The 72,089-nt window shown below is 36.8% G+C and overlaps 1 long non-coding RNA gene across 1 annotated transcript; it reads right to left on the bottom strand.

Moving 5' to 3' along the window:
* Positions 1 to 37,796: 37,796 nt before the first annotated feature.
* 4930548G14Rik (RIKEN cDNA 4930548G14 gene) lies at positions 37,797 to 54,350 on the bottom strand. The gene is made up of 4 exons (NR_045811.1): positions 54,284 to 54,350; positions 51,879 to 52,306; positions 50,888 to 50,986; positions 37,797 to 38,387 (listed from the first exon to the last, which is right to left on the bottom strand). It is a non-coding gene; the product is annotated as an RIKEN cDNA 4930548G14 gene (long non-coding RNA).
* Positions 54,351 to 72,089: the final 17,739 nt, after the last annotated feature.

Below are 72,089 nucleotides of genomic sequence, written 5' to 3'. Positions count from 1 at the left end.
AGAAAAGAGAGACTTGAATCCTTTGGTACAGTTTTCTCTCTTCACTACACAGGGTTCTTAGTTCAGAATCACAGGTGAGTTGAACTGACTCAGTAGTGGTCTCCTGGGAGGTTCCAGGGCTGCCAGGCTGTGGTAATAACTGCTGTCTCTCTTAGTCCCACAGTCAGGGAACTCCATCTAAGTAGCTCACTAATTATTTTAAATGTTTTTTCAAGTCAAACTTCTAATAGGTAGTAGTATTGGATAAAATTGTCCATGGAGCATTCCAAAGACCAAACTATAACTCTGGCCTTCAATTTTCTTATAATATAAGGAAAAAGTAGCATTGAAAATCCAAGTTTACAGGCTTTAAATTATAGAATCCACTGTTTGCATACACAATTATTAACTTTGGACAGATAATTATCATAGTAAGATCAAACATAAGAGAGAAAGCATGAACAAATAATTAATAAAAACAAATTCAATAATATAGGTACTTAAAAGAGAGGATAAAGATTTAGGATTAGCCTAAGGTCTGAATAAACATGTATTTATTTCTTTAATTTTGATTTGTTTTAGAATGGGGATATGAAAATGCAAATTTGGGATTTGGGTGGAGGGAGTATAATATTTTTGAAGGCATTCTGAATTTAGCGGGCTGTTAGGACATTAGACTGAAGCCAATTAAACATAAATATATAGAATTATCTCCAGGAGGAAAGAGAATTCCAAGTGTCATTTACTAGGAGGATTTTTCCTCCTACTTAGCATGAAGATCTGATGGATGGGATGTCCAGAACCTGGCTGATTTATGCATGGTGGTCTGTGTAGATGTTGCCATCAGAGAAAGTGGTAGGGATATGGTTATGACACCACAACCATAAAATAACAAAATCCCATCTTTCACTGTGGTGAATTATCAATGTTGTATACTCTTGTTATAGGATTTTTTTTCATACTATGTTGAACTAATGGTGCTGAGGATAGTTCCTCATTAGTCTCTCCAGCATTCTTGATGTACTGTTGACTGGCTTAAATTTGTATCTTTGTAATGAGAATATGCATAGCTGCTGTGAACTATTGTTGCATTCAGTTGAAGAGGACAGACATTCACATCAATCCTTTCCATGGTCTTAGATATGACATTCTTTTAACTACTGCTTCCACAATATTCCCTGAGCCATGGGTGAGGGCTTGTTAATAACACTGTCTTATTTTCTATTGAGCTCCACACAGTCATTAATTCTCAGATTTTTGACAAGTTTTAAATTTCTTTATTAACCTCAATTTAATTCTAAGGGAGCTTCATTGACCACAGTTGAGACAAGCAAAGATATAAACATAAAAATCAGATGACAAGCTGATATTATCAACACAAAAATGTAGGGTGTTGTTGTTGTTGCTTTGAATATTTTACTTATTTACATTTTAAATGTTATCCCCTTTCCCAGTTTCGCCTCCATAAACCCTCTATCCCATTCCCCTTCCACCTGCTTCTATGAGGGTGCCCCCCCACTCCCACCTCACTGCTCTGGCATTCTCCTACACCTGGCACATTGACCCTTCACAGGACAAAAGGCCTCTCTTCCCACTGATGCCAGATAAGTCCATCCTCTGCTACATATGAAGCTGGAGCTATGGGTCCCTTCATGTGTACTCTTTGGTTGGTTGTTTTATTTTTGTGATGTAAAAGTTTATCTTTGTTTTCACACGGTTAAAGCTTTCTATCAGAAGGAAAGCTGCTTAAGACCCAGAATATTTACAGGAAAGTGAAATGACAGGAGGTTCTAAGAGCAGCTAAAATGTTCTCTCCTATAGCTAATTTCTTTAAACTAAGGAAGTGACTCAAAATAGCTTTAAAGTTCTTAAATGTGATTATATTCACTAGCCCCCCACCTTGCTCTGAGCATATATATTCAAGAATCCAAGAAGGGGTTCAGAGCCGCTTTGGGACCTAGAAGAAATAAAGAAGAGCTGTGCTGACTGAAAGAGGCACAGACTAGTTTTCCTGTGTCTGTGTTTTCACTAATTCTGAAGTGAACTTTAGGTGATTCACCTGTTATTTCTATTCCTTTAAGTAGTATCTCATCTATATTCTTTTATATGACTCCAAGAAGACTGACAAAGTTTGACTTTGGTAATATCTCTATTTGGTATGTTTCTTTGATATTTGGGATGAATAGATATTTGTTTATATGTCTTCCATGTATACTTTCGATAACCCCTTTCCCAGTTTATAGTAAGGGAAACAATTTCCTCATTTGGAGCAGGTCTCAAATCCAATGTTATTGGATATCACACAACAGTCATATGACTATTACAATAATGGCCATGGCTGGCTTGTCAGGTTGATATTAAGGCACATAGAGTATAGTGTCATGCAACTAAATTTTATAATATTGCCAGAAATAATGATTTTGTACCTATCACAGGATTGTCACAGACTTGTCAGCCACCAAAGTAATGCCAGGGAGAATTTTTATTAGTTATGCAAACTTGGCCTTATCTTAGGCTTGTTTCCAAATATCTTTTGTTCTTAATTTGGCCCATTTATACTAAGCTGTATTCTGGCATGTGGGTCATTACCTCCTGAATACCATCTCTTGCTTCTATCTCTACATCTGGCTGGAAAAATCTCTCCCTTCCATGTCAGACTGGTGAAATTCCGACCTCAGACTCATTCCCAGAGTTCCAAATTCTGCCTAGAAGTCCTGCTTGTCTTCTCCTGCTTAACCTTTTATTAAGCCAATCATAAGGTGGTGGAAAAGATATTTACTAAACAGTTAAATAGGTGGTGCTTCATGGAAAGACCTTTACACAGTGCACAAGAGATAATACCAGCCAAGAACAACAGCATAACCTAGCATTCATTTGTTGTCTTCTTGCCTTATTTTATCCATAAGTCATAGGGAAACATCACTTGTTTTGCACATAGCTCTTCACATAATGAGATATGTTATTGGATAGCAGCACTTCCACATATTTTTGGGACATATGGTCATACTCCTTTTAAATAATTATGTTTTTAAAATTAGATTATAAGGCGTTTACATATATTCAGTTTTGATTAACTACCTTTACTCCGTTTTTTTTTGGTTTTTTTTTTTTTTTTTGGTTTTTTTGTTTTTTTGGTTTTTTTGGTTTGTTTTTTTGTTTTGTTTTTTGCTTCCATGTCTCCAGTCTTATATCTCTATAAATCTTTGGCCTTAGAATCCCTAGCTCTAATATTTTCCATGTTGTAGTATCTTTTTGATAGACTAAGGCTTCTTCCATTCATATTTTCAAAAGAAATAGAGTATATTTGAGGTCTTTGAAAAAATAAAATGTATTCTCTGATTTATATTATCTTTGTAATATTCACATGTTCTGCTCATGAGATTTTGAAGATCTAATATTATCAGTAGTGTGCTTCAAAGCAGAAAATGTATTTTATGATAAATGTCACAGATTGTATAAAATTTTGTAGTAAATACTGATTATTTTATCATTTTTATATAATTTTCTTAATATACTGTAGACACCTGAACATAGTGAAATAACGCCATGATATTAAAAGGCCTCAGTAGAAAAAATAGATGTATATCAATCTTGTGAGCTGTTGAGCAAATGTCTACCCAGCATTCCCAGTGTGAGATAGGAAACAGATACAGGAAACCTGCCTAGAGTTCTCATAACAACTATACTAGAGTACACATTACAACAACAACAAGAGGGACCCAACTTCAATAGGGTCAAAGGAGAGAACCATGTTCCCTAATTTTTTTTTCTGAATTCCACATGTACAATATGGCACCCATTCACCCATACCTATGTTTATATCACACTTAAACAACAACCCTGAGTCTCATCCCTAGCAATGTAGCAGAAAACCTGGTGTAGGCTCTCTTGGTTCTCCGACTACATTCCCATTGTATCAAAATGATCTCCTCCACCTTCCCCTCCCCTGCCTCACACCATCATCAAAGCCTCCAGCAGTCATTCACTGGGAAACACACTAGCTGGGCAGGACAGAGAAACAGGTAAGCTAAATACAGAGCTTTATTTTCTGCTCCCCTCTGTGTCTAGTCCCTAAGTTTCATCCCTAGTACTACAACAGAACACCAGTTGCAGCCTTCCTTTTTCCTGACCGGTTCTCCTGCGAATCCTAGGGACCATAGCTCATAGCTTCCTCTCCAGACTCCTTGCTTTATGTCAGCCCCAAATCCAGCAGGCACCCCATGCTATCCCACAGGCTGTGCCAGCCAGAAAACCAAGTAACCTGTCTGAAGATCTTCACTTTTCCCTCTGTTCCCTCATTTCTAATCCTCTACACTCATACCAACCTCTGCAGCAGAGTATCACAAGAAGAATTTCCTGTCCCCAACCCTCTCCCTTCTGCACTTGCTACTTTCCCACATCTCCTATATATCTCACAGATATCCCCCTTCTAAGTTCTCTCTACCAACCAGCTGTGTTTTGCCATTTAAGCAGACACCAAGGGTTACTCCTCCCTGGCAAACAAGTAGACCAGGACACTAATATTGCTAGTATAGGTATAGATCTCAAAGTTTCACCACAGCTTTTTAACAGAAAACTTTCCTTCCTTTTCCTTCTCTCTCAGGCTCCATCCCCAATGGATCACAATGAGCTTCTCCTTTAACCTTCCTCTCCCTCAAATGGATCCCTGTATCTCATCCTTTAAAACTAGGCTGTGCCTACTAATGTTAAATGCACCAGCTCAGCAGGCTAGAAAAACTGATCACACAGGTTTCATTCTCTACAAACATCTAAATAATAATAATGATAATGATAATAATACCCAGAATGAAAAAAAAAAAACAACAACAAATCACATATGCTATAAAAACAAATCCAAAAGTTAGCACTGAGACCTATGATCATCCCAAACTCAAGTGCCTCTTGATAGGTTCTCTGCCAGTGAATTGAGCTAATCTAAACCAGAATAGCTTATTTTTAAAAAAAGGCAGGTTGATTGGCAAGCTGTTCTGCAGCAGGCGAGTTCACTGACCCCAAGGAAGTTGGTCAGAGAAATCATCTTAGGGAGGTGCTGGGAGAGAAATGGTGTGTGCTCAGAGAGAGAAGAAGAAAAAGGGAGAGCGAGGAAAGGAATGAGGAAGAAAGAGAGAGACAGTGACAGATACAGACAGAGACAGACAGAGAGAAAGAGAAAAGGAGAACAAGCAAATGCAAATGTCTGACTTATATGGGGATGGGGATGATCATCTATGGGGAAGGGCATCCGAGCTCCTTGCATGGAAAGTTCAAAGTTGAGGGCAGCGTATGCCAGGTAGAGGCAGAAGTATATTGAAAGAACCTGGAGGCCAAGTCTGCTTTAATCGGTGAAATATGAATCTCAGTCTCTTGTCCAGGGTCTGAACTCAAACACCTCTGACTTCAGAGGAACAAAATATTACCACTAAGGCCCAGCTATCTTATCAGACCAGGCCCAGAATTGTGTAACATAGCTGAAGCACCAGAAAGGGACTTTAAATACAACTGTAATAAGACGGAAGAGGTCCTGAAAGGGTAAATGTGAGATCCCTTAAAGAAATCCAGTAAACACAAACAATGAGAGAAAATGAATAAACACTTTAAATTAAAGAGAGAGAGAGAGAGAGAGAAAGAGAGAGAGAGAGAGTTAAAAGGAAAATAAAACTGCTTATCAGCTGAAAATTGAAATAAAATAAAAAACATAAACTGGGCATATTCTGGAAATGAAAATTTAGGAGTTACAACAAGATACAACCTTCATTAATGGAATATAAGAGATGGGAGAATCTCATGTATTGAATACTGATAAAACAATGGATATATGAGTCAAAGAAAATGTTAAATCTCCAAAGCTCCTGATACAACACTCTTCACAATGGCACTCTTCACTCTTCTCAAATAATATAGAAATCAAAATAAAAAAGAAAAAGAAAAAGAAAAAAGAAAGAAAGTGAGGAAAAAACCAGGATAGCTAAAACAGTCCTGAAAAATAAAAGATCTACTGAATGCATCACCATTCTATAACTTTACTGTAAAGTGAAAGTATTTTTCAACTTCACATTGTTCATTTGACAATGTTGCTCTATGACAGGCTTCTTGGTGACAAACTACACACATGTACTCACACTTGAAAGAAAGTTATATTATACTAATGAAATAATGGCACCAATGTCCAACTTTTTGATCCAGTGAGTTTCTATGGGTTTCACAGATAACAGTATACATGGGATATTACCTAAGGATGTGTCAGTAGCAGTTGGACCACCAGTATGCCCACCCCAACATGGGGAATAACTGCAAAGCTGCAATTCAGAAACTCTCAGCACATAGTTGCTGTGGCATTTCCATGCATCCTCTTTAAGACAGAAAAATTAGTTAAAATCTCTTTCCCCAGCTACATTTTACACTCTATACTTCTGGGCAGGAACCTGAACATGTTTCAGTTTCTTCAGACATGTTTACACCCTAAGTCTCAAGTGTTCTGGCTGCCTTCTGAAGGAAATACTCTAATTAAGAGGAAGCTGGCATACAAAAAAAAAAAAAAAACATTAAAGTCTTTTAAATTAGGTTGCTAACTATCAAATATTTATTAGTTTGCCTTCCTTACACTACATTTTATTAGATAGTTTTGTTTGAATATTTTAAAAAGTTACCTGAACAAATATGAGTAGTGGTTCAAAATAAATAGCAGTATCTTAAAATTATTATTCTAGCTAAGATATTTCAGAATTGATTAGTGTACTTTACTAATTAAATAAATATAAAGAAGGTTGTTATAAATGAAAATAAGATTTTCAAATTCTTATTTCCTAAATCTAAAAGGTATGTGCTTAATTTTTCTTCCAAACAAGTAGAGTTAGAAACAGGTTTTTACATGTAAAAGTTTTTGGATAATTTTTAAATGTAGAGTGTACATTGAAGCTGTTACATTCCTTACTTATCTTTATGATTTATCAGTATGAAATAGAAAAGTAATGCTGTGTATCCTTCAGTTGTGTATAGTCTAGTCTATCTATTTTGTATTATAGGTATTCCTAAGCCACCATAAGTGATTCATAATTTCACAAAAGAAATCAGACTGACAAAAATTAAGAATATGCTAGTATCTAAGCAGACCACAACACACAGCAAAATCCATTTCAATCCAAATGCACAAGTACGTTACAAATACCATAGAAACAATTTGTACATAGTCCAGGCTATAAAATTATGAGCAGAGAAAATTGTAGAATGTCAAGTTCAAATTAAATAGTCAATGTCACATAATTTTAAAGCACTCTATGAATAGTGTAATATTTTATTTGTCTCAAACCCACAAACTCTGAGAATCGTTTGTATTCTGTTTCTATAATAAAACTGTGCTCATATAACAAAATAATTAAATGAAAATTTCTTTTTTATTAATCATTTTATTCATTTACATTGCAAATGATATCCCCCTTTCTGGTTACACCTCTACATGATTCTCTGTACTTCTTTCCGGTCCCTTCCAACACCTGTTCCCCCCCCCCCCCTTTTCCCCTTCCACTCCTCCATCCCTCCCAAGACCCTCCCTCCCTGTTCCTCTTGTCTATGTAAATCAAGGACCTCCACAAACAACAACAACAACAACAACAAAAAAAAAAAAAAAAACGGATGTGATGAATCTAATAGAAGAGAAAGTAGGAACAAACCTGGAACTTACAGGAACAGGGAAAAATTTTCCTGAACAGAACACCAGTGGTTCATTCTTTAAGATGGGACTTCTTTTCACATTCTTATAAATATGAAGCTCACCTGTTGCTTACATTTTTTTTAATTTTGTATTTTCCAAGTATGCATATTGTACACTTTTTGGGGATATGCTTAGTAATGCTCTGTGATTTTCTGGAGGTTGATAACTTTGCTTGTGGTAGATTTTCTTTAAAAGAATGGGCAGTTACATGCATACTTCAAAAGTATTTTTCCTGTAAAAAAAAGTTATATAGATTTGTTTGCTATCTTAATTTTGGTTGTATTCTTTGATGTTAACACATTTTGTATAATTGTATCGTATAGCTGTATTGAATCATGTAGAATCAAATATTAGATGTGATTTAATAGTGTTAATCAATTCAAACCCATTTTAGTCACTTTTTTCCCCCAAAAATACTGCCAGATGCTGATGTTCTTTGCCTGTTCAGTTACAGAAAGTGGTGCTCAGTTGTAGAATTTATTGTACCTTTTAACATCTGATGTGTACATCCGTGTAACAGAAAGGGCAACAATAAAATAGCGATCCTAGAGAAAGATTACGGCAGAAAGAGATCTGTAAGCACAGCCTTATTTTCTTCTGTTGTCCAGAATACTTATAATTCTTGAGCCTCCCAAAAATTGGAAGCAAATAAAGCAACTCGAGTTTCCTTTAAAAAAAAGAAAGATATTGATCTTAATAGATATTAATCCACAAATGGGACCTCATAAAATTGCAAGGCTTCTGTCATGCAAAGGACACTGTCAACAGGACAAAACAGCAACCCATAGATTGGAAAAAGATCATTAGCAACTCTAAATCTGATAGAGGCCAAATATCCAAAATATACAAAGAACTCAAGATGTTAGACTCTAGAGAACCAAACAACCCTATTAAAAATGGAGTGCACAGATAAATAAAGCATTCTCAACTGAGGGATCTCGAATGTCCAGGAAACACCAAAAGATATGTTCAACATCCTTAGTCATCAGAGAAATGCCAATCAAAAAAACCCTGAGATTCTGACTTATACCAGTCAGAATGGCTAAGATAAAAATACTCAAGTGAGCAGATGCTGGCAAGGATGTGGAGAAAGAGGAATCCCATTGCTGGTGGGATTGAAAGCTGGCAAAAACACTTTGGAAATCAAGCAGGCAGCTTCTTAGAAAATTGAAAATAGTTTTACCTGAAGGCCCAGCTATACCACTACTGAGCATACACCCAAAAGATGCTCCAACATATAACAAGGACACATGCTCTACTATGTTTATAGCGCTCTTATTTATAATAGCCAGAAGGTGGAAACAACACAGTTGTTCCTCAACAGAAGAATGGATACAGAAATTGTGGTACATTTGCACAATTGAGTACTACTCAGCTTAAAAAGATAACTTCATGAAATTTTCAGGTAAATGGATGGAACTAGAAAATATCATCCTGAACGAGGTAAGCCAGTCACAAAAGAACACACATGGTATGTACTCACTGATAAAAAGGTTTTAGCCTAAATGCTCAGAATACCCATGATAAACCCACACATCATATGCAGATTAGGACGAAGGAAGAACAAAATAGAGATGCTTCAATCCTACACAGACAGAAAACAAAATTTAAAATTCCTTATTAAAAAACTTTTTAAATAGTATTGCATTTGAAACTAGGTTTTAGGTTGATCTAATCCTTAGTTTAAATATTACCTCTTCTAGTATTTGATGAAATGATCTATGAGAAATATTATATTTCACTTTTCTACTGGTTTTATTGAACAATTATGGATCAAATTTATAACTATTTAAAAAGGATTAAAAATAATGTTTACTAACTGTAACTATTGTTCCTTTTACAAAGTATGATATTTAACTAATTATTCCAATTAGTATTTTATAGAACATTATTATCTGAAAATTTAAAGATATATTACCCTCTGACTTGTATTAAATAAACATAGTTTTTCCCAAACAAGAAAAAAAAAAAAAAACAACAACAACAAAAACTCAAATAGAAGAAATGTAACTAACTACAATATTTTAGAAGGGTTTATAGTAGAGCATGTAAACAACTATTTAATCTCACCACACAAGAGAATCATGTTCCAGGGAAAGCATACAACAAAGTGTCTATTCACAGAGTCCTCTGAGGCTTTCAGACTCCATGGTGTGAGATCTGTGTGATAAATTTCTACTGCTGTTCTCTTTTACTTGAATTTGTATTAGAAAAATATTCCAAAAGAATGGTGTCTTTTCTTTTGTTAAATTCATTTATGTAATTACATTCCAAATGCTGACCCCTTCACTGTGTCCCCTCATATGGTTCCTTTCCTCTTCCCTTCATTTCTGAGATAGTGCCCCACTTCCTATCCCCTACCCAGATGTATCAGTCTTTGCAGGACTAGGTGTTTTCTCTCCAACTGAGGCTAGACAAGGCAGCTCCTGGCAGTGTAAATGGCCAGGGCTTCAGATCAGCCATTGTATGTTCTTTGGTTGTTAAGTCAGTCTCTTGAAGCTCCCAGTGTTCCAGGTTAGTTGACACAGTTGGTCTTCCTGTGAATTGCGATCATCTCCCGAGAGCTTTCAACCCTTTTCCTAACTCTTTCATATGGATTCCTGACCTCTTTCCAGTGTTTCCCTGTGGGAATCTGCATCTGTATCAGTCAGCTTCTAGGTAGAGTCTCTCAGAGGACAGCTATGCTAGGCTCCTTCCTGCAAGGTCAACATAGTATTACTAATACTGCCATGGATTAGTGCCTGACCTTGAAATGGATGTCCAGTTGGGTAGGTCACTCATCTGCCACTCCTTCAGTCTTTGCTCCATCTTTGTCCGTGCATTTCCTTTAGATAGGACCAATTTTCTGTCAAAAGCTCTGTAGAAGGTATGCTATTTCCATCACTCTACTGAGGAACCTTTCTAGCTATAGGATGTTGTCTCTTCAAGTTCCAGATCCCCACATCTGGTTGTTTTGTCTACCTGGTCACCCGGTTTGACTCCTTAGATCCTCCTCTGTCCCAGGTCTCTGGGACTTCTTAGAGATTCCCACTTTCCGGATACCCCACCACCCCTTACATCTGTGTATTTCTATTCCTTTTCTGGAACCTCTGGTTCTCCCTACTGTCTCTCCCCAAACCTGATACTCTCCCTCAATTCTCCCACCCTTTACCCTCTCCCACTCAGGTTCCTCCTTCTCTCTGCCTCCCATAATTATTTTATTCTCTATTTTAAGTGGGACTGAAGCATCCTCACTTGATCTTCCTTCTTATTTACCTTGTATTGGTGTTCTGTACTTTTTGGCTAGTATCAGTGTATGCATGCCTTTTTAGGTCTGGGTTACCTTACTCAGGATGAGATTTTCTAGTTCCTTTCATTTGCCTGCAAAGTTTATGATGTTCTTGTTTTTAATAGCTCCATAGGATTCCCTTGTTTAAATGTACCACATTTTCCATATCAATTCTACAGTTGAGGGACATCTGGAATGCTTCCAGTTCCTGGCTATTACTAATAAGTTTGCTATGAACATAGTGGGGCACGTGTCCTTGTGATATGCTGGAGCATTTTTGACGAGTATATGCCCAGGAGAGGTATAGTTGGATCTCCATGTAGAACTACAGAACATGTGGTACATTTACACAATGGAGTACTACTCAGCTATTAAAAAGAATAAATTTATGAAATTCCTAGGCAAATGGATGGACCTGGAGGGTATCATCCTGAGTGAAGTAACCCAATCACAAAGGAACTCGCACAATATGTACTCACTGATAAGTGGATATTAGCCCAGAAACTTAGGATGCCAAAGATATAAGATACAACTTGCCAAACGCATGAAATTCACGAAGAACGAAGACCAAAGTGTGGACACTTTACCCTTTCTTAGAAATGGGAACAAAACACCCATAGAAGGAGTTACAGAGACAAAATTTGGAGCTGTGACGAAAGGATGGACCATCTAGTGATTGCCATATGCAGGTATCCATCCCATAATCAGCTTGCAAATGCTGACACCATTGCATACACTAGCAAGATTTTGCTGAAAGGACCCAGATATAGCTCTCTCTTGTGAGACTATGCCGGGGCCTAGCAAATACAGAAGTGGATGATCACAGTCAGCTATTGGATGGGTCATACGGCCCCCAATGGAGGAGCTAGAGAAATTACCCAAGGAGCTAAAGGGAACTGCAACCCTATAGGTGGATCAACAATATGAACTAACCAGTACCCGGGAGCTCTTGTCTTTAGCTGCATATGTATCAAAAGATGGCCTAGTGGGCCGTCACTGCAAAGAGAGGCCCATTGGACTTGCAAACTTTATATGCCCCAGTACAGGGCCAAAAAGGGGGAGTGGGTGGGTAGGGGATTGGGGGGTGGGTATGGGGGACCTTTGGGATAGCATTGAAAATGTAAACGAGGAAAATACCTAATTTAAAAAAAAGAAAAAAAAAAGAACTACCTGGGAGAGCATCATGTAGCATGTCTATGAGGGGGTTGCCTTGAGGGGGAAAATTGCACACTAAATGTAATACGATCCCATGGGATGCTGGCAGAATAAAAAGGAGATGATCTGAAAAAAAAAAAAAAAAGAAAGAAAGAAAGAAAACCCCAGATTGTTTTCCAGCGTGGTTGTACAAGTTTGCAATTCCACCAGCAACTGTGGAATGTTCTCCCTTCTCCACATCCTTACCAGTACATGTTGTTGCTTGAGTTTTTGATCTTAGCCATTCTGATTGGTGTGAGATGAAGTCTCAATGTCATCTTTATTTGCATTCCCCTCATGAATATCGATGGTGAGCATTTATTTCAGTGATTATCACCATTCAAAATTCCTCTGCTGAGAATTCTGTTTAACTCTGTACCCTAATTTTTAAACATTTGGTTATTTATTTTTATTTAGAGTCTTAACTTCTTGAGTATCCTTTTCTTAAAACAATCTAAACATAGAGACTGAGTGGTCAACTTCACTCTCAAGTAGAAGACCGATTTGTTAAATTGAAACAATAACAACAACAACCAACCAACCAACCAACCAAACAACCAAACAAACAAAAACAATGGCAACCAACCAAGCAAACAACAAAATAAATATGAAAAGCTGAAAGAAGACAGATACAGGTATAAAATTTCTTGGCTTTGTTGATGCAAGAGATAATTTTGTTTACTTTTCTATATTTTTTAAAGTTGCTTTGATTGGGAATATTTAAAAGTCTTACAATAGTATAACATTTAACTAGGCATTGTGCATTTCAGATGCACTTTTGAAAATAAAAGTTTGCAGAGTGGGATAAAGGCAACACATTAGAAGTCACTCACAGAATTACAGCAAACACGAGTGCTTTTATGATAAAGAGGTAATATGCACTGGTTGATAGTTTGAAGTTTATTCTAGAAGCAGCAGGTAATGTTAATGTTTTTACATTTCCATTTGGTTTAAAAAGAAACAGTATACCTTGCATAAGAATCAAAATTATAAATGTTAGTAAGTAACAACCTCTGACTAAATACAAGGACATACAAAGATATAATCTAGGATAATGAGTTTTTCAATTATTTAATTTTAAAGTTAGGAATTTTTTGTATTTTAATAGTGACCTAGGTTCCTGAAACATACTAATGCTTCAAAGTGTTTGAAAATATCTATACATTATCTCAGGATTGTTTTCTACATCATTTATGTCCCCTAGAAATATGAAAGTGAAATACTCTCTTAAATCTACCCACATAGCAAAATAAAAAAACTCTCTAACTTTATATATTCCTCTCCATGGTATGAGAAGAACTCAAAAATCGTATACTTTAATGATATGATACTTTCTAAATCTTGAAGTAAAAATAAGTTACACTTATTCAAAGAAGCTTCAACATGTTTGGCTATGAATATCATCTTCATATTATGGTGTAAGTTTAGTTTGCTTTAAGTACATTATATTTGCTTATTTATCAATGTTTGTTACTTTATGGTTTGTGGATGTTAATAATGTTTTGTTACAAGTCTAAGATTTACCTCTTGCTTAATAATAGTCAATAAACTGAAAGCCTGACTGACATAATATTTAATGATTTTAGGAAGGATTCATTATGAAAGTAATATTCAGTTAAACAGAGGAAACCTGAAGCACAATTTATATTTTCAATGTTAAATTTTATTAACACATTTTCTCATATATGTTATGTTCAATTATAAAGAATGATTCAACCTAACACTTTGCTTGAAATGCCATCCATGTACAGTGTTCACAAGGGATCAGCATGCATCTGAACACATGACTACTGTCTTATTTCTGAAAAAAAAAATTGCTCTCAAAGTAAACCAAGGAATTAGTGTATACTTCTGGTAGAGAGAAAAATTATCTTTGACCTCCTTGATATTCATTCCAGGTAATTCTATAAGACACACTAAACATTTTTGCTAGGAATCTTGAACATATGAATCAAGTATGGACAATAAGAAAAACATTTAAAACTTTTTAATAGGAGCTGACCATGTAACTCTCATTGCACAGTTATTTTTGACATAATGTTATACTCATCATTTATGGAAAATTATATGTCAGTGTGGTGAACTAATTACCAGTCAAACTCCAGACTCAATCTTTCCAGCAGGCGTTCTAAAAATAATGTTTGCAATAATGCCATATTAAGTTTTCTTTCCTGCACTCAAATGATATTTTTCTGGTGAAAAATTATTGCAAATACAGCAAATTGCTAATATATGGGATTATAAATAATGAGTAAAATGGCCTTGCATGCTAATGCTCAGCAATCTGCAGTGAAGATGCTAAATAAAATGATAATTACAAAGTGGGCTAATAATGTCTAATTAATAAATGCCATGGAGACAGAATTTAGAGCTATCTTATTATGCTTACCTCACACTAAAATAAAGTAAAAGTAGACCTTTACTAAAGTATGTACCCACACAACAGTTATGAATTGTTAATGAATTTTTTTCAGAATATTCAATCCAATCATCTGTCTGAAGGTGAACAAGTATTAATTTTCTTTTTTTTTCCAGCTTCACTTATTAAACTTCATAATTAATTATCATGTACAGCCAACACCTAGTGTGACTATAAAGAGGTTAAGTGGATACCAACAAGAGTGATCTAGAAAGCAAAACTGTTGAGACTGAATGGGAATTGATTGCTGTAGCAGTTCAAGGCTTGTTAAAGAAGATTTAATTACTCATTAACACCTTATTAAGAGAGTCTTTTCTTCAGCAGCAATTTCAGAGAAATCTATTGCAATGGATGATCAGAAATTAATTTTCACCAGGTGAACCAAGTTGATTAAGGAGAGTGAAAAGTTACAACCAATAAACAAGATTTGCTGAGTGGGATATGTAAATTTTCTAACCCTAAAATTCCCTCAAATTATATCACCATTATATTCTTATTATTCCAGTGACATCTGTGAATATTGTCTCCATTATTCAGGCAATAGTAAGTTATCTGTTATCGTTGCACTGCAAAACCAGCAGTTCAAATAAAGTTTCACTGCTTCATACATTGGCATTGTGGTTGCATGTGTTTATTAGACAAAGCCTTGAGGCTCAAGCACATACAAAGGATACAACCCCCTTTTTCTTTTACTCACTTCTGAAATTTCATGTATATTATACTTTTCATTCTTTCATTAGTAACTAAAGTAACTTTCTCAGGAATATTGACTGCAATTGTTTTTGTTGTACATGTATATGTTTCTCTAACAATGGTGGTGTGTTCCTCATTAAACTATGCTGTATGATATATATGAGATCCACCTACCAGCAGTGAAATAGAACCTGATGTTCAAGATATAAGAATCCTGTATCTGTGTAAGTTAATATTAAAAGCTAAGGAACGTTTACATGCATTGTAAGAATTCATTGATGTGCCAGAAGACCATCATGATGAGGTGTCAACAAAATGCTTAATGATACAGCAGCTGAACTTAATATTGAATATTTGATTCATTCTAAAATGTTCTTTGTATTGAGGAATTCACTCACATATAGTACTGATTTTCACACAATCATGCCATTTCTTGTCATCCTAGCCAGTCTGTTTTGTTTTTGTAATTCATTTTAGTCCACCAGCTATTTAATGTTTTGTTAAAAAAAAACACAATTTTGCATATGAAAGAAAATATGCTCCATGTCTCCTTTTCAACTGTATTATTTCACCTAACAGGGTAATATTTTTTCTTTTAATTTTAGAGCAGAACTATTATTGAACATACCGTTTCTTGTAGCTGAAATTGAGAACTTAATTTCAACTCATTATCACTGTGAGCTCATTTGTTTACATAAAATCATAAAACATATTTGAATAAGTCAGAACAAGTATTACAATCTCATTTGTTATTCCAGCCAAGACATCTTCTTTGCTACCAACTAGCATATCCAGCACACATCATTTCTTGAGTTAATGTCAGTGAGAAAAAAAATAAAATTATAAAGTGTTTTCAAAGTATTTTTTCACAATATTTGTTTTTGCATTTGTCAGGCACTAATCATACTTTATCATTTTGCTTGTTTATTAAAAAATGAGTTTCAGTTTCCCATCATGTGATTAAAAAAAGGTATGTACATAGATCTCAAATTCATTGACAAGATACTATGAAATTAATGTGAAATAAAATCAGGTTTCCTGAAATTGTACATCATAGTAATATTCAATGATAAGGGAAAATATCGCATGCCATTATCTAAAATGACTTGTGTAATAATTAAGTAAATCTTGTCACTGAAATAACTCAATAAATATTTTGTTCCAGTTTTATTAATGTAAACTCATTTTTATAGTTGATATTCAATTCACACATGAGAAATAGATAAATCTGTACTTTTGACAATTAAATACTTGGTAATATGAGAAAGGTTCTAGATTTAAAAATAAGGAAGTGACTATTGTCTAAATTTAAACTGATATACATGTGAATTAATCTTAAATAATTACTCTATAAATATTCAGATGCATTATACTTAAAATCACATCTCATAGCATATTTGTAATTTTTGTGACAAAAGATTTCTGAGCAAACTTCAACATTTTTCATTACTTAAACTATAGTTTATATATGCTCCTATATTTTTAGGGAAGAGATTATCTGTGTGGCATACAAAGAAATAAATCAAATGAGATGTGAGTTGATGGGAATTTGCCTGGGAATTTTTTTCTAAATTGTAGAATTTTTACAGTGAAAACAGATTCAAAATATCATGCTATTGCATTGTTTGTACAAGGATATAATGTAAAATTTTATTTTTATTATTATTCATTATTGTTTTATTATTATATTAGTCATATCAGTTTTAAATTGTGAATATTTTTGCCATAGAAATAAAAGATTACTTTATGTGCCAATAATTATATTTGCATAATAAAACTTTATTGCTGAACAATCTATCTTTCATACTACACTGAATGCCCATGTTGTAATACAGTAAAAAAAAAATAAAGATAATAGGAGACATGTTTCGAAGTCTGTATATCTCTGGTCTTTCTTCTGAGAGTACTCTATCTTTTTTTAAGAAAGTTATGTTTTAAGAAAGTCACAGCTGCTACTCCAAAATGAGGTCACTGGAACTTTTGATTTCAATGTTTCTTTCAACGATTATTATTGTCATTCAGAGTTAGTATTGTTTATAAGTTGATGTGGTAGTTTGTACTGTTAATGTCAGCACTTAGAAGGTGCAGGCAGAAGAAAATCATTCAAGGTCATGGACCTCCAAGGTCCTAACAGCCAGGCTGTGGTATGTGATACACCTACTTGAGAAATTAAAATGGAGCTAATTTTATTGCATTACATAAATTTTCACGTATATACATAAATATTCTTAAATATGCAACATATTGTGTCCAGGTAATGTTACCTGATGTATGTTTTCAGAGCTCACTATGCTACTGGTAAACCAATTGGTCTGCCCTGTCCTAGGGTAGCCAACCTCAGGGACGTTTCTGTAAGATTATGTCTCCTATGTACAACATAAAATACACCACTAAACTTTCACCAATATAACTTTCCAAACATGAATTGAACAAGGATGAAACCAACCAACACCTCACACTACATAGAAACAACACCCAATTCCTCAACCCTACAAAAAGAACTACAATGACTTAAACATGGGACTTCTTTTTTATTTCATTTTTTTTATGTTATAGTTAAGACTACAAAGGTATTTAAGTGATTATTAAGTTTCAAATCACTGAGCATATAGAATGCGAACAAACATTAATTAATAGGTTATGATAATACTTCAAGTTTACAGAATGTACAAAAAGATGTCAGTTTCTGATTTCCTCAAGCTACATTTAAGAACTTTGTTAGTTTAATTAATCCAGTTCGTTTATCTACTGTTATATGGCTCTGCATATACACCATGATCAAAGCAAATATAAAAGAGAGCACCTAGCTGGGGACTTGTTTACAGTTTCAGGGATTAATCCATTGCCATTTTAGTGGGGAACATGGTGAGACAGAGGGAGGCATGGTGTTGAAGTATAGCTGAGAGTTCTACTTATTGATTCTTTCATAGAAAGGAACATTTACCTAAGCAGGGAGCTGGTGGCACATGCCTTTAATCCCAGCACTTGGGAGGCAGAGGCAGGTGGATTTCTGAGTTCGAGGCCAGCCTGGTCTACAAAGTGAGTTCCAGGACTGCCAGGACTATACAGAGAAACCCTGTCTTGAAGAAAAAAAAAAAGGGAAAAAAAAACATTTACTTACTTAAATGCTAACATTTGAAATCTCAAAGTGCACCATCGCCACCTCCAACACAACTGTTACAAGGTCACACCTACAATTCAAAGGCCACACCTCATAATCCTTATAAATCCTTTCAAACTGTTCCTCTCCCTGGAGATGAAACATTTACCTGTATGAGCATATAGGATGTTCTTACTGGAACACCACACTGTAATGGGAGGTTTAAGAAATTATTTTTATATAGACATCCTTGGTGGATAGAAAAAGAGGACTGGATGGGTTAGAGATGGGGATAAGAATAGGAGGTATCAGGTTGGGGGGAGGATGGAGCAAGAGAGATCTGGCAGTGACAACGGAAACAGAAAGAGGCATCTCTGGGATGAGCTAGAAACCTAGAGCAATGGAAATTCTCAGGGATGTATGAAGGTGACTAGTTAAGTCTTCTAGCAATGCAGTATTTGAGCCTGATCAGCCATCTCCAGGCAAGATTCCCAACCAAGGGTTTGAGACATCTACCTAGCTATAAAACCTATGATGTACAATTTTCTTGCCTACAAGATGGGATAGGATAGATCTGGAGCTGAAAGTGAAGGAGTGGTTCAGCTTGAGATCTATGCCATGAGAAGGAATCTATCCCTGACATTGTAATGATATTCTGCTATAGTTGTAGACAGTAGCCTGGCATGACCTTCATCAGAAAAGCTTCATCAAACACCTGACAGAAACAGATGCAGCCACACATTAGGAAAGGAGTCTGGGGAATCCTGTGGAAGAGGGAAGGAAAAATTGTACAAGTCAGAGGAGCCAAGGACACTAGAAGAAAATTCACTGCATCAATTAACCTGAGTCCATAGGAACTTAAAGAAACTGAATGTCCAACTATGGAACCTTCATGGGATGGCCCAGGCCTTCTGCTTCTGTTACAGTTGTGTATCTTGGTCTTGCTATGGGACTTATAACAGTGGAAGCAGGTACTGTCTCTGATGCTTTGCTTGCCTTTTGGAAACCTCTATTTCTACTGGGATAGCACAACTAGTCTTAATAGGAGAGGGTATACCTGCAATTTGATATGCAAGGGCTAGATGCTATACAAGGGAGGACACATTTCTGAAGAGAAATGAAAGAGGAGTATTAGGGGCAGGGGTTCTGGGAGGAGAGGAAGAAGGGAAAAACTATAGTAGGAATGTATAATTAATTAATTAATTAATAATAAAATAAACTAGAACATAAGTGGTCAGCAGATGAAGTTGGAATATAAAAGAAATATTTACATCAAATTTAATGAAATTAATTACTATAGTTGCATAAGCGAATATTACTATCCTTCAAAAAACTATTCATGGGAGCCAGTGTGTAGCACAGCAGGCCTGAAAACATGACAGTACCCACACAGGGCAGGGAGAAACAAATGTCTACAATGTGTCTACTGACTTCCACAGGTGTGCTGTGCTACACATGTGTACATACAAACACACATGGAAATAAATAACTGAAATATAACTTTTAAAATAAAGTATATATACAACAAAGTATCTAGGGTTAAAGAACATGATGTATTAAGTTATTCTCAAAAAACTTTGGGGAAAATGCACATAAGAGAGCAAGGAGACAAAATAAAATAAAATAAAATAAAATAAAATAAAAAGTATAAGTGAATATGAATAAAAGGTAACTATGACTAACAAATGAAGAAAAAATATAATCATATGAAAATATTTTTCATATGCATGCCTGCATGTTTATATAAACTAATATATATTTATATATGTATAGGCGAATATACTGTTTTATATATTTTTCTATATAATATAGCATATCTACAACTATTTATAAAATAAAGATAAAATACATTTATCCTGTTATTTATATTTAATTTTTTTTTTGTGTTGTTGTTGTTTTTCGAGACAGGGTTTCTCCGTGTAGCCCTGGCTGTCCTGGAACTCACTTTGTAGACTAGGCTGGCCTCGAACTCAGAAATCCTCCTGCCTCTGCCTCCCAAGAGCTGGGATTAAAGGCGTGCGCCACCACACCCTGCTTTATATTTAATTTTTAAGTAGCCAATTAAGGCATTGGGAATAGCAGGCTATTTCATTTGTAAAGTCTGTCAACCAAGTATCACCTACAGAGAAACTCAAAATATTAATAAACCATTTTTACATATTTGCATATCATATTTTAAGTGTGAAAAATTATACATTTTCTTTAGTTCAGATTCACCACAAAATGTTGTCCTACATTAACGTTCGAATAAAGGATGGCTTAGTCAAGATGAACGTATTAGTAAGAATTGTATTGACATCATTTTTAGTATTCCTAAAGTTTTACAGGAGAGTTGTTACAGTAGTGTTCTCTACCAGGGGATGAGTTTGTTTGTCTCCATCTGGCACCCAAAGGGGACCCATTTCTCAAGGTCCCACTCCGTTTCAGTTAACCAGAGAATGCTTTCTTGAGAATCATTACAAATTATCATTTTATTGTCACTTAAAATTTACTGTTTGGCACTTTAAACCTTTTTCATTATTTAAAAATAATGTATATGTTTTATAACAAGTAAGGTATGGCATCCTTTGTCACATATATAGATATAAATAAAAATTTAAGTATGTATAAATTACATGATGATATCCTGCACAACATTGTTCATAATATATGTATTTTTATAAAACCAACCTGTGTTAGAACAAAAGATTAATTGTCAAATCGTGAGACAATATTTACTGCTTCATCATCAGCTGTAAATATCAGTAGTTTACCTGATGGTAAAGTCACTCTCAATAAAGCATATTTTGTTAATTTTCCTTTGTCAAGGGATATTTTTATTATTTATTATATTTCCTATTATGCATAATATGTTATACATAGTAGTATTTTGTAGTGGAAAGTATGTGTAAACATATATTTTCATTTTCGTTCTCTTAGATATATTTAAGATAACAGGTAAATGCTAAATATGTGTATAATTTAATAAGAAGAAGTTCTAAAGAGGCTACTTTGATTTATATTCCAACAACAACATATGGTACACATGTTTTTTCTTTCTGCACTGGGATTTTAATTTTGGATTAGAAAGCATGCACAATAACATCATGGTACAATTATAGCAGTCTTTTCTTGAATAAATATAGAGTAGAAATTACTACTGTTAATTAGAACTTTTGGGCTCCTCTTTAAAATCTCATATCCATAGAAGATAAATAACACGTGGTCAGGCTGGGTTTTATTAATGTGAAATGATTTTAAAATGACTGAATATTCTATTGAAATGCTCCGTATTCATGTTCCTTACTCAAATATTTGACTCAATCTGCTATCATCTGTCTCTTATTATGGCAGTGTTGGATTTTGTGGTGTATATGATTGCATTATATTGCACTATCCTACTATTGATGCAGAGTCTATTACCCAGTTACAATTAGATGTGTGTTTATGATTTTGAAAACACACACACACACACACACACACACACACACACACACACATATATATATATATATATATCAGAGATTCAGTTATAAATTATTTTATTATTTATATGGAAAATATATATAAATAGTAGACAGAAATTTTTTATGAATGAGTTCATAGGAGTTATATGAGTTGTAGGTATTATTTTCTCTTCTTTTACATTGTCTTTTCATTTTGTACTTTTTTTGAAGCTCCATTTCCTTTCCACATAATAATTCTTCCCCTCCTTCTCCCCATTCCTCCTCACCAAACTTCCCATACAGTTCCATTCCTTTCAATCTCTCATTAGAAAGCAAACTCGTTTCTCAGGAATAAAAGTAAAATATAACATAATAAGATATAATAAGATAAAACAAAACTATCACAGCAGTGATGGAATAGACAGACAAACAGAAGGGAAAGAACCTAAAAATCAGAGCCCATCTTGTTTGCACACTCAGAAATACCAATGAGACATTAAAGTTGAAGTCATATATATATACACATATACACACACGCACAAACACACACACACACACACAGAACCATGTGCAATCACATACAGATAGAGTGTATAATCCTTTAGTCTCTGAAAGTTAATATGCGTTTTTTTTTCCTGTTGATATAGATGACTATGTTACCTTGGTGTCCTCCATCCCCTTTTTCTGCCACCTCTTCCATGAGGTTCCCTGAGCTCTCGGGGAAGTTAATAGAGCTGTCCATTTTAGAAGTGAACATTTTAAGGTTTTCACTTTCTGAATAATGATGATGTCGGGCAGTGTGTGTGTGTGTGTGTGTGTGTGTGTGTGTGTGTGTGTGTGTGTGTGTGTTTGTGTGTAATAAAAAATTATAAGAAAAGAAGATGTGAATTTGCAAGAGAGAAAGTTAGGTCATACATAAAGAGTTGGAGGAGACAATGAGGGAGAGTGGTTATAGTATAAATCTCAAAAGTTAAAATGTACATAGAAAACTGAAATGAAATTTTTACTTAGCACTCTCAGATGTCAGAAATCAGAGGGAAATAAAAATCAATTTAAAAGCCCTTTTGACGAAGTGCTTAAGGATGGGTTTTTAGTTAATTCATGGTGTAGCTAATAGAAAATGTGCATGACTCTGTGTGTGTGTATGTGTGTGAGTTTGTGTGTGTGCATGTTCATGCACACACAAATATATTATAAATATTTTAATATTCATAAAAATTCAATTTATGTGTACACATATATCTTGTGCTAACATCACATTGCAAGACTATTGTAACTTTTCATTAAAAGCAGTATTACAAATTTTATCTTGTATCTTGGATATTCTAAGTTTCTGTGTTAATATCCACTTATTAGTGAGTACATATCATGTGAGTTCTTTTTTGATTGGGTTAAGTCACTCAGCATGATGCCTTCCAGGTCCATCCATTTGCCTAGGAATTTCATAAATTCATTCTTTTTAATAGCTGAGTAGTACTCCATTGTGTAAATGTACCACATTTTCTGTGTGCATTCCTCTGTTGAGGGACATCTGGGTTTTTTGCAAAACACATGAAACTCAAGAAGAACGAACACCAAAGTGTGGACACTTTGCCCCTTCTTAGAATTGGGAACAAAACACCCATGGAAGGAGTTACAGAGACAAAGTTTGGAGCTGAGCCAAAAGGATGGACCATCTAGAGACTGCCATACAAGGGGATCCATCCCATAATCAGCCTCCAAACGCTGACACCATTGCATACACCAGCAAGATTTTGCTAAAAGGACCCTGATATAGCTGTCTCTTGTGAGGCTATGCCAGGGCCTGGCAAACACAGAAGTGGATGCTCACAGTTAGCTATTGGATGGATCACAGAGCCCCCAATGGATGAGCTAGAGGAAGTACCCAAGGAACTAAAGGGGTCTGCAACTCTATAGGTGGAACAACAATATGAACTAACCAGTACTCCCGAAGCTCATGTCTCTAGCTGCTTATGTATCAGAAGATGGCCTAGTCATCCATCATTGGGAAGAGAGGCCCCTTGGTCTTGCAAACTTTATATGCCTCAGTACAGGGGAACGCCAGGGCCAAGAAGTGGGAGTGTGTGGGGGTGTGTGGAGGTGAGGGTATGGGGGACTTTTGGGATGTGGGAAAAAAAAGGATGTTGAACATTTAAGTACCTTTCTACCTCTATTGTAAATTCTCCGTTTAGCTCTGCATCCCATTTTTAATTTTGGTTATTTGGATTATTATGTTAAACTTTGTGAGTTCTTTATATATTTTGGATATAAGCCCACTATAGGATATAGCGTTATTAAGAATTTTTTCCCAATCTATAGGCTGCCAATTTCCTATTGACAGTGTCTTTTGCCTTACAAAAGGGTTTCAGTTTCGTCAGGTCCCTTTGTCAATTATTGATCTTAGAGCTTGAGCCATTGGTGTTCTGTTCATGAAAATTTTCCCTGTGCCAATATGTTCAATGCTATCTCCTAGTTTCTTTTCTATTAGATTCATTGTGTCTGGTTTTATGTTGAGGTCCTTGATACACTTGGAGTTGTTCTTTGTGCAAAGTGATAAATATGGAACTATTTTCATTCTTCTACATACAGACTGCCAGTTAGACAAGCACCATTCATTGAAGATGTTTTCTTTTTTCCACTATATACTTTTGGCTTCCTTGTAAAACATCAGGTGTCTATAAGTGTCTGGGTTTATGTCTTTGTCTTCAAGTCTAGTCCATTGATCTACCTACCTGCCACTGTACCATTACCATTAAGTTTTATCACTATTGCTTAGTAGTACAGCTTACGTTCAGGGATAGTGAGTCCCCCAAAAGACATATTGTTTAGAATTGTTTTGGCTATTCTGGGTTTTTTGTTTTTTTCAGATAAAGTTTAGAATTGTACTTACCATGTCTGTGAATAATAATCTTATAGTTTTGATAGGGATTGTATTTAAATCTGTATATTGCTTTTGGTAAGATGGGCATGTTCAACATCTGAATCCTGCCAATTCATGAATATTGAGGATCTTTCCATCTTCTGAGGTCTTCTTTAATTTCTTTTTTCAGGAATTTGAAGTTCCTTTCACACTTAGTTTTTAAGAGTTACTCCAAGATATTTTATAAAATTCATGTCTATTGTGAAGGATGTTGTTGCCCTAATTTCTTTCTCAGCCTTCTTATCGTCTAAATAAAGGCTACTGACTTATTTGAGTTAATTTTTCTCCCACTAGTTTGCTGAAGTTGTTTATCTGCTATAGATCTCTGGTAGAATTTTTGTGGTTGCTTATGTATACTATCATATCATCCCCAAATAGTGATACTTTGCCTTCTTCCTTTCCAATTTATATCCCGTTGATCTCCTTGATCTAGTTGCTTTAGCTAGAACTTCAAGGATTATATTGAATAGATAGATAAAGAGTGGGTAGCCTTGTCTTGTCCCTGATTTCAGTGGACTTGTTTCATATTTCTCTCCATTTCATTGGTTATTGGCTGTTGGTTTGCTGTATATTGCTTTATGTTTAGGTATGGGCTTTGAATTCCCAATCTCTCCCAGACTTTTAACATGAAGGAGTGTTGGATTGTATCAAAGGCTTTTTCAGCAATTAATGGGATGATTATGTAACTTTTTTCCTTGAGTTTGTATATATTATGTATTAACTTGATAGATTTTCATATAGTGAACACTCCCTGCATTCCTGGGATGATGGCTACTTGATCATGGTGAATGATTGTTTTGATTTGTTCTTGGATTTGGTTTGTAAGAATTTTATTGAATATTGCTGCATCAATATTTATAGTGAAATTGGTCAGAAGTTCTATTTCTTTGTTGGCTCTTTGTGTGGTTTAGGTATCAGAGTAACAGGGGCTTCATAACATGAATTAGGTAGCGTTTCTTCTCTTTCTATTTTATGGAATATTTTAAGGAGTGAGATCTTCTTAAAGGTCTGATAGAATTCTGCACTAAAGCCATCTGGCTCTGGGCTTTTTCTTGAGAGGTTTTTAACAACTACTTCTATTTCCTTACAGTGCAGGGCCATGCATGGCTGTTGGGGAAAGAGGGCAGTGGGAGAGAACCTGTGTCCAGCCAGCATTCAGGTATTCTGGGAGGGCAGACTCTGAAGGACATCTGGATGCTTTCCAGGAGGCCCCAGGTGGGCATCTCGCTGTGTTAGGCCACTGACCTCATAGGGTGGGTAGTGGACAAGGAGCAGCCCCAGGTACAAGGTTTCAGCCTCTGGCATCCCATGCTGGCGGAGGAGCTGAGAACAGAATAGGGGCCCCGGTGTGGCACTTGGCCACAGAGCAGAACAGAAGGGAGGTTGGGGGTGGGAGTCACTGGGTGGTTCCATGCAGGCAAAAGTCCTTAATCCAGTCCGCTGATGCAGCTTAGGAAGGCCTTCTGGCGTGAGGTTAGACACAGCTCATTAGGAGTAAGTCTATCCCATCATTCAAGTATGGTGGGCCTTCATGATCAGAGATGATCTATAGTTTTAGAGCTTTATTGTAGAAAGGCAGGAAGAAAGAGAGAAGGTAGAAAGAGAGAGGCAGAGACTGGCCATGGCCACGTGAAGAGAAGGGGGAAGAGAGAGAGGGAAGGAAGGCTAGAGAGTAATAGAGGTAAAAGGTCAGAGAGAGCAAGGTGGAGCCAAGCAACCCCTCTTATAGTGGACTAGGCTATCTTGCTGTTGCTAAGTAACTGTGGGGAGGAGTCTAGCCAGAATTCAAGAAGATTGGGACATTGTCTATGCTACATAGCTACATACGTCTCCTGTGGGGGAAGTGGGGGTGGTAACTTCGACGGGAGCCAGGGGTCCAGCAGACATGTTCAAATGCCTTCTGTCCCATGTAGGTGGAAATTACTACCCACCAGGTCCCATGGGGATTCAAGGCCTAAGAACCCCCTGGAGAACAGGCTGTCTGTGCATAGGCCATTGCTCCACCTTACAGGGTATAGGATTGTTTAGAAAGTTTACCTGATTTTTATTTAAATTTGGTATTTCATATCTGGCTAGAAAATATAGACTTTTGTTGAGTAAGATGTGATGATTTCTTGATTTTTCCCTCATTTCTGTTGTTATGTCTCCCTTTTCATTTCTGATTTTGTTAATTTGGATACTTTTTCTGTTCTCTTTAATTACTTTGGTTAAGGGTTTATCTCTCTTGTTGATTTTCTCAAACAGTTCTTGGTTTTGTTGATTCTTTGTATCATTTGTTTATTTGTTTGTTTGTTTCTAATTGTTTGATTTTCTTGCAGTCTATTCTTCCTGGAGGTGTTTGCTTCTTTATGTTCTAGAGGTTTCAGGTATGTTGTTAACCTGATAATATGGGATCTCTCCAATGTCTGTATGAAGTCACTTAGTGCTAAGATTTTTTTCCTGCTAATAATGCTTGCATTGTATACCATAAGTTTGGGTGTGCTGTGTCTTCATTTTCAATGAATTCTATAAAGTCTTTGATTCTTTATTTCCTCCTGGACCAAGGTATCTTGAGCAGAGAGTTATTCATTTTCCATGAGTATCTAGACTTTCTGTTGTCTTTGTTGTTTTTGAAATCCAGCCTTAGTCCATGATGATCTGATATAATACAAGGGATTATTTCAATCTTCTTATATCTTTTGAGTCTTGTTTTGTGTCCAATTATATGGTAAATTTTGGAGAAAGTCCCTAAAGGTGCTGAGAAAAAGGTACATTCTCTCGTTTGGGTGTGGAATGTTTTGCAGATATTAAATCCTTTTGGCTCATAATTTCTGATAGTGGCACTGCGTCTCTGTTTACTTTCTGTTTGATTGATCTTTTGATTTGTGAGAGTAGAGTGTTGAAGTCTCCCACTATTAACGTGTGAGGTTCAATGTGTTTTGAGCTTTAGCAAATTTTCTTTTTCAAATGTGAGTGCTCTTTCATTTGGGGCATAGATGTTCAGATTGAGACTTCTTCCTGGCAGATTTTTCATTTGATAAATATGCAGTGTTCTTCACCAGTCTATTTTATTGGATATTTAAATGATTACTCTCACTTGGGACCATTTGCTTGGAAAACATTTTTCTAGCCTTTTACTTTGAGGTATTTTCTGTCTTTGTCACTGAGGTATGTGTGTAATATGCAAAACGGTGCTGCTGATTAAGTATCTAGTATATTAGCCTGTGTCTTTTTATAGGGGTTTTGAGTCTATTGATATTGAGAAATATTAAAAACAGGTGGTTATTCGATCCTATTACTTTTATGGTTGGAGGGGGGTGTTATGTGTATATGATTTTCTTCTTTTGGGCTTGGTATGAGATATTTAATTTCTTGTGTTTTCTTGAGTGTAATTACCTTCCTTATGCTGAAGTTTTCCTTCCAGTATCTTCTATAGGCCTGGATTAGTAAAAAGAAATTGTTTATGTTTGGTTTTGTCATGGAATATCTTGCTGTCTCCATCTATGGTGATGGAGAATTTTCCTGGGTCTAGAAGCCTGAGCTAGCATTTGTATACTCTTAGGGTCTAGATGACATCTGTCCAAGAACTTCTAGCTTCTAGATTCTTTGTTGAGAAGTTTGTTGTAATTCTGAAGGGTCAGCATTTATATGTTTCTTGGTCTTTTATCCTTACAGCTTTTAATATTCTTTCTTTGTCCTGTGCATTTAGTGTTCGATTATATGAGAGGATAGCACCTTCTTTTCTGGTCCAATCTATTTAGTGTTCTGGATGCTTCTTGTACATTTATGGCCATCTCTTTCTTTAGTTAGGGTTGTTTTCTTCTATTGTTTTGCTGAAGCTGTTTTCGGGCCCTTTGCCCTGGGAGTCTTCACGCTCTTCTATTCCTATAATTGTTAGGCTTGATCATTTCATTGAATCCTGAATTTCTTGGATTTTTTAACTTGTTTTTGTTTTTTGTTTATTGTTTTTGTTCTTATTTTTAATTTTTTTTTGTTGCTCTTGCCTCTTCATTTTGTTTGTTTGTTCTTTGTTTTGTTTTTGTTTTATTAGATATTTTCTTCATTTACATTTCAAATATTATCCCCTTTCTTGGTTTCCCCTCCAAAAACCCTCTACCCTTCCCCTGCTTAACAACCCACCCACCCACTTCTGCTTTCTGGTCCTGTCATTCCCCTACACTGGGTCATCTAGCCTTTGCAGGACCAAGGTGTCTCTCCTCCCATTGATGGCTGATAAGGCCATTCTCTGCTACATATGTGGTTAGAGTCATGGGTACCTCCATGTGAACTTTTTGGTTGGTGGTTTAATCCCAGGGTACTCTGGGGGTACTGTTTTGTTCATGTTGTTGTTCTTCCTATGTGGCTGCAAACCCCTTCCGCTCCTTGGGTCATTTTTCTAGCTCCTCCACAGCTCAACCCTGTGTTCAGTCCAATGGTTGGCTAAGAACATCCACCTCTGTATTTGTCAGGCACTGAAGAGCCTCCAAGAAACAGATATATCAGGCTCCTGTCAGCAAGAACTTATTGGCACCCACAATAGTGTCTGGATTTGGTGACTATATATGGGATGGATCCCAAGATGGGGCAGTCTCTGGATGGCCTTTCCTTCAGTCTCTGTAACATAATTTGTCTCTGTAACTCCTCCCAAGGGCATTTTGTTTCCCCTTCTAAGAAGGACCAAAGTGTCCACACTTTGGTCTTCCTTCTTCTTGAGCTTCATGTGGTCTATGAATTGTATCTTGGGTATTCTGAGGTTCTGGGCTAATATTCCCTTATAAATGAGTGCATATCTTTTGTGATAGGGTTTCCTCATTCAGGTTGATATTTTCTAGTTCCATCCTTTTGCCTTAGAATTTCATAAATTCAGTTTTTAAGAGCTAAGTAGTACTACATTGTGTAAATATAACACATTTTCTGCATCCATTCTTCTGTTGAAGGACATCTGGGTTCTATTCTCAACAACAAAAGAACTTCTGGTGGAATCACCATCGCTCATCTAAAGCTGTACTACAGAGCAATTGTGATAAAAATTGCATGGTATTGGTACAATGACAGGCAGGTAGAGTAATGGAATAGATTTGAAGACCCAGAAATGAACCCACACAGCTACGGTCACGTGAACTTTGACAAAAGAGCTAAAACTTTCAAGTGGGAAAAAGACAGCATTTTCAACAAATGGTGCTAGTTCAACTGACAGCATGTAGAAGAATGGAATTTGATCCATTCTTATCTCCTTGTGCAAAGCTCAAGTCCAAATGTTTCAAGGTATCAAGGACCAACACATAAAACCAAATATATTGAAACTAATAGAAAAGAAAGGGGGAAAATCCTTGAACACATGGGTAAAATTTCCTGAAGAGAACACCAGTGGCTTATGCTCTAAAATCAAGAATTGACAAATAGGACCTCATAAAATTGCAAATTCTGTAAGGCAAAGAATATTGTCAATAGGACAAAATGGCAATCTTTATGAACCCTACATCTGGTAGAGAGCTAATACCCAATATATACAAATAATTCAATATGTTAGAATCCAGAGAATGAAATAACCCTATTAAAAATGGGGTACAGATTTAAACAAAGAAATCTCAAACAGAATGGCTGAGAAGCTCCTAAAGAAATGTTCAACATCCTTAGTCATCAGGGAATTGCAAATCAAAACAACCCTGAGATTCCACTTCATACCAGTCAGAATGGCTAAGATCAAAAACTCAGTTGACAGGAGATGCTGGTGAGGATGTGGGAAAAGAAGAACACTCCTCCATTGCTGGTAGGATTTCAAGCTTGTACAACCACTCTAGAAAATAGTCTGGTGGTTTCTCAGAAAAATGGACAAAGTATTGTGTGAAGACCCAGCAATACCACTCCTGGGCATATAGCCAGATGTTCCAACATGTAGTAAAGACACATGCTCTTCTTTGTTCATAGCAGCCTTATTTATAATAGCCAGAATCTAGAAGGAACCCAAATGTTTTCTGTTAGAAAGAGGAACACTTCCAGAGTTCAGCTTGGTCTACAGAGTATGTTCCAGTACAGCCAGGGGTATACAGAGAAACACTGTTCCTCAGAAATCAAAACAAAACAAACAAACAAACAAACAAATTAGGGGATATGCAAATTGCTCTTTTATGAATTTGTAGATGGTTATAGTAAATATAGAAATAAGTCCTTTAAAAGTTTATATAATTTAGTAGTCTACACAAATATTTTTAGAATATAATTTGATTCTGTTAATTGAATTATGAATTTCAAACCCTACCCCCTAATGTTATTTTTCTCCATTGTCTCTCAGCTTTCAGTTAAGATAGACAGCCATCTTTTGCTCAACTGTAAGCCATACCCACAAGAAGACCAGGTGGGTTGTCCATGGGCTTTTTTGAATCACTATATTACCCAAGAAAGACAGATTCTTCAAAGTTTCCCTAGTGCTACAATAGATCTGTAACTGTAACCTCTTCTCCCCAGCCTCCTCTGCAGCCTATCATGGACCCTACATAACACATTCACCCAGAATTTAATTTTTCCTAGCCTCAATCAACACCTGGGAGGCAGACAGTACTTCCCATGAACATGTAGACAAGAGAAGCCCAGTATAATAGGCAAGAAATGTCCAAGTCACTGAAAATCCAAAGTAGAAAAAGAATTCTAGAAACAAACATACACACAATAAAGACCCCACAAAGCAGTACCTAGACACCAGCATAAGAACACAATTAATAAAAGCTAGGACAAAAAAAATGTTTCCACCAAAGCCCAGCTATCCTACCAAAGAAGGCCCTGAGTATTTGAACTCATTCAAACACCAGAAAAACACTGTAAAACTAACTAAATGAAGATGATAGAGGCCTTTAAGAGGAAATGAATAAATCCTTAAAGAAAGCCAGATTTAAAAAAAAAAAAAAACAATGAAAGGGTTGAAGAAAATGCATAAAGTAGAAATACAATCAATAGAGAAACACAAACTAAGAGAATTCTGGAAATGAAAAATTTAGGAATGCAAAGAGGAACTACAGAAGCAATCTTCACCAATAAATTATAAGAGATGGGAGACAGAATCTCAGGCATTGAATATGTGATCAAAGAAAATGTTAAATCTAAAATGATACTGATGCACAACATACACAAAATCTGAAACAAAACTCCAAAAATTGGAATAGAAGAAACAGAAGAATTTTAGTTCAAAAAGTCAAAAAATATTTTCAACAAAATCATACCTGAAATTTTTCATACCACAAGGGAAACAAAAGGAATACTGAATAATAAAACAATTTTTGTAGGTGTCACCATCCCTAAGGTCAAACTGTACTATTGAGCAGTAGTAATAAAAACTACATGGTACTGGTATGAGAACAGACAATGAAATCAAATGGAAGACCCTGAAATAAACTCACATATCTACAGACAGCTGATTTTTCTCAAAGAAGGCAAAGCTATACAGTGGAAAAAAACAAAAGCATCTTCAACAAAATTACTATTTAAGTGGATGGCTGTGTAGAAGAATGCATATAGATTCATGTTTATCACTGTTCACAAAACTCTCATCCAAGTGGATCAAAGAACTCAACATAAATCTAGAATACTTTAAATCTAACCGAAGAGAAAGTGGGAAATAGCATTGAACATGGGTATAGGAGACACCATCTTAAAAATGAACATCAATGGCTCTGGCTCTAATAGTAAAAATGGATATATGTGACCACAGAAAACTGAAATGCTCTGTAAGGCAAAAAATACTGTCAATAGGAAAACAAAAACCAGCAGACTACAAATTGGGAAAGGATCTTCACCAATCCTACATCGGGCAGAGAGCTAATTCAAAATATATAAAGAACTTAAGAAATTAGAGAACAACAAACCCTGCAGACCTAGTTAAGAAAGGGGTGGGGGCCGCAAAGCTGAAAGAGAATTCTCAACAGGTAGAATCACTAATGGCCCAGAAGCACCTGATGAAATGTTCAAAGTTCTTAGTTATCAGAGAAATGCAAATCAAAAGGCCCTGAGATTCCACCTTAGCTAAGATCCATTCAGAATAGCTAAGATCAAAAACTCCAGTGACATCACATACTGGCCAGGATATGGAGCAAGGGGAATACTCCTCCATTGCTTGTGGGAGTGCAATACAACCACTTTGGAAATCAATCTGATGATGTCTCAGAAAGTTGACACTATTTCTACTGCAAGACCCAAATGAACCACTCCTGCACATATACACAAAAGATGTCCCACTACACCACAGGGACACTTGCTCAACTTTGTTCATAGCACTTTCATGCATAATAGCCAGAAACTGGAAGCAATCTAAATTTCTAGCAACAGAAGAATGGAGAAAGAAGATGTGGGATATCTATACAATGGAAAACTACTCAGCTATTAAAAACAAGAACATCATAAATTTTGCATGCAAGTAGATGTAATTTGAGAATATCACCAAGTGCAGAAACTCATAGTCAGAAAGAATTGGATGGTATGTCATAAGGTGTCATTAGCCATAAAGTGAGGGATAACCATGCATAATCCACAGACCCAAAGAAGCTGTCTAATAAGGTCACAAGGGAGGATTCATGAATCATACTCAGAAGAGGAAATTAGTCATCAGAGGTGGATGGAGAGAAGCAACTAAATAGGAGAGCTACTGAGGAACAGGCTAGTAATGGTGATCAAATATGGCAAGTGGAGAGGAGAACAGGAGAGCACCACCCACAGTGAGAATGGAAATCAACAGGGGTCACCCCTTTTAACTAATTGAAGGATTAGGATGAGAGAGGATATAGGCTTGACCCTAGCTTATGTTCAAATCAGAGGGAGAAAGAAACTGAATTGGGCATCTCCTACAACCAGGCAGGACTCTAGAGGAGGAAGGGGGCATTAATCTACTCCCAAAGCTTTTCACACAAAATTTGTTTTGCCTACAAGATGTGCAGGGTAAAGACTGGGCAGAGACAGAGGGAACAGCTAGCCAACAATTGCCTCAACATGAGAATCATCCCATCTAAGAGAGCTAACTTATAAAAGCATTAATGATACTTTGGTATGATTAGCAAAAGAATCCCAGTGTAACAGTCTCCTGAGAGTATTCATCCAGCAGCAGACAGAGCCAAATGAGGAGACCACAGCCAAACATCAGGCCAAGATAGGGTAGTCTTATAGAAGAGTGGTGGATAGAAGTGAGCAAGTCAGAAGGGTCAAGGGCACCACAAGAAACCAGACAACTAACCTGGGGACATGGTGGCTTACAGAGCCTGGGTCACCAACCAGAGAGCACACGGAAGCTGTACCTAGATTCCCCAGTACATATGTGGCCAATGTGCAGCTTGGTCTTCATATGAGTCATTTACAAGTGGAGTTGGGGCTATCTAGACCTCTGTTCCCTTCCACTGGATCCTCTTACCCCTACCTAGAGTGCCTCTATGGCCCTCCCTGGCAGAGGTTCTGGCTAGTCCTGCTGGGACTAGATGCCCCAGAGTGGGGTAAATTCTTAGGAGAAGGAAGGAGAGAGAGAGATTTGTAATGATGGGACTTGGAAGAAAGAAGGGAGGTGGGCTGTGATCAGGATGTAAAGTGAACAAAAATATAAATTATTAGAAGAAAAACCATAATGGATATGTAAACCAGATCCATATTTTTTTCCACCCAAGAAACACACTTCAATGTGGAGGGTAAGCATTACCACATAGTAAAAGACTAAAAAGTTACTTCAAGCATATAGACCTAGTCTGAGTAAATATTTTAATATCTAACAAAATTGATTTTATACAAAATTAGTTAAATGAGATGGGAATGAACATAACATATTCATTAAAGGAAAAAATACACCAACATGACATTTCAATTCTTTGCATATCTTAACAATTCTCAAAAACAAGGACATCAAAGTTTTTAGAAGAAACACTACTATATGATATCCTGAGTTGTAAACACTGAAAATGGAAGTTTTAAATTCCCTACTCTTACCATGAGACAGGCTACACAGAAAACCACCACAGACAACAACCTAAACAGAAATCTTAGAACAAACAGATGTTATAAATCAAATGGACTGAACAGATATTAAAGAAAATTTCACCCAAATAAACAAATAAAAATAAACCTTTTTTTATACCTCATGAAACTTTCTCCAAAATTGATCACATAATAAGACAAAATACAAGTCTCAAAGTGTACACGAAAATTTAAATAACTCCCTGGAAACTATGAGACCTGGAAAGATTAAAACTGGATATAATCAAAAAATAGAAGCAACAGCTAGCTTACAAACTCATAGAAATTGAACAACTCTCTACTGGATGAAAAATATCTCAAGGTAGAAATATGATGAGAAATTAAAGATTTTTTTGGAAAAATTAATACATACCATCCACAAAATTATGGGTCAACATTTAAGTGACTCTAAAAAGGCAAATTTATAATGCTACATGCCTACATTAAAAAAGCTGGAGAGATCTCAGACTACCAACTTAATTGCTCTAGAACAGACCAACTTACCTGAAGATTCTAGAACAAAAATAAGCACACCAAAGAGTGGTAAATGGCAAATAATAATAAAACTGAGGGATGAAATCAATGAAATAGAAACAGAGAACAATAGAAATAAGCGTTCAAACAAAAACTTGGTTCTTTGAAAATAAAATCAATCTCATTTAAACCCTATCCAAACTGACTAAAAGACAGAAAATACACAAATTGCCAAAGACAGAAATAAAAAGGATATAACAACAAATATTACTGAAATCTATAAGATAATAAGAACATACTTTAAAAACCTCTCTTCCAAATCCTCATAATCTAACAGAAATGGATCAATTTCTTGATAGGCACCACTTATCAAAGTTAAATCAGCATTGTATAAACAATTCCCATAGACTTATAATGCCCTTAATGAGACAGAAGTAGTCATTTAAATCTTATAATAAAAATAAATAAAAAATAAAGATGATAGTTAGATAGGTAGACAGAGAGACAGACAGATAATAAATACCCATGGTGGGATGGTTTAAACACAGAATTCATCCAGACTTCCCAAAATGTATTAAGAAAAATCCTCAATTTATACCACTAAATATAAACAAAGGACAGTCCATCCTTCCACAATCGTAATTGCCCGACTGTGTTTATTGTGGCTTTATTCATAATAGCCAAGAACAATAGACAATGTGGATATACCTTAACTGAATAATGGGTAAGGAAAATGCAGTGCATTTACATAGTGGAGTATTGCCTAGCTGTTAAAAATAACATCATGAAATATGCATGCAAGTGGAAGAAACTATTAAAATATCAAGCTTAGTGAGGTAACCCATACCTAGAATTCAGCTGTTGTTTAAATAATAATACAACTCAAATCCTCAGACTCAGAGAATTTAAGTAAAAAGAAAAATAAGAACAAATGTCTATGACATTATGAGACAGGGAATGGAATAGATTTTGTGAATAGAGTAGAGATTGGCTAGGAGAGAGAGGGATCAGGTGTGAGTGGATGGAGGGAAAGAATGTAGAAAGAGATGGTTGGAATTTAGAAACATTTGAAGGGGTAGAGTAGAAACCTAGTGTAATAGAAACCTCCTGAAATCTATGAGGGTGACCCTAGTGAGAACTTCTAGGAATGGCATATATAGTGTCTGAACTGGCCATCTTCCATAGAATGGCAAGACTTCTTGTGGTGGGCTGTGGTTATATTATGTTAAGTTGTTGTGGGAGGGGGTGCTATGGAAATCTCCAAATAACCTAAACTTAAGGCAAGATAGAGGTTTGCTCTATGAAAACTAACTGGTCCCCATTGTTAAACAAAAAAATTAACACAGGGTATTGAAGGTGGAATAGTAAAGCTGGTGCCTGTATGTAGCTGTTACTATTATGTACTAATTTTGGTGCCAAATGGCACTCTGCAGGCTACCCAAAGAGAAACATGTACACCAACTCAGCCACAAAACACAACTGGTCTGACTGCATGATGGCCTGAGCCAATAGTGGCATAAAACTTGTGTAAGTGACCATCCAATGTCTGTTTTATCTTGAGGTACATACCATGAGTGGGAGCCTATGCCCAAATACCAAACATGACTGCCAAAAAAATAAATCGATGAAATGATGCTCAATGATATTCTGTTATACCTTGTAGATGGTTGCCCTGTCCAGTCTTCATCAGAGAGCATAGCTTTGGAAGCAGATGTGTGCAGTTGCAGAAAGAGAGGGTGAAGTGGAGGAAGCCACTGGGTCTCTGCCCTGGAAACTCAGAGATATCCATGGAAAAGGGGGAGAAATTTTGTAGGAGTCAAAGCTGATGAAGGACACCAGGAGAACCTGGTCCACTAAATCAACCATGGAGGGTAAGGTGGGCTCACAGAGACTGATGCAGAATTCAGGGGGACTGAAAGGGTTTGTACCAGGTCCTTGGAGCACATTATGTCTTTTAGGTTGTTGTCTATTTTATTAAGTTATGTAATAAAATATGTATTTTAGAAATAATGTATATTGAAAACTACTTAATACTTTGACATTGTACTATGTGGTTGTCATCAATAAATGTATTAGGTAATTCATAGCTAACAGGCCAACTGGGTGTACTTTGGACACAGCTAAGTACATAATGCATGGATTAACTTAGCCACTATTAAATATAATATTCTATTATTCTAGAATGAATATGATTTAAATAGAGAAATTTACAAAAAAAAATGTGGAAATTCAGCTGGCTCAATGTAATGTTAAAAGTATTCAGTGTCTGCTATACAAATATCATCCCTCAACTTTACTGATTATGCATTTAATCATGAAATTTGAAGGTAAATAAATAGAATATTAAAATGTCATGCTGACAGGCTGGAGAGATGGCTCATCAGTTAAGAGCAGTGTCTACTGCTCTTTCAGAGGTCCTGAGTTCAATTCTTAGCAACGACATGTTGACTTACTATACTGGGATCTGATTCCCTGTTCTGGAATGGTAGGCAGAGAGAGTACACATAGTCATAAAATGAATAAATGAATGAATGAATGAATGAATGAATGAATGAATGAATGAGAAAAAAGATACTAGCTTTTGAAAATAAGAGTCATACTGAGGTAACCAAGACCCAGAAAGAGAAATATGGTATATATTCACTTGCACATGGATATTAGCTAATAAGTCAATAGTAACCAATGGTTTATTGAACCATAGAAGTAATGTATAGAGTAAGGGAACAAAAGGGGAAATTAGACTTCCCTAAGAAAGTGAAATGGAACAGATAGTTATGCTGGTGTCTACATAGAGCCTTCAGTCCTACATAGTTGCCTCTTTACTACAGAAAGTACTCTGATTCCCAAGAAGTATCTTAATTACCAAACCAGTTATAAACTCTTTGATTTTCCTGCAAGATATGCTAGGGCAATGGTGGCACAAAGCTGTGGAAGTAACAATACCCGATTTAATTGAATGTCCACCACAGGAGATGTAACCCAGCACTGCCTGAGTACTCAAAAAACAGACAAAATAGCAAAGAGACATAGGGTAAGAACAATTACAGTTTTCAAAATACAGGCACTTGACTTCTGATTATATTCAGCAATTCTCATAGATAAGTGTCTTGCTTAGCCATTATCAGAGAAGCTTCCTTCCAGAGCAGATGGGAGCAAACACAGAGATCCACAACCAGGCTTTGAGAGACCTCAGAACTCAGTCCGTCACGGAATGTCTGCACCAAGTTCTTTAGGCAGTGCTCAGGGAACTCTGTGGAGAGAAGGCAAAAAGAGTATTAATGCCAGAGGTGAATGAGAACATCAAGAACGCAAAGCCCTATGAATCAACGTGATCATTGGACATATAAACTCACAACGACTGAGGTAGAATACAAAGGGACAACATGGTTCTGTAACAGATAGGGACTCTAGGGGTGAAATGAAAATTAGACACATGCCCCACAACACCTAACCCAACATGAAAGACAGCAAGAAAGACATCTTACTAGGAAGTAGGAATATCAATATTTTAAAAAAATTATTTGGCTCTATATAAATAATTAACATCTTAATAACAACCTGTATTACCAAATACAACAATGTCTGCTGTTCCATGTATTAATGTGAATAATTAACTTTTGTTTTTGTGGTGTTTTGAAACAGAATAACTTTATTAGTTGTATATATTTGGATGTTTATTTCCCAGTTGTGGAGCTATTTGAGACTGAATAGAAGGTGTAGACTTTTTGGAAGAGGAATATCACCCTGCCTTGTGATTTTAAAACTTCGTGACATTTCCAGTTACCATCTTTTCTGACATACATTAAAGAGTTAGATGTAAAGTCTCAGTCCTAGTTCCTGCCTGCCTGTGGTATCATTCCTCTCTAGGATGGTGATGGACCTTAGGCCTGAGGTACCATGAGCCACAGATGATATACATTCCTTTATAAATTACCTTAAAAATTGTATTCTGTCATGACAATAGAAAAGTAACTATGGCAGTGTCTTACTTTATGGTTGACTGAGTTACCTTATGAAATACATGTATTATAAAGTTTCCACCTAAATGTGTGTTATACTAGATTTAATACATAGTAAAACTAGATTAACCTACACTTCCTACAGAATTTCTTATATTAAAATTAACTTATAATTAATTATACAATGAGAGGAAAAATAAATATTAGTATGTAGATTTTACTGCAACTTTTACTTAGTTAAAATTTTACATTATATTAAAAGCTGTAAGGTTATTAAGCAACAGATTAAAAATTAAGATTCTTATAGTGAAACTATTTACGTAGCAAGTTGTAAAGCCAGAAATTATATTTTTGTACTATACAGCTATTAGTATTATAATATATACTAGTAATAAAATTAACCAAACAATGCAAAATTATATGAATGGAATAAGGGAGTGCCTTTTATTTATCTTCAGTATACCCCTAGTTAACATTTTAGCTATATAAGATACAATCATTTAAGTAGTCATATTACTTCCTATTATTTACTTGTAATTTCATTTTAATGTACTGTAGTAGAAATCAAATTAAAGCAGTGTTTACCCACTGGCTTAATAACTACCCAAGAAATTTTCTAATACAGAAGGGAATAACAAATTGCAAATTTGCTAAAGCCTACATTCTACATTATACATGCTTTGTACACCACAAAAAATGTAAAATTCCACGTTATTCAATTCAAATATTTCAAATTAAAAATGATCAAGAAGAAGTTATAGTGACTACTGGTATTTTTGTTTATTTCATGATAGGAAATACACTGCAACAGGCATCATCTGCTTTATGTCCTAGTTTAATATATCATGTGTATCATAAAGTATTTTCCAAATGTGAACACTATCAGAATGCTTCTCTTTCATTTTAATTGAGAATAGAATATATGATTATTTAATCTAGTTTTGTCACTATTTGTGAAAAGGCTTATTTATTTGGAAGAAATACATGCAAATATGTTAGACTCCCATACATACAAATAGAAAGCAAGAAATAGGAAGAAAGAATGAAAAGTTAATCAGGTCATCGGCTTAGGTTATTATCAGCATACATCTCAGTGTTTATCAAAGCTACACCTTCATCAAGAATCTCCTATGGGATAATATATGTTTCTCCCTTCTTCTCAGGCCTTTAAATAATGTATCTTCATTTAATTGAAGTATAACAATCTATTTTCCCACAATTGGACACAGTGATGTTATCAGCAGATTGTGAGAGCCATGCTCCAGTTGATATATCTGCATCGCCACTTCTACGTCTATGGCTCAGGAAATATTATGGAATAAGAGGCAGAAGGCATATAAAAGACAGAATAATATGTAGTATGCTGTGAAGCCGTCTCCTAGAAATGGCTACATAATCCAGACCAGAACAATGACCATGGCGAGAGATATACTAATATGGAAAACTGCATGGTTCCTATCAATAGGCAAAGAACTACAGGCAATAAATACTGTGCTACCAGGGTTACACTTGGCTTTATTCTCTGGAATATTAGTTAATTTTCTCAAAAAAGTAACAAGATATCACATTATCTATTTTTTTATAGGCTTAAAATTGAATCATTAGTTCTGTCTACCCTCACCTGAGAAAGGAATTTTACAGAACTCTGACTTTGATATAGTCACATTAGAGTATATGCAACACAAGTGCGTTTTGAAGTATTTATTCAGTCATATAAAAGTAAAGTATGATGAAATGATTGCTGGAAGAAGGTTAAGGATCCTCTTCCAGGGATGGTTCCCTTATTAATTATCCAATACAGTGTGATCAGACCTTGAACAATATATGCACAAATAATAACATCATATTTAAAAGTGACATTTATATTTGTGCATGCAGTCAAAGAAAAAAGGCTATTGATAGAGGTTGCAGGGGACCAATTGAAAGAGGGATAGGAAGGGATGGCGAAAAGGAAAGTGGGAACTTTTCATAATGGTTTTAAAATGAAAGCTCAGATGAAAATTAAAATAGCAATAAGCAAAAAAAAAAAAAAAAGAAACCTGTTTGTTGTACTGTGCATCAGCTCTTATAGGTATCTTATAACCACTGACATTTCACCCTATATTATTGAGCTAGAGAAATATTCCATGTTAAGAGAGACAACTCTTTTTTTTCCATCTTTTTGTGGAGGAGGGGGATATTTTCTTTGTATACATTTCAATTTCTTTTCCCATTCCAGGTTTCCCCTTCAGAAACCCTTCTCTCATTCCTCCTTCCCCTGCCTCTATGAGGGTGCTCCCCCATCACCCAACCACTCCCATCTTCCTGCCCTTGCATTCCCCTACACTGGGGCATTGAACACCCTCAGGCCCAAGGTCTGTCTGCTCCTCCCACTGACTGCCAACAAGTCCATCCTCTGCTACATATGCAGCCAGATCCATGAGTCCCTCCATTTGTAATATTTGATTGGTGGTCCAATCAACAGGAGCTGATAGGAGTCTGGCCAGTTGACACTGTTGTTCTCACCATGGAGCTGAAAACCCCCTCAGCTCCTTCAGTCCCTCCTCTAACAGGGACTCTGCACTCAGTCCAATGGTTAGCTGGGTACAAGAGTAACCTCTGTTGTATTTGTCAGGATCAGACAGAGCATCTCAGGAGACAGCCATAGCAGGCTCCAGTCAGCAAGCACTTCCCTGCATCAACAATAATATCCAGGTTTGTTGACTGTATATGGGATGGATTGCCAGGTGGGACAGTCTCTGGATGGTCTTTCTTTAGTCTCTGCTCCATGCTTTGTCTCCATATTTCCTCCTGTAGATGTTTTGTTTCCCTTTATAAGAAGTACTGAAGGATATAAACTTTTTCTTGGGCTTCATATGGTCTGTGAAATGAATCTTTGTTATTCCAAACTTTTGGGCTAATATCCACTTATCAGTGAAAGCATATTGTGTGTGTTCTTTTGTGACTAAGTTACCTCACTCAGGATGACATTTGCAAATTCCATTCATTTGCCTATAAATTTCATAGTCATTGTTTCTAATAGGTGAGTGGTATTCCATTGTGTAAGTGTACCACATTTTCTGTATCCATTCCTCTGTTGAGGGACATCTGGGTTGTTTCCAGCTTCTGGCTATTTTAAATATGGATGCTATGAACATAGTGGAGCATGAGTCCTTATTACATGTTAGAGCATCTTCTGGATATATGCTGAGTAGTATTATAGGTGAGTCTTTAGGTAGTACTGTGTCCAATTTTCTGAGGATCCACCAGACTGATATCCAGAGTAGTTATACCAGTTTGTAATTCCCCCAGCACTGGAGGAGTGTTCCTCTTTCTCCACATCCTCGCTAGCATCTGCTGTCACCTGAGTTTTTTATCTTAGCCATTCTGACTGGTGTAAGGTGGAATCTAAAAGTTGTTTTGATTTGCATTTCCCTGACAAATAAGGAAGTTGAACACTTCTTTAGGTGCTTCTGAACCATTCGGTATTCCTCAGTTGGGAAGTCTCTGCTTAGCTCTGTTCCCCATTTTTTAAAAGGGTTATTTGTTCTCTGGAATCTAACTTTTTTATTTCTTTGTATATATTAGATATTAGCCCTTTATCAAATGTAGGATTGGTAATGACCTTTTCGAAATTTGTTGGTTGCCTTTTTGTCCTATTGACACTGTCTTTGCCTTACAGAACCTTTGCAATTTTATGAGGTCCCATTCATCATTTCTTGATCTTAGAGCATGAGCCATTGGTGTTCCGTTCAGGAAATTTTCTCCTGTGCCCTTGTGTTCAAAGCTCTTCCTCACTCTTTTAGTTTCAGTATGGCTGGTTTTATGTGGAGGTCCTTGATCTACGTGGACATGAGCTTTGTACACGAGATAAGAATGAACCAATTTGCATTCTTCTACATGCTGTCAGTTGAACTAGCACCATTTGTTGAAAATGCTATCTTTTAACTTAGAATACCCAAGATATAAGATACAATTTGCAAAACTCAAGAAGAATGAAGACCAAAGTGTGGACACTTTGCCCCTTCTTAGAATTGGGAACAAAACACCCATGGAAGGAGTTACAGAGACAAAGTTTGGAGCTGAGACAAAAGGATGGACCATCTAGTGACTGCCATTTCCAGGGATCCATCCCATAATCAGCCTCCAAATGCTGACACCATTGCATACACTAGCAAGATTTTGCTGAAAGGACCCTGATATAGCTGTCTCTTGTGAGACTATGACGGGGCCTAGAAAACACAGAAGTGGATGCTCACAGTCAGCTATTGGATGGATCACAGGGCCCCCAATGGAGGAGCTAGAGAAAGTACCCAAGGAGCTAAAGGGAACTGCAACCCTATAGGTGGAACAACAATATGAACTAACCAGTACCCCGGAGCTCTTATCTCTAGCTGCAAATGTATCAAAAGATGGCCTATTTGGCCATCACTGGAAAGGGAGGCCCATTGGTCATGCAAACTTTATATGCCCCAGTACAGGGGAATGCCAGGGCCAAAAAGTGGGAGTGGGTGGGTAGGGGAGTGGGGGAGGGTATGTGGGACTCTTGGGATAGCATTGGAAATGTAAATGAGGAAAGTACCTAATAAAAAACATTAAAAAAAAGAAAATGCTGTCGTTTTCCCACTCGATAGTTTTAGCTCTTTTGTCAAAGTTGAAGTGACCATAGTTGTGTGGGTTCATTTCCAGATCTTCAATTCTATTTCATTGATCTTCCTGCCTGTCACTGTACCAATACCTTTCAGCCTTTATCACTATTGCTCTGTAGTATAGCTTGAGATCAGGAATTATGATTCCCCCAGAAGTTCTTTTCTTGTTGAGAAAAGTGTTTGCTATCCTGGTTTTGCTATTCCAAATGAATTTAAGAATTGCTGCTTCTAACTCTATGAAGAATTGAGTTTGAATTTTGATGGAGATTGCATTGAATCTGTACATTGCCTTTGGCAAGATGGCCATTTTTACTATATTAATCCTGCCTATCTATGAGCATGGGAGACCTTTCCATCTGAGATCTTATTCAATTTCTTTCTTTAGACATGAAATTCCTGTTGTACAGATCTTTTCCTTCTTTGAGTAGAGTCACACCAAGATATTTTATATTGTTTGAGACTACTGTGAAGTATGTCATTTCCCTAATTTCTTTTTGTTATATCTCTCATTTCTGATTTTGTTAACTTGGATACTGTCTCTCTGACCTCTTGTTCATCTGGCTAAGAGTTTTTTATCTTGTTGATGTTCTCAAACAACCAGCTCCTAGTTATTCATTTGTTTGTTTTTTGATTCTTTGTATAGGTTTTTTTGTTTGTTTGTTTCTTTCTTTCTTTCTTCTTGCTTGATTTCAGGCCTGAGTTTAAGTATTTCCTGCCATCTCCCAGCAGTATTTGTGTATGGAGTGCTGTGGCACAGGATCGGCTCTAGGCACTGATGAAAGTCAGAAGGTCAATCTAGTCATCTTATAATTCAAACTGATACAAAATTTTAATATTTATTTATTTTCTTTCATGTGTTTCATGTGTTTTGTCTGAATATATGTCTGTATACAGACCATGTGTGTCTGGTGCCCTTGGAAGCCAGAAGCGGGTATTGGATTCCCTAGAAAGTCTGTAGTCCTACTCTCTAACAATCGACAGCAGCAGCTGTGAATGGAAATCCAAGGATCTAGCAGTTGCTCAGTCCCACAAGGCAAACAGGTGAAGCAGCAAACCTAGAGACAACACTTGACATTACTAATGATACTCCATAATGCTTGCATATGGGAGCCTAGTATAACAGTATCCTGAGTTGCTTCATCTAGCAGCTGATAAAAACGGAGGCACAGACCCCCAGCTAAATATTAGGCAGATTAATGATGTCTTGTGGAAGAGTGAGGGATAGAATTGACTACCCTGGAAAGGTCAGTGACACAAGAAGACATAAAGAGTCAACTAACCTTGACCCATGAGGCTCACAGAAGCTGAACCACCAACCAGCAGGCAGGCACAGAAAGGAACTAAGTCCCCTATACATTTGTAGGAAATTTGCAGCTTGGTCTTCATGTGGGTCCCTTAAGAACAGGAATCAGGGCTATTTTAATTCTGTTGCCTTTCATTGGATTCCATCCCCCTAAATGAACTTTTTGGTTGGCCTCACTTGGAAAATGTGCTCTTAGTCATTGGATGACTTCTTGTCCCAGGGTGAGTGTTACCTAAATTGGAAGGCATAATGGGGAGAGGGAATTGTAAAGGTGGCATTGGGAGGAGAGGAGGGGAACTACAATGAGAAAATAAGAAAACAAAGTGGGTTTATAGACTTAGAAGCATGCATTCTGATTTCAAGACATGAAACACTTAAGGTATATATCATGAAGATTCCTAATAAATTAAAATTTTTCTTTCAAGTCAAAGTAGATTTCTTCCTTTTTTTTTTTTTTTTTTGGTTTTTCGAGACAGGGTTTCTCTGTATAGCTATGGCTGTCCTGGAACTCACTTTGTAGATGAAGCTGGTCTTGAATTCAGAAATCTGCCTGCCTCTGCCTCACGAGTGCTGGGATTAAAGGCATGCACCACCACATCCCGCTTGAAAATTGATTTTAATTATTAATTACATATAATAGTTTAGAATTTCTATGTGTTTAATATTATTTTATACACTTAATATTAGCTTAGATTTTAATTTTGTCATTACATTATAATATTCGTATATCATACTTTCATGTATAAAAATGGGATCCACATTTAGTCAAGTTCTTAGATATGTTTTTGTTATTTTACAGATTATAATATATTTATATTTCTCTCTACCCTTTTCTTCATTCAAATCTTTTCATATACCTTTCCCAACACTTTCAAATCCATTGTTTCCAAATTAATTAAGAGAAAATAGTTAAATAACTAAGATAGGTTTTAAAAAAAGGCATATTCCCAAGATGGTGTTATTTCAATATATAAAAGATAATTGGCATTAATTATGTTAAATTTATTGTACCACCTTTAAAACATCACATAAGGGAAACATAGACAGTTCAGAGATTAAAGTACTTCATTCTCTTTCAGAAAACCTGCAATCGATAAACAAACTCCACATGTTGATTCACAATTGTATGTGGATTCATATCCAGTGGACTTGGTAACTCTTTTCTGTCTATAACATACATATGCACATAGTTTACAAACATACTTTCTGGTTAATCACCCAATCACAAAAAATAAAAAATTAAACTAAATTATTAAATAAACATTATATGATTGTATAATATACAGAATTTTGCACTATTACTACTAAATCTTTATATATATATATATATATATATATATATATATATATATATATATAATTATTAGAATATAAAGTACCATGTTAATGGAAATATTTTGGGGTTAATCAGGAAGTCACTTTTCATGAGACCCTTTATCATAGTGAAATATGTGGAAAATATAAACTGATGTTAAATCCTATCTTGTAGAATTTGTCATGTTCAGACCTTTATTACACTGTTTATAATCTGTATCTAAGAATACCAGTTTCCTATAATGTGTTTAAAACCGAATTACAACATATTCTTTGATCTTTTGACATTCTTGTCTTTTGTGTACTCCCTGTCTATCCTGCCTTAGTGCATATATCTTGTCAAGTATTGAATCTGTTATGAGGTGTTTCCTTAGTGTTTTCTTTTTTATTATTATTAGATTTTTTTTTAATTTACATTTCAAATGTTAGCCCCTTTCAAGGTTTCTCCCCTGGAAACCCTCTATCTCATTCCCTGTCCTCCTAATTTTATGAGGGTGTTTCTCTACCCATCTACTCACTCCAACCTGCCTACCATGAATTCTGATATACTGGAATATCAAGACTTCACAGGACCAAGGGCCTATCCTCCAAATGATGCCCGACAATACCCTCCTCTGCTACGTATGCAGCCAGATCTATGGGTCCCTCCACGTGTACTCCTTGGTAGGTGGTATCCTTCCTGGGAGCTCTGGGGGATCTGGTTAGTTGATATTGTATTTTTTTCCTATGGGGTTGCAAAAACCCTCAGCTCCTTTAGTCTTTTCTCTAATTCCTCCACTGGGGACCCAGTGCTCAGTCCAATGGTTAGCTGCAAGCATCTGCTTCTGTACTTCTCAGGCTCTGGCAGAGCCTCTCAAGAGACTATTATATCAGGCTCCTGTCAGCATGCACAACAGTGTCTGGATTTGGTGACTGTATATGAGATGGATGCCCAGGGTGGGGGGCAGGGGGGCAGTCTCTTAATGGCCTTTCTTTCAGTCTCTTCTTCACACTTCGTCTCCATATTTTCTCCTAGGAGTATTTTGTTCCCCATTCTAAGAAGAACTGAAGCATCTACACTTTTGTCTTCCTTCTTGAGCTTCATGTCATTTATGAATTGTATCTTGGGTATTCTGAGCTTTTGGTCTAATACCCACTTATCAGTGAGTGCATACCATGTGTGTTCTTTTGTGATTAGGTTACTTCACCTCACTCAAGATGATATTTTCTAGTTCCATCCATTTGCCTTAGAATTTCATAAACTCATTGTTTTTAATACCTGAGTTGTATTCCATTGTGTAAATGCACAACATTTCTTATTACTGTTGAGAATAGTTTTTGCTATCCAGTTTTTTTTTTTTTTTTGGTATTCCAAATGAATTTGAGAATTGCTGTTTCTAATTCTATGAATAATTGAGCTTGAATTTTGATGTGGATTTAATTGAATCTGTCGATTGCTTTTGGAAAGATGGCCATTTTTACTATATTAATCCTTTCAATCCATGAGCATGGGATATGTTTTTATTTTCTGATCTCTTATTCGATTTCTTTCTTCAAAGACTTGAATTTCTTGTTATACAGATCTTTCACTTGCTTGGTTAGAGTCACACCAAGGTATTTTATATTGTTTGTGACTATTTTCTCATTTCCTTAATTTCTTTCTGAGCTTGTTTATCTTTTGAGTATAGGAAGGGTATTGATTTGAGTTAATTTTATATCTATCCACATTTGTTAAGCTGTTTATCAGGTTTAAGAGTTCTCTGGTGGAACTTTGGGTCAATAAGTATACTATCATATCATCTGTAAGTAGTGACTTCTTCCTTTCCAATCTGTATCCCTTTGACTTCCTTATTTCTCTACTAGAACTTTCAACCCAAATTTATCAAAAAAGATAAGGAAGGACACTTCACACTCATCAAAGGAAAAATCTACCAAGATGAGCTGTCAGTTCTGAATATCTGCTCCAAATGCAATGAACCTCACATTCATAAAAGTGTAGCTCTCCAGCAGCCATGGATGAACTGAGCTATCTGAAAAGGGAGCTGTAAATGAAGGGACAGGGTGCAAGAGAATGGTGAAGCCAAGACAAAGGTTCTGATCAAGGCTCAAAGTTTAATTCTGCAGATCCATCTTATAAATGGAAGAGCACACAACCCATCTTTTGTTTCAGCAGGAGTATGTTGCAAGGCAAGCTCAGCTGGCAGTCTATTACTTTACATTCCTGAATGAAATTGCAGGTACAATGAGGATTCCACCTAGGTCATGAAACCCATTGTGGCAAGCACTCAAAATCTATTTATCCTATCTAAAGCTGGGGGAAGTACACATAAAAACATTTAGTAAAGCTCAAAGCACACATTGCAACTCACACAATAATAGTGGGAGACTTCAACACCCTACTCTCATCAGTGGACAGATCATGAAAACAGAAACTAAACAGAAACACAGTGAAACTAACAGAATTTATGAACCAAATGGGTTAAACATATATAGAACATTTCATCCTAAAACAAAAAAAATATACCTTCTTCTCTGCACCACAGGGTACCTTCTTCAAAACTGACCAAACAATTGATCACAAAACAGGCCTCCACAGACACAAGAAGATTGCAATAATCCCATGCATCCTATCAGATCACCAAAAACCAAGTCTGGTCTTCAATAACAACAAAAAAAAAAAAACAGAAAGCCCATGTATACTTGGAAGTTGAAGAGTTCCCTACTCAGAAATAACTTCATCAAGGAAAAAATAAAGAAATAAAGTACTTTTTAGAATTTAATTATATGAAGGCACATCATACCAAAACTTATGAGACAAAATGAAACCAGTGCTAAGAGGAAAACTCATACCTCTGAGTACCTCCAAATAGATATGGATAGAGCATACACTAGAAGCTTAATAGCCCTCCTGAAAGCTCTAGAAAAAAATAAAGTAAATACAGCAAAGAGGAGTAGATGGCAGGAAATAATCAAACTCAGGGCTGAAATCAACCAAGTATAAACAAAAGAACTGTCCAAAGAATCAACAAAACCACAACTGGTTCTTTGAGAAAATCAACAAGAAAAAAAAAAAAAAAACTCTTAGCCAGATTAAGAGGTCAAAAAGACAGGATCCAAATTAATAAAATCAGAAATGAAAAGGAAGACATAATAAGAAAAACTGAGGAAATTCAAAAAATCATCAGATCCTACTGCAAAAGCCTATCAAATTGGAAAATCTGGATGAATTGGACAATTTTTAAAAAGATATTAGATGCCAAAATTAAATCATGATCTGACAAGCCATCAAACAGTCTCATTACCTCTAAAGAAGTAGAAGCAATCACTAAAAGTCTACCAACCAAAAAAAGCCAAGGACCAGATGGGTTTTGTGTAGATTCTTCTTCTTCAAAGGCCTAATACAAATACTCTTCAAAGTATTCCACAAAATAGAAACAAAGGAACACTGTCCTATTTGTTCTATGAAGCAACATTAATGCTTATATCTAAAACACAGAAAAAGCCAACACAGAAAACTTCAGACCAATTTCCCTTAAGAACATCAATGCAAAAATATTCAATGAAATTCTTGAGAACTGAATCCAAGAACAAATCCAAACAATCATCCATCATGATCAAGTATGTTTCATCCTAGGGATACAGGTATGGTTCAATATATAGAAATCTATCAATATAATCCACTACACAAGCAAACTCACAGAAAAAAAAAAAAGCATGATCATTTCATTAAATGCTGGAAAACCATTTGAAAAGAACCAACTTCCCTTCATGTTAAAAGTCTTAGAAAGATCAGGGATTCAAGGCCCATACCTAAGCACAGTAAAAGCAAAATAGAGCAAACCAGCAGCCAATATTAAACTAAATGTTGAGAAACTTGAAAAAAGTCCACTAAAATCAGGGACAAGACAAGGCTGCCCACTATCTCCCTATCTATTCTTAGTGCTTCCTAGCATAGATGAACTTGACTCTTCTAGTAAACAGAATCTTTGAGTTACTTTTGCTACTAGTGTGTTGAGTAAATACCTCAATGTCTTTCTTTTCCTTCTCTCCCCACCCTCTCCAAATCTATCTCTTCCTTTTGCCCATCTTCCTCCCTAATACTCCTCTAGCCTTTCCCTAATAATCAGTCGTCTTCCCCTTTAGCCTTCTTTTTTTCTTCTCTGATGCAGAATTCTCTCATTTTCCTAATGATATGATATATTTTATAAAAGCATTTTAGGTGGTAGAGTGAAAAATATATGTTGTAAATATATTATTAAAAAGGGATTTTTTCTAAGCAACTTAGAAATCAAAGTATTGAGGTAAATTTCTTTTGAAAAATATAAAAAATGTGGTTCTGAACTATGCTTACTAAATTAAAAAGAGAATAAGAAACAACATTGATGACTATGCTTAGTTGCAAGTGGATTCATTCTCAGATACTATTACTCTTTAAATAAATCAGCGCTAATTTAATGATCAATTAGAAAGTTGGCTATTTTCTATTACTAAACATATAATATAAACTGGTTTTAAGTGAAAATTTTACTTCTAATCAGAGTTTATAATATTTAATGCTCATACCTACCTCACCTAGTATGCTATCAATGCTCTAGTTGTCCTTTCTGCTCAGGTAGGAATCACTGGTAGATAAGAAGGGTCCTTCTAGAATTGACAGTTCTGTGTCCTTGAATATCAAAGGTCTAGGTGTTAAAATGACAAAGTCTGTAGTTTCAAACTTTAAACTTTAAAGACAAACAACAGTTGGTCAAGGTTTTAGAACCCAGAGATTTCAGGTTGTATGAACTAGGGTGGGCCCAGAAGTTCAGAATACCCAAGATACAATTCACAAACCACATGAACCTCAAGAAGAAGGAAGACCACAGTGTGGATATTTCAATCCCTCTTAGAAGGGAAAACAAAATACCCGTGGAAGTAGTTACAAAGACGAAGTGTGGAGCAGAGACTGAAAAAAAAATGACCATCCAGAGACTGTCCCACCTGGGGTTCCATCCCATATACAATCACCAAATGCAAACACTTTTGTGGATGCCAACAAGTGCTTTCTTACAGTGGTCTGTTATAGCTGTCTCTGGAGAGGCTCCACTAGTTCCTGTCAAATACAGAGGTGGATACTCACAGCCTGCCATTAGACTGAGCACCAGGTCCCCAATGAAGGAGATAGAAAAAGGACCAAAGAGCTGAAGGGGTTTGAAGCCCCATAGGAGGAACAACAATATGAACTAACTAGCACCCCCAGAGCTCCCAGGGACTAAATCATCAACCAAAGAGTACACATGGTAGAACTCATGGCTCCAGCTGCATATGTAGCAGATGATAGCCTAGTCATCAATGGGAGGAGAGGGCTTTGGTCTTGTGAAGGCTCTATACCCCAGTGTAGTGGAATTCCAGGGCCAGGAATCAGGTGTGGGTGGGTTGGTGAACAGGGGTAGGGGGTAGGGGATAGGGTTTTTTTTTTTTTTTTTTGGAGGGGAAACTAGGAAAGGGGACAACATTTGAGATGAAAATAAAGTAAATAATAAAAAATTTTCAAAAAAGAACTAGGGTAGAATACTTACAGATTAATTATTGATAGATAGATACTTAGTTGCCACAAGCTTTCTGGCAATTGTTGCAGCAACAAATGTCCACAAACAGCAGTGTTGGTTCCTGATTATAGTCACTGACAAAGGACACAAAATTATTGATTTGCTTATCCCTATATTCAGTCCAAGTGTAAAAGTAACTGAACTTAGATTATTGGGAACCTCAGACTTTGGAAAGCACCTTCTGTTCATACTCTCAGTCTGCTTGTGACATTCTTGTCTCTTCAGTCCTATCATGGAAGAATTCATGTGACTGGGTTCAGAGTAAGTTATCTTCCGTTTTCTTGAGTCCATTCTTTCTTACGCATATGTTATCTAGAGACTTTAAGTTGTCCCATGACTGCTATCATCATCTCCAGTCATGCAGTCCCTGTAATTTCTTCATGTTACATTTAAGCCTTCTACAAGTATAATAAAAGCAAAAAAGTTGGCAAAAGTCAGAAAATCATTTCAATAATCATAAAATTGCAACATCAGTGACAACACAAAAGATAACCAACTGGCCAGTTCACAAAATAAGTCAGTTAGGCTGTGTCTAAGGTCAGAAAATGTTATGCAAGTGTATCACTACCAGACTTATCACAGTCCCTCATTCTATGTCAGTTCTCTCATACCAATGAAGTAATGTGCATGTACTCTACAGTAATATTCAGTTAGGCTACCGAGAAAAATATACGTCTCTAGGTTAGATGAAAAAGGACCATGTGGAGTTCACAGAGGCTTACAATTAAAAAAAATATATAGCTATTACTCAAGCCATTTGTCATTAAGGCCATGCCTTCAGCTATAGAGATATGTTTCAGAAATGGCAAATTAGCCATAGTGTCATTTTCTCAGATGCCCACAGAAAATGAAGAATATTCAATATCATGCTCAGAATAATGTTGTTAGCTACTTTTTAGAAATCTGTAATTCAAGGCAGCAGTGGCCCCAGGGAAAGGTCTGAATGCTGTTAATATGGAGTCAACTTAGACTTGCTATAAAATAATCTACTTAAAGAAAATATAAGTATTATAATTGTCAATGGTGATAAATAATACTGAACAGTTGTCATATTTTAGTAATGTTCCAGAGCATTATAGTAATTAATTTCTCTTTCTCCAATTCTTGATATTGTGTTCCCTCTAATCTGTCACACTAGCAGGGTGTGACATTATAAGATATCACACTGGCAATCAGGAAGCATATGTAAGGAATCTTCTCTCTTTTTATAATGCTATAAGAAATAATCATTTGGTTGTAATCTTAATGAATTTATCTAATATATTTAAGTTTTATAAAGTACATGTTTTCACAGTTAAATAATCAAAATTTTACCTTCGCAATATTCACACTGTGATATGAATGTGAAATGTTTTCATTATGTCTTCAACTTGTAAAAATTTTGAAAATCTTGATGTCAACAGAAGGTAGTTTCATTATCATATATTGGAAGACTACTATCTAAATAAACAAATGTATACTGTATTTATCAATTTAGGTCTGGGTTATCTCACTTGGGATACTTTTCTCTACTTTCATCCATTAGCTTTCAGTTTCAATTACTTCATTTTTTGATGACTGAGTAATAATCCATTCTGTAATCCTACTACATTTTATTTATGCATTCATCTGTTAAGAAATGTCTAGGTTGTTTACAATTTCTGGCTAATATAAACAGAGCAGTGATGAACATGTTTGAGCAAGGGTCCCTCTGGTAGAAAGAATCAATCTTTTGGTATATGCCTAAGAGTGATATAGCTGGTCTTCAGGTAGATTGATTCCCAATTTTCTGAGGAACTTGTATACTGAATCCCACAGCGGCTGTACAACTTTTTACTCTTGGCTGTGGTGAAGAAGTATCCCCATTGCCACACAGCCTCACTGGTATGAGCTTGTTGGGAGTGACCTTGTTTGAACATTAACTGCCGTAAGTGCCTGCAGGCACTAAGTCTTGGCCTCTCTGGGAAAGTACTAGCCAAGCTGAGTACAAATAGACATAGATCCTGAAAGCAGCGGAGAACAAATATCTATAAATCTTTTGGATAGGTGCCTAATAACTCATTCTGTTTTAATCTTCCTTCTGAACTGTTTGCCCAGTCAATATCTCAATATCCTGTTCCTGGGAACAGGTGCATTACCCAGAGACAAAGCAACCCCCCCCCCTTCCTGCTCCTATGAGTATATAACATGTGTGGGAAAAAGTAAAAATTTGTCAGCATGATCAGCCTCTTGACTTGCTGTCTGCTCTTCACATTTCTTGTTCCCCATTCTCTTCCAGGTTCCCCTCAAGTCCCTGTTCAACTGTCCCGCAGGCTGGGGCAAGCTGTTGCTTGAAAAGGGACCCCAGGGGAGTCGCAGAGGAAAGAATGGTGCTCATCATTGGAGGGCAGGCCTACCAGCTCATCTATAGAAGTTCCCGAGAGCAGCTTCAGTTCGGCACGATGTCATAGTCCAACCCATTGTGAGACAGTCTGGGAGTTCATAGCGCAGCACAGATCTTAGGATATTTCCGGTAAGACAAGGGACAAGCATTTTCTAAGCAGTCACCTTTTGAGTCAGGGCTTAAAGAGTCCCTCAAAACTCGAGGAACTAGAGTTAAGAAAAAGGACTTAAAGAAAAATTTTAAATTTCATGGGAGAGATTTGCTCATGGTTTCCCCCAAAGGGAATGATTAATGAAAAGAGGTGGCACAAAGTTGGTGCTTATTTCAAAGATTATTATGAAGCATTTGGACCTACAAAAATGTTTGTTACTGCTTTTAACTACTGGTCCCTCATTAATGACATTCTTAAAACCACCCCTGAATGACTAGATCTCCAACACTTGGTATCCAAAGGAGAGCGGTCTCTTAAAGAATACTTTTCTCATCCTACTTCCACTAACCTAGCAACTCATATACCACCTCTGTCCGCCTTAAGAGAGAAATCTTTTTCTGCTCTGCCTTCAGTGGCTGATGGCATCACAGATCTTTTCCCTTTGCCGCCCATTAAGGATCTTTCTTTGCCCCTACCTAGGGAGGAAATTACGACAGAAGACCTTTATCCTTCCCATATTGACCTTGACTGTGAACTGCCATCCACTAATGAAACAACTCTCACAGAGGAGACAACTTGTTATGAATCAGAGAACTATTAAGTTCCACTCAAAGCAGCCACAATCGCCCTAGCTTTGGTGCCCCCACTGAGAGGCGCTGCTGCCCTCCTGTCTTTCTTTCCTTCACTACCCTATGGGACTTTAGATCCAGTTTTTGATCCAGCTGCCATGTCTGGTGCCTGCCCTCAGTTAACTGCTGACGTAGCATTCCTGTACCATATGGTAGAGACTGAGAAGGAACAAGTACAATTGCTTAGAGCTCTCCAGTCATTGGAGGCCAAATTGCATGATCTAATGCTCCCCCCCCCCCCCACCAGGCTCAGGTCTCTGTGAAAACTAAAAAAGATCAGAAAAAGAAGGTCCTAGCCCTTCCCCTCTCCTTAAGGAGTGGAACCACAGTCCCTAGAGATTCCCTGTTCACAAAAACGGACTTGGAGGAAAGTCAAAGGGCAAGTGAAGAAGAGGAGGAATTAGATGATGAGCTTCAGCATGATTCACAGGAGACAGAGGTTGTTGCAACACCTCCGGCCAGACCTGATGATACCCTGCCCAGCTATCAGTATCAACAAATAGATTTTAAGATTCTGGAAAAATTTAAAGTGGCAGTATCTAATTACAGTGCCACTGCCCCCTTTAATCTGGCACTCCTTGAATCCTCTACAGAGGGATGGCTTATGCCTAAAGAATTTTTGCAGCTCGCTTGAGCTGCACTCACTGGCAGAGACTTTGTATTATGGAAATCAGAAGTTGCAGAGACAGCAAAAGAAATCAATATTTTAAAAAAAGCGCGACCAGTCACTAAGTCATACACCACAAGGAAGATTTTGGGCGATCCGCCTTATAACACCTTGGAGACTCAAATGCTCTTTTCCTCTGGCCTTCTGGCTCATGTTTGTCAGGTGAGCTTGGCCACCTGGAAAAAGCTACCCCCAAAATCAGGTCCTCCACTGTACTCACTAAGATGCTGCAGGGACCGGATGAGACTTAACAATTCTTTCATTAGCCACCTCAGGGAGCCGGCTGAGCGTTTGTTTGGGGTCCAAGAGCCTGAAACCCCCTTTATGAAACAGCTTGCTTTTGAAAATGCCAATCCTACTTACCAAGATATTCTTTTTTTTTTTTCATTTTTTATTAGGTTTTTAGCTCATTTACATTTCCAATGCTATACCAAAAGTCCCCCATACCCACCCACCCCCACTCCCCTACCCACCCACTCCCCCTTTTTGGCCCTGGCGTTCCCCTGTACTGGGGCATATAAAGTTCGCGTGTCCAATGGGCCTCTCTTTCCAGTGATGGCCGACTAGGCCATCTTTTGATACATATGCAGCTAGAGTCAAGAGCTCCGGGGTACTGGTTAGTTCATAATGTTGTTCCACCTATAGGGTTGCAGATCCCTTTAGCTCCTTGGGTACTTTCTCTAGCTCCTCCATTGGGAGCCCTGTGATCCATCCATTAGCTGACTGTGAGCATCCACTTCTGTGTTTGCTAGGCCCCAGCATAGTCTCACAAGAGACAGCTACATCTGGGTCCTTTCGATAAAATCTTGCTAGTATATGAAATGGTGTCAGCGTTTGGATGCTGATTATGGGATGGATCCCTGGATATGGCAGTCTCTACATGGTCCATCCTTTCATCTCAGCTCCAAACTTTGTCTTTGTAACTCCTTCCATGGGTGTTTTGTTCCCAATTCTAAGGAGGGGCATAGTGTCCACACTTCAGTCTTCATTCTTCTTGAGTTTCATGTGTTTAGCAAATTGTATCTTATATCTTGGGTATCCTAGGATTGGGGCTAATATCCACTTATCAGTGAGTACATATTGTGTGAGTTCCTTTGTGAATGTGTTACCTCACTCAGGATGATGCCCTCCAGGTCCATCCATTTGGCTAGGAATTTCATAAATTCATTCTTTTTAATAGCTGAGTAGTACTCCATTGTGTAGATGTACCACATTTTCTGTATCCATTCCTCTGTTGAGGGGCATCTGGGTTCTTTCCAGCTTCTGGCTATTATAAATAAGGCTGCTATGAACATAGTGGAGCATGTGTCCTTCTTACCAGTTGGGGCATCTTCTGGATATATGCCCAGGAGAGGTATTGCTGGATCCTCCGGTAGTACTATGTCCAATTTTCTGAGGAACCGCCAGACGGATTTCCAGAGTGGTTGTACAAGCCTGCAATCCCACCAACAATGGAGGAGTGTTCCTCTTTCTCCACATCCACGCCAGCATCTGCTGTCACCTGAATTTTTGATCTTAGCCATTCTGACTGGTGTGAGGTGGAATCTCAGGGTTGTTTTGATTTGCATTTCCCTGATGATTAAGGATGTTGAACATTTTTTTCAGGTGCTTCTCTGCCATTCGGTATTCCTCAGGTGAGAATTCTTTGTTCAGTTCTGAGCCCCATTTTTTAATGGGGTTATTTGATTTTCTGAAGTCCACCTTCTTGAGTTCTTTATATATATTGGATATTAGTCTCCTATCTGATTTAGGATAGGTAAAGATCCTTTCCCAATCTGTTGGTGGAATCACCATGCCTGACCTAAAGCTTTACTACAGAGTAATTGTGATAAAAACTGCATGGTACTGGTATAGAGACAGACAAGTAGACCAATGGGATAGAATTGAAGACCCAGAAATGAACCCACACACCTATGGTCACTTGATCTTCGACAAGGGAGCTAAAACCATCCAGTGGAAGAAAGACAGCATTTTCAACAATTGGTGCTGGCACAACTGTGTTGTTATCGTGTAGAAGAATGCGAATCGATCCATACTTATCTCCTTGTACTAAGGTCAAATCTAAGTGGATCAAGGAACTTCACATAAAACCAGAGACACTGAAACTTATAGAGGAGAAAGTGGGGAAAAGCCTTGAAGATATGGGCACAGGGGAAAAATTCCTGAACAGAACAGCAATGGCTTGTGCTGTAAGATTGAGAATTGACAAATGGGACCTAATGAAACTCCAAAGTTTCTGCAAGGCAAAAGACACCGTCAATAAGACAAAAAGACTACCAAGATATTCTTAAACACCACCATTCTAAGTCACTGTTAGAGTATGTCCGCCTTTGCGCAGGTGCCAGAAGAAGCCATGCCATCAGCTTGGCAATTGGTGACAAACTTCAGAGGGCAGGCTTAAGTAACTCTCAAACGACTTGTTTTAATTACAAACAGACCCGCTAGCTCAGTTGGCAGAGCATGAGACTCTTAATCTCAGGGTCATAGGTTTGAGCCCCACATTGTTTTGGTAGCAGCCCCTCCTTTATTATGGGTTCATTGGTCAGTTAAAACTGGCTGCGATAATTCCATCAGGCAAACCTTACTTCAAGATACAGATCTTTACTTTTGTCCAGAGGACGACCATGGCTGTTCCCTCCATTATAAGACCAGTGGCAAAACTGATCTTTATCGTGCGAGCTGGGGTTATGAGACCTTAGGGGCGGCCTATTGGAATCCTACCTCCTCTAGGGATTATATTACTGTTTCCTGGAATTTTTCATGCCCTCAGAATTCTTTAAATACTAATACTCTCTGTAAAAATTCCAACTGCATCACCTTAGGTTCTTCCCTTCTCCTGTCCATTATATTTAAAGATCATTCGAAGTTTAAAAATTGGGCGTGGAGATTTTCATGGGGCCTCTGCCTTTATCAATCAGGCACAGATAATGGCCTCCCCTTTACCATCAATCTCAAAGAACCCATTCATGTCAAATCGCCAGTTCTTATTGGTTCCAGCCATGTTTTAGTCTCCCAGATTCAGCCACTCCAAAAAAAAAAAAAAAAACGCAGCCACCCAAAACACCTGACCCTCCATCTTTTACAGAAATTGTTCATAACTTTACTTCAAAAACTTCCTTTGCTCCCATAGCCAACCCCCCCCCCCCAGACTAAAAACTTTATCCTCACTTTAGTGAATCTAAACTTCCTTGTTCTCAATATCACCTGCCCTAACCTTGTTGATAATTATTGGCTGTGTTATTATTCCCAACCACCTTTATGTGAAGGCATTGCTGTTCCTGGCCATTGTACCCCTACAAATAATTCTCACCATTGCTGCTGGCATCCCAGAGAGTGGAATGGTTTATCTCTCTCAGGTCTCAGAATTGGGACTCTGAGTGACTCAAATACACTTCCTCCACCATATGCCCATCTTTGTAATGTTACCCTTGCACCTGAGATTAGTAGCCAGTATTTAGTTCCCCCAAATGATATTTGGTGGCTTTGCCTTGATGACCTCACCCCCTAGCTTTCAGCCAGTGCTTTTCCTGTGAAAAATTCTTATTTTTGCATTCTTGTCCAATTGGTCCCTTGATTGACTTCTCATTCAGAAGAGTATTTTCATTTGTGGGATCAGTCTGCTGATTCCTCCCCTTCACTGGTCCACCAGTGAAGAGAGACCCTAACTGCCATCACCATTTCAGTCCTCCTAGACCTTGGTGCTGTGGGTGCAGGGACTCGCATCTCCTCAAATGTTTCCTCCAAGTCTAGGGATCAAGAACTCAGTGTCACCATTGATAAAGGCACCCAGAGTCTCTGACAAGGCACCAACAACCTCTCTGATTCCCTCCCCTCCTTAGCTGAAATCATCATCCAAATTCGCAGGGGACTTGATTTACTCTTTTTACAGCAGGGAGGGCTGTGTGGAGCTCTTAAGGAAGAAAGCTGCTTTTATGTAGACAAGACAGGGATAGTCAAAGAAAGCATGAGAAAAGTCAGAGAAGTCTTAAAGACAGAGAGAGAGAGAGAGAGAGAGAGAGAGAGAGAGAGAGAGAGAGAGAGGAGAGAGAGGAGAGAGAGAAAGAAGGAAAGAAAGAAAGAAAGAAAGAAAGAAAGAAAGAAAGGAAGGAAGAAAGAAAGAAAGAAAGAAAGAAAGAAAGAAAGAAAGAAAGAAAGAAAGAAAGAAAGATGAGAGCTGGTATAAAAATTGATTTTCAACCTCCCCATGGTTGTCACTCCTACTTTCTTCCATTTTGGGACCATTAGTTGGATTGCTTTTGCTTATTTCTTTTGGTCCTTGGGCCCTTAACAGACTTACCAACTTTGTGAAATATCAGATAGATGATTTGGCAGCAAAACCTCTCCAGGTACATTATCATAAATTAGCTATGGAAGACCAAAAGATTCAACAATAGGTTGATATTCCCTCCATGGTGTTCTCAAAACCCATCTCCACCCAACCTAATTAAGGGAGACTTCCACTCCAGGACCAAGTAGAGAGGGCCCACCCAGAACCCCCACTGACTGGTGAACTAAGTTCTTTCTTGTGCTGTGAGGCAAAACACTGCAAGGGAGTATAAAGCTAAAACTAAAAATATCTTTCTGGGTTCGCTGAGGGACAAGCCTGACTGCATATGGATAGTGGTTGATGTTCAAACTATTCCCTCTCCAGGAAAAAGACATCAAGATGGGTATGTCCCTCATGCCTCACTGGACAACACCAGGAGGACTGGAGCCCTTACCAGGTCCCCTTTAGTCACTGGAGGTCAGGCCTCTATCCCTGCCTTAGCAATGATCAAAATTGCGGTCTTTCTATACTAAGCAAATGGGGGAGATATTGGGAGTGACCTGTTTTGAACATTAACTGCCTTAAGTGCTTGCTGGTATGGAGTCTTGGCCTCTGTGGGAGAAAGTACTAGCCCAGCTGAGTACAAATAGACATAGATCCTGAAGGCAGCAGAGAACAAATAGCTATAAATCTTGTAGATAGGTGCCAAATAACCCATTCTGTTCTGATCTTCCTGCTGAACTCTTAACCCAGTCAATATCCTGTTCCTGGGAACAGGTGCATGACCTAGAAACAAAGCAATCCCCCTCCAGGTCCCTTCCTCCTCCTGAGTATATAACCTGTGTGGAAAAGATAAAAATTTGTCAGCTTGATCAGGTCTCTTGAGTAGCTGTCTGTTCTTTGTGGCTCTTGTCCCCCATTCTCTTCCAGGTGCCCCTCAAGTCCCTGTTTGACTGTCTCGCAACTTGGAGCAAGAGCTGCCACATGTTATGGATCTTAGCTATTCTAACAGAAGTAAGATTGAATCTCAAAGTAATTTTGATTTGTATTTCCCTGGTAGATAAGGATGTTTTATGTTTTTTTTCTTTCAGTCATCTGAGATTCCTCATTAAGCATTCTGTTTATTTCTGTTCCTCATTTTTATTGGGATTGTATTTTGTATTTCTTTAGGTCTTTACATATATAGGATCTTAGCCCTATGTCAGATATGGAGTTGGTAAGAACCTCTTTCTATTTTTTTCTCTTTCCTTCTTTTTTAAATATTCATCTTTATTCTTTTTTTTTTAACAGTCCAGCCATTATTCCCCCTGCTGTCCCCTCCAATAGTGACCCATCTAATTCTTCCTCATCTGTCTCCAAGAGGGAGTCCTCACACCCCCATATACCCTGCCAGGCCTCCTTACTCTCTGGGGCCTAACTCTAGCAAGTAATCTGTAAGCTGATAACTGTAGCCTACTCATAAACCAGAATGTTTCTTTTCTTTGATCCACTACTGAAATCATGAAAATGGAGAGTAGGTAAGAAAGTAATTGGCAGTGCTGGTCAGCGCCAGCCCTGTGCCACCTTGGGCACGAACTCAGCAGAGGGTCCCATGGTCACCAGTGGACTCTCCACGCAGCAGGCACCCTAGCACAACCAGGATCTTGGGATCACTGGTGAGTGGAACACAACATCTGTTCCAAAATGACTGGGAGTAGCCTGTGCGAGCAGGAACAGAGACACAGGAAACCTACCTGACCAGAATCTGTTTTTTGTTTGTTTGTTTGTTTGTTTGTTTGTTTGTTTTTCTTTCTGGTGTGCACCAGCCAAGTGCCACCTTGGATACAAACTTGGCAGATGGTTCCACTGTCCCCAAAGGACTGTAGGGTAAACCGCAGGTACCCTAGTACAACCAGGATCTTAGGATCACTGAGGAAAGTCGGCCTCCATAGAGGGCACTGACACCTGGTCTCAGGTGAGAGCACCATCTTTTATCCCAAGTTTCTCAGAGACCAGTCCAAGCAGGAGAGCATGCGGGCCACAGAAGCAACAGAGCTACTTGGACAGGGACTCTTTGGACCTTCATCCTCAGCCAAGAGGCAGAGCTGAGACACAGACCTCTAGTCACCTTCCCTACAATAGGAGAGATGCCTTCAGAGAGAGCTTTGACCACAGGGTCTCAGGAAAGAGTTGGACTCACAGGAGTGCTAACAGAGGCTAACAGAATCATAGAAAAACAAACTCCAGCCAGAGACAGCTATAACAACTAACACCAGAGATTACCAGTTGGCAAAAGGCAAACATAAGAATCTTACTAACAGAAACCAAGACCACTCAACACATTCAGAACCCAGCACTCCCACCACAATGATTCCTGGATACTCCAACAAACCCAAAAAGCAAGATTCGAATTGAAAATCATATTTCATGATGCTGGTAGGGGATTTTAAGAAGGGTATTAATAAGTCACTTAAAGAAGTACAGGAGAACACTGCTAAAAAGGTAGAAGACCATAAAGAGGAAACACAAAAATCCCTTAAAGAATTACAGGAAAACAAAACCAAACAGGTGATAGAATTGAACAAAACCATCCAAGATCTAAAAATGGAGGTAGAAACAATAAAGAAAATCCAAAGGGAGACAACTCTGGAGATAGAAATCCTAGCAAAGAAATCAGTAACCATAGATGTGAGCATCAGCAACAGAGTACAAGAGATGGGAGAGATAATCTCAGGTGGAGAAGATTCCATAAAAAATATGGACACAACAATCAAAGAAAATGCAAAATGCAAAAAGACCTTAACTCAAAATATCTACGAAATCCAGGACACAATGAAAAGACCAAATCTTAGGATAATAGGTATAGATGAGAGTGAAGATTTTCAATTTCAAGGACCATTAATATCTTCAACAAAATTATAGAAGAAACCTTCCCTAACCTAAAAAAGTGATGCCCGTGAACTATAAGAAGCCTATAGAACTCCAAATAGACTGGACCAGAAAAGAAATTAATCAGAACAACAAATGCACTAAATAAAGATAGAATATTAAAAGCAATAAGGGGAAAAGGTCTAGTAACATGTAAATGCAGACCTATTAGAATTATACCAGAATTCTCCCCAGAGACTATGAAAGCCAGAAGATACTGGAAAGATGTTATACAGACCTTAAGAGAGCACAAATGCCAGCCCAGGCTACTATACCCAGCCAAACTTTCAATTACCATAGATGGAGAAAACAAGATATTCAATGATAAAACCAAATTCACACAATAGTTTTCGAGGAATCCATCCCTTCAAAGGATAATAAAGGGAAAACTCCAACACAAGGAGGGAAAATATGCCCTACAAAAAGCAATAAGAACCAAAAGAAGATAGCTGCAAGAATGGAATCCCAACTCTAACAACAAAAGTAACAGGAAGCAACAATGTCTTTTCCTTAATATCTCTTAATATCAATGGACTCAATTCACAAAAAAAGACATAGACTAAGAGACTGGCTACATAAACAGGACCCAACATTTTGCTGCATGCAGGAAACCCACCTCAGGGACAAAAACTACCTCAGAGTAAAAGGCTGGGAAACAGATTTCCAAGCTAACAGTCTGAAGAATCAAGCTGGAGTAGACATTCTAATATCGAGTAAAATCAACATAAATACTAATCTACTTCTTCATCTCTCTGACCTAAATGTTAAAAGTTAACATTATATACCTTCTGCAGGAGAGCAATAGAGGGTATATGCTCTCCTATGACAAGATTTCTAAAGGACAACTATGTTTTCTAACTTCTGCTTACTACCTTCATAGTCAAATATCTCTCAACTTACTTTGCTATAAGCCTCAGCATTGCTGACTCAGGAAAATGTGAACAAATGATTTGGTAGTGTTTTTAACTCTGTAATAATTCGTTTTGGGGGAAAAATCATTTGGGGAACATGACCTTATATCAGAATTGCCCCCTACAAATTCTGACTTCAATATTTTTTTACTCAGGCGAATATCTTATACTGTTGCAACTGTTAAGGGAATGAAATTTTGCTAAACTTCACCTGTTATACTAAATGCAAGTATGCACCCGCTATTCCCTCACTGCTCCTCTACTCCTATTATGTTTCCTGTCTCTTAGACTGTTGCTTGCTCAAAAAAGTTTCTTCTGAATTCTAAAATGTACAAATATCTACATTGTGATAATCATAAATTGTGTATAATTATGTTCTTTTGTTGATCATCCAATTTATCTACATGAATCGGGATATATTTGTTTACTTGAAAACATAAGGACTTTTTCCAAAAACTCCTCCAGTTATTTGCAACTCATTGTTAATTTGAGTTTATTGTAATTCAGGGAAGAAATAAAGATAGGGTTACAGATGGAATTATTTGTTTTTAACTAAAGTGTATTTTTATTGGCATTACTGTTCTCTTAATGAGAGTTCTATCCAATAGTTTACTAATAGATGAAAAGTTCAAATTTAAGTAAAATTGTCTGAAGTTAATGAAATGGTAAATATTTTTATCCACATATAATATAAATTTAATTCACGAATCATTTTAGACATTATTTTATCAAGGAGAATAACTAGGAAATATAAAATTAACTACTTTAAGTGAACTATGATAGTGTTATTTTATAGTTTTTTCAGAAGCTTCAACTGAAGTACACATGAATATATGTTAATATTTAAAATTTTAGAACATTTTAGAATATTAGATTATATTAAAAATTATAATTTGAATGACAAATGAAAGAATATAATATTGCATGATTCAGTTTTATTTAGCAGTACTATCATTTATTAAAGGATACATTATGAGATATTATCATTGGCAAGATCTTAAGCATAAAAATTAGATCTTATGATCCTGTCTTTTCCTTTAGAAAAGGAGACTGCCTCTCAATGTGGAAAAATTTTTATGTTTTCAAAGTAAAATATGGTATTTATTTGACTATCATACAGGAGGAATATAGCTGTACTACATTAGATGTTGCATTACAATAATGTTTGGAAATTTACATTTATTGTTTCATGGTTGTTATTTTTAGTATTAGTTTTTATTTCTGCAGTTGACTTGCTACTTCATTGCTAGTCAGCTGGTTTCTTTATTTTAGTGCTTCAGTCAACTCCCATTACAACAACTGTGCATAATACATGAACAGTAATGGCTGGAAGAGGATTTGTGCAATGAGAAAATGCTTACTGAAGCATGAATATTTGTCTTATACTGGTCCATGAACAATCCATTCAGAAAAACCTTGGCTTCTGATCAGAGATATATCAGAACAGGCCTTCCTCCTCTTTTCACAGAACTCTATACTAAATGATGAAAGAGCCTTTGGCATTTTTGAGTTTCCAAATGTGCTGCCAGTATAGTCACTTGATTTGAGCTTATTTTGTATTTAAAGAAAGGCTTTGAAAAAAACCTAAAATATTTATTCTATAGTAAATTAATTAAACTAATGACAATTTAGCATGAGATTTTCTAGCTGGCATTTCTTTGTTCACAGTAGCATTAATTGAGTCCAGCACTGAGATTAATGAATATAAAGAAAGCAAGATGCCTGTCTTCAGTGACTTCATAATACAGACAAGGGCAGATACTAATATTTTCATAATTCATAAATTAGCAGACTAAATTTGTAAGCTATTAGTTAATTAATTTGGTCTAATTATGTACTGATTCGTGGGAGTTTTATTGTACTATACATATTTTAAATAAATATTAAAATTTCAACTATTACTGTTAACTGGCAATCAATCAACAAAATTTCTTTTGTTTCTTCCTATTTTTTTTTCGCAGAAGAAGGATAGGAAAACAAAATCTCTGTATTTATGAGTTTTCTGTCTCTAGGTAAGAGTACATTGTGCCAAAGCTTACTTTTTTAAACTACCTTTCATAGCCTGCTATGAAACCTGTTTTCTTGCAACCTCATAAAAATAACAAACTAAAACAACATAACTTTTGAAAATAAACAGTTAAGAGGGAAAATGTCATTACTCAAATTCACCTTCAGAGGAGTTAAACCTACAGAAAATTTTCCAACAGGGAATTTTGTCATATTCTTAGGACGAAAACATCAATGAAATTGAGAAGATATACTTTTGCCAACTCGAGAGATGGCTCAGCAGTTCAGATCATTGACTGCTCTTTCAGAGGTCCTGAGTTCAATTCCCAGCAACCACATGGTAGCTCACAATTATGTAATGGGATTTGATGCTTTCTTCTGGTGTCTCTGAATAGTGACAGTATATTCACATAAATAAATAAATCTTAAAAGAAAAGGAAAATATCTTTACAGGAATATCAAAGGATTTTTCAGGAGAAATGAGTCTTTTTATAGACTTATTCAATGAGTTGAAGGAGATAAAATTGAGGACAAGCAAAACAAAATAGGGACTAGCAGTCAAGTACTTGTCTATTTAAGGAACCATATATAGAATACACAGTGTATTGAACAAGAGTTCATGAGAGAGAAGGTCCAGTAATTAGTGAAGTGATAAGAAAGGCCTTGATATGTCCTATAAATTCCATTTCACTTTGAAAATAATATGGTGGTTTGAATGATAATATCACAACGAATCATGTATTTAAATAGCCACCTCCTAGCTAGGGGAATTATTTGGAAATAATTAGGAGGTGTGGCCTTTTTGGATGAAGTCACTGGGGATGTGGATGTGTCACTGGGGGACAGACATTAAGGTTTCAAAAATTCTATGCCAATTCATCTCTCTCTCTCCCCCTCCCCTTCCCTCTCTTGGCTCTACTGTTGTTATTTAAGATATAAGCTCTAAGCACTTTGCTCTGTTATTGTGGACTCTAACTCTCTGAAACAGTAAGCTCAGATTAAGTATTTTTGTTTTTATTTTTTTCCTATAAATTGCCTTAATTTTGCTAATTAATCACAGCAGTAGGAAATTAAATAAAATGGATAATAAGATAGTTATATAAAATATGAGTTATTCCCTATGTTTATATCTTTTCATTATAATCTCTTTATCTAAGTTGAAGCTCTGGTAACTTAAAGAACATGCTATAAATATTTCCTATGAATTTTAATCCAATTTAATTTAGATAAATAGTATTTTGTAGTAGTTTGATAACATTTGAATCTCACTTTATTATATTTCATTTGTTTAAAGTTTACTTTATTTTACTTTAGCCCTAATTTATGTTTGAAAGCCAATTTTGTTTCTTAAATCAATTTAACTCATTGATATAATGTTAAATTAAATGTAGTTTTTCAGTGTTTTATTTCTTTTTATATAAAAATGTGTACTTTCTTTCATTTACTTTTACATCTCAATGATCATTTACTCTCCCTCCTCAAAACCAAGCGACTTCCTCACCCTACCTCCCCTCTCCTCAGCTTGTCACTCCACTTTAGTTTCTCTTCAGAAAAAGGCAGACATTCCATGAATGCCAACAAATTTTGGCATATCATGTACAGTAAAACTAGGCATTTCCTCTAGCATTAATGTTGGATATGGCAACCCAGTAAAAGAAAAGGATTAGAGACAGTGTCTGCTCTAACTTTTATGAGTCTCACAAGAAGACCATGCTACACAACTGTACATAAGTAGAGAAGGGCCTGTGTTACTTCCATGCAAGCTCCCTGACTGTTCATTCACTGGTTCAGTCTCTGTGAACCCTTAAGAACCTAGATTGTTTAATTTGGTTTTGTTCTTGTTGTTTTACTTTGTTTTCTTTTGTTTCTGTTCATTTGTTTTTCCCTATCCTTGGCCCCTATGACTATGACAATTTTAGCTCCTCTCTTCTGCCTAATGTTTGGCTTGGGTCTCTACATCTGCTATGAACAGCTGCTATTTGTGAGCCAATTTTATTTTTAAAGTCATTTTAATTTATTGATATGATGTTAATTTTAGATGTAGTTTATTTAGTGTTTTATTTCTATAACACAGTTATTTTTAGACTTATATAAGTGATACCTATAAACAAACATGTTCTAATATGTAGTATTGAAATTGAAGTAATTTAATTATAGATATAATTGTTATAGTGTTATATTCCTATTAGTTATAATTTTACACTAAAGTTTTAAAAAGAAAATGAAAATAAAGCTACTTTCTCTTATTAGGCATGTTTTGATGCCATTTTAGTGATAAAAATACTATACTTTGAGATTAATTACACAATGTTATGAAAATAATTTGTTAGCCAATTAACATTTACACATAAGAACTTCATATTGAAAAAGGAAATGTAAAGGATTATATGATCATTCAGGGTGGCAAAAACTACTAAGGATTCTAAACCCTAGATAATCTATTAGGGAGTGTTTTATGTCAAAAATAAATGAACATTTCACTGTATGTGATACTTGTTACTTTTGTGGTGTGTAGAAAACTCCTAATTTCCATACATCTGTCATGATTGTGAGGTGGGGGGGGGCAGGGATAAAAGTAAAAGAACAAGTAGAATCTACTAATGCTCTACATGTCTGTAATCACTGCTAAAGCATCTATCTGCAGCACTCTACTGTTTACCACATTTATTTACTCACACCATCTTCAATCTTTACATATGATAAGGACACAAATACAATGAGAAAAAAAAGAGACACCTTTAATAAATGGCCCTTGTCTACCTGATGTTCTGTATGTAAGAGAATACAAATATATATAAAAGCTCAACTCCAAGTATATCAAGAATGGATAAAGAAATTGAGATTCATTTACACAAAGGAATACTACTCAGCTATTAAAAATGAAGACATCATTAATTTTTCAGGCAAATGGATGGAACTAGAAAATACCATCCTGAGTGAGGTAACTCAGACTTAAAAGGACATGTATGGCATGCACTCACTGAAAAGTGGGTATTAGACAAAAAGAATAGAAAACCTAGGATACAACCCACAGACCTTCAGAAGTGTAACAAACAGAAAGGCCCACATTAGGGAGCTTCAATTCAACTTAGAAGGGGAAAGAAAATAATCATAGGAGGCAGAAGGATGAAGAATCCTGGGTGGGAGACGGGAGGGGAAAAGGAGAACAGGGTCAGGTATGGGGGAGGGGCAAGAGAGAAGCCCAGAGGGCCAGGAGGATGAAGGAAATATGCAGCCTTGCAGGGAAGGAGGGAGCACCCTCTAGAAAATATTAGAGACTCAGGAGGTGAGGAACTCTCAGGACTCAATGATGGTGATCTAAGCCAAAATACCCAATACTGGGGAGAGGAATCTCAAAGATCCTCCCTCCCATAGATAGAAAGGACCTCAAGCAAAGGGACAAGGTTACTAAACCACAGTCAAAAAATTCTGACCCAGAAGTGTTCTTGTCTAAGAGAACTGCAGGGAGAAAAATGGAAAAGAGACTGAAGAAAGGCAGTCTCTTTCAATAGCTGACCAAACTTGGGATCAATCTAATGGGGACACTCCAAGGCCTGACACTACTACTGATGTGCTTACTGATGGAAGTCCCACATGGCTATCTTCTGGGAAGTCCTACCAGTAGCTAATTGAGACAGATGCAGATACTTACAATTATTGGTTTGAAGTTGGAGACCCATATGGTTGAATTAGGGAAAGGAGTGAAGAAGCTGAAAATTTTAGAGATGTGATGAGATGATTCCTTGCTTTCCAACATAAATATATATATATATATATATATAATCCCAGTAGATTCACCATTTTACACATGATTTACTAGAAGGTAGAAAGAATATCTTGTGAACTTTATGGTAGTATCACCTGTAAATAAAAAGCTGATTGGCCAATGAGTTGAGGCAGGAAATAACTGGTATGGAGAGAACCCTGGGAAAAAAATCAGGTGTGCGATTAGATTTGCCCAGTCACTGAGGAGACAGATGCATGCGAAAAATAAAGGTAACCAGACATGTGGCAATTATTAGAATAGAAAAATGGCTTAATTAAATTACAAACTAGCCTAAGAATAAGCCCAAGTTTATGACCTAGGCATTTATTCATGAATAATTAAGTCTCAGAGTTGTTACTTTGGGAACTGGGACATTTGTGAAGAATCCCTCAGTTATACATGGCCCCGACATACTTGCTCTTAGAATCCAAGCTTAGAGCCTGAGAAAAAAATATTTCATATTGAATGTGGGAAACAAACACTTCCCAGAACAGTTTCCTAACTGGCTGGGGGTCTAGATCTCTTTAAGAAAGAACAAGAGTGTCCATACTTCAGTCTTCATTCTTCTTGAGTTTCATGTGTTTAGCAAATTGTATCTTATATCTTGGGTATCCTAGGTTTGGGGCTAATATCCACTTATCAGTGAGTATATATTGTGTGAGTTCCTTTGTGAATGTGTTACCTCACTCAGGATGATGCCCTCCAGGTCCATCCATTTGGCTAGGAATTTCATAAATTCATTCTTTTTAATAACTGAGTAGTACTCCATTGTGTAGATGTACCACATTTTCTGTATCCATTCCTCTGTTGAGGGGCATCTGGGTTCTTTCCAGCTTCTGGCTATTATAAATAAGGCTGCTATGAACATAGTGGAGCATGTGTCCTTCTTACCAGTTGGGGCATCTTCTGGATATATGCCCAGGAGAGGTATTGCTGGATCCTCGGGTAGTACTATGTGCCCCTCCTTAGAATTGGGAACAAAACACCCATGGAAGGAGTTACAGAGAAAAAGTTTGGAGCTGAGATGAAAGGATGGACCCTGTAGAGACTGCCATATCCAGGGATCCACCCCATAATCAGCATCCAAACGCTGACACCATTGCATACACTAGCAAGATTTTATCGAAAGGACCCAGATGTAGCTGTCTCTTGTGAGACTATGCCGGGGCCTAGCAAACACAGAAGTGGATGCTCACAGTCAGCTAATGGATGGATCACAGGGCTCCCAATGGAGGAGCTAGAGAAAGAACCCAAGGAGCTAAAGGGATCTGCAACCCTATAGGTGGAACAACATTATGAACTAACCAGTACCCCGGAGCTCTTGACTCTAGCTGCATATGTATCAAAAGATGGCCTAGTTGGCCATCACTGGAAAAAGAGGCCCATTGGACACGCAAACTTTATATGCCCCAGTACAGGGGAACGCCAGGGCCAAAAAGGGGGAGTGGGTGGGTAGGGGAGTGGGGGTGGGTGGATATGGGGGACTTTTGGTATAGCATTGGAAATGTAAATGAGCTAAATACCAAATAAAAAATGGAAAAAAAAAAGAAAGAAAGAACAAGAGGAGACTCCTGAGCTAGTCTAACTAGTGGATGCCTGAGCTGCACTGCTCTTTCTTGGACCTGTGCCTGAGGACACAGTAGCTGTGGCTTCTCAGCACAGCACAGTTTCAAAGAAAAGTTGAAAAGTATACTAGAAAGAGCTAGATAGCCCAATTCAGGTCCATGCAAGAAAAGCCTACAACCTCCCTTAGAAGTGGAATGTCTCAAGTCAGCAGAGCTTTAGGGACTGGCACCAGCAGCCCGAAAGACTGAGTTGAAGGTGTAAAGTTAGCTGTCATAGATAATGTCCCAAGGAACTTGCAGATGAATCTGGAATGATGGTGGGACTAGAAAGCCCTAAACTTCTGAACTGGTAAGGTACTAAATTTGAAAACAATAAAAGAGAAAGGAACAGTATTAAAAAATCATAAGAAGAAATATTCAGCTTAAAATTGCCAAAGTGAAGTTATTAGAAAATTCAATACATTTAAAGAAATAAGGCACATAAAGATAAGAGGAACAATGACACAGAGCTTTCAGACTCTATATAATGCAATTTTACACAGCTTATAAATAGAAATAACAGAGAAAGAGATGGATGATTGCCCTAACAGAAGCTGACACAGTATCAATTATGTTTATTACTATGCTAGTATTTATTGTCCTAATCTGAATAATCATAATTTTTATACCTTCTCAAAAACCAGTGCTTTAGAGATACCAGAAAAAGAGAAATATAAAACAAAACTGGAGACAGGTTTTAGAAGAAAAAAATTTAAAATATTGACTAGAAATAAAGAAAACACTAAGAAAATAGAGATACAAGAAGAAAAATATAAAATTGGGATATAGACCTTTGAAAGTAATAGAAAAAATATTAAGTGGAGGAAGATTCTAAGATAGACACAGAGGAAATAAGGCCAGAGCCTACAGCACTACCATGTAATGAAATTCAGAAAAGTCACCAAAATGT

Source organism: Mus musculus, chromosome 15, assembly GCF_000001635.26.
Source record: "Mus musculus strain C57BL/6J chromosome 15, GRCm38.p6 C57BL/6J".
Classification (NCBI taxonomy): Eukaryota; Metazoa; Chordata; class Mammalia; order Rodentia; family Muridae; genus Mus; species Mus musculus.
This window is presented reverse-complemented; position numbering and strand designations above follow the sequence as displayed.